At 38.1% G+C, this 72089-nt stretch overlaps 1 protein-coding gene and 1 pseudogene across 1 annotated transcript; both read left to right on the top strand.

Annotated features, from left to right (window-relative positions):
• The first annotated feature begins 17163 nt into the window (after positions 1–17163).
• LOC130460473 (uncharacterized) lies at positions 17164–17264 on the top strand (annotated as a pseudogene).
• Positions 17265–39093: 21829 nt separating this feature from the next.
• Positions 39094–48815, top strand: LOC110789999 (tyrosine-protein phosphatase RLPH2). The gene is made up of 4 exons (XM_021994728.2): positions 39094–39722; positions 47790–47857; positions 48098–48277; positions 48367–48815. The coding sequence occupies exons 1-4, from the start codon at positions 39194–39196 to the stop codon at positions 48529–48531; spliced, it is 942 nt and encodes a 313-aa protein (XP_021850420.1). The 5' UTR covers positions 39094–39193; the 3' UTR covers positions 48532–48815.
• Positions 48816–72089: the final 23274 nt, after the last annotated feature.

Here is a 72089-nt window from a genome sequence, read left to right as displayed (position 1 = left end):
GTCTTAAGTAGTTTAAGATTTTAGGTAAGCAAAACCTATTGCTAGTAATCTCCAAATTACTCTTGGTTAATAAATTAATGCCATAATTTATCCCATTGCCACAACTTAATGCCATTGTTGTTTGAGTTGTAACCACAATCAACGTGCTTCTTTAGGACGCCTTACCACCTAAGTCAACTAAAATAGCACCTCGCTTTAGCGTAAACCTACTATCTTAGATCCCTAGATTTTTGTAAGTGTTGATTTGGAAGGCAATTTTTAAAACTCAATATTACTTGGACCTAGTTGTTTCTATGTTGGTTCGATTATTTAGTGAACTTAAAACTAATCGATTCATAGGAAACAACCTGTTCATGCAAAGCATACATACATTCATACATTCACGCATAATATATATATTAAATTGCATAAATAATTGGTGATCTAGTATGGCCCAAAACTTCTTGTCTTGAAGCATCCAATCTTCATCACCTCCTTGTTAGCTTGGCATCGTCTTGAATCTTCGTTCAAATGCTAACTTAAAGTTCTAAACTTAGAAATACTTGAAAATAATAAATTACATCAAAATTTCCATGGTACGCAGACCATATTTAAAACTTTACATTCAAAGATAGAACGGTGCGCAGACCGTATTTAACTATCCTAAATTGGCCATACTAGTCACTTGGAGTACCTGCATTGCATAAAATGTATATTCTACGCATTCACCCATTCGTATGCTAAAACGAATGGCCCATGTTAATATGCAAGTATTTACGTGAATTAATTAAAATTCACGTTCACATAAACGCGTCCTAAAAGATTAATCAATTTCCAAATTATTAATCTTTAGACTTTATTCTAATTAAAATTGAATTTAATTAAAACAATGCGACCTACGAAATAATTAAAATAATTATTTCATTTTAATTTCATTTAGTGGCTCCCACTCAAACCAATAATTATTCCGGATAATTAATTATGAAATATTAAATTAAAACTCGCGGCCCGGCCCAAGCAAATATAATATTAAATTAAATATCCAGTTAGCCCAAATTAATGCAAATATACGAAGCCCAACGAATTAAACGATTTAAAAAAAAGTCTAATTGCTTGATTGGGCTAGGCTGACGCCCAGCCTCGCCTCGCGTGAGGCCCAAGAGCACACGAGCAAGAGCTCGCGCACCCCGCCCCATCGCTCGCGCGCGCGCGTCCCCGCAGCGATGCTGCCTGCGCTGCGTGTTGTGCATCGTGAGCGCTCGACGTCGCAAGGCTTGCGCCTCGCTTCGTCGCAGCCCCGCAAGCTACCTCGCCTGCTGTAACGCCCTGACCTCTAATTCAATTATTAAAGCATAATTAGCAGCGGAATTAACCTAATTTGGTCGGGACATTACCCGCCGTAACTCCCTATTGGGAATTACAAGGCAACCATCAATCATAAGCTACTAAATCCCAAAAGTTAATATAATAATTCCTTATATTACCAAAATAAAGTGCATAACTTACTACAAGTCTTTAATTAAACTATTAAAACATTAAGCATAAACTAAGTGAATATTATTCAAGTGAAATTCCTCGCTACTACTCGTCTCCATCGTTCCCCGCAGTACCTAAACCAGAAAACAAAAACGGTGAGCCGAAGACTCAGTAACGAACTATTCTAGCAACGTAAATTCATTTCAATTCATTTTATTTAATAACACAGGGAGAATAGAATAATGTAAAACATTTTATAAAGTCCTTTATTTAATTCATTCATAACTTTAGGGTGCACATGCTAGTTGTGGCAAGTATGACATGGTGGAACGTCTTCCACGATGGACCGCTGTCCATAAAACATGGGGCCTTGGCCCGAAAACATGAGAGCCTTGGCTCAATGGGCGGATGCCCCATGGGTACATGCATGACCGAGAATCGTAACCTGTGAACATATACTGCCAAACGGACTAGGTATTTCACTTTCATTTATCATGTTTCGTTTAATTTTACATTTTAGCCTTTTTACTTCAGTTGAAGTAACATATTTCTTTTGGATCATACGATCAAACATCCTTTATTTTCATGGTTTCTTATAAACAACATTTTATAAGAAATTCAATCAATCATAATATCATTTTATAAGAAATTCAATCAATCATGAAATAAGGAATAATTCCATCAAATTATTCAATCAAAACATAATTCATTTCCCGCAATTCAATAAAGCATGTCAAAGCATTCAGATCATAAATTCAATCATATTGTCATGATTTCATAAACACATTTAGAAGGGAATTGCGGGTACTAGCAATAGCCGTTACCTTAATTCCGCGTTACGTTAAGCTTGGTCCTTGGTTCGTTCTTTCTGAGCTCCGAGTCCGGATTCTTTCAAAATATTAAATTATGGAATTAATATTAAAACGATAAATATTGTAAAATTAATATTGTAAAATTAATATTGAAACGATTAATATTTTTAGTTTATAAATCTATTTTCATATGATATTATTATATTCCATTTTTTTTTTTTTAAGTCAATAAAATATAATAACTTCCTGTAAATAACAAATAATTATTATTAGTTATTTATATAGACAAACTATGAAATACTTATCAAAATCATTTGGAAAAGATGAATAATAATAAGGTTTAAAGAGAATAGAATAGATCTTACCAAAGCCCAAGTAATTTAGAATTGGGCCGGCCCGTTTATGTTTTAATTAAGCCAAAGTTCCAGAATTTGGTTCCCTGACTTGTGAAAGTCGACCAAAGGGGAGAGCAAGAACAGGGCCGAAAAGGAAGAAGGAGAGGAGGGGATGGCTGCACTGACGTCGCTACTCGGGCAAGGTGGAGGGCGGTGTGGCTGGTTCTGGGCGGCGCAATGCGCGGGTGATGGTGGTGGCAGGGAGGTGCGGTGTCGACTGGGATGACTTCGTGGAAGAGAGGGGCGGAGGGAGTTGGGCGCAGCGGAGAAGGACGACGAAGGGGAGGTTGGGCGCGGTACGGTGGTTGTAGGCGGCAAGAGTGGTGGTGGTGGTTTGATTTGAAATTACAGTAAAGGTGAGAAATTTTATGGATTTCAATGGTGAAAATTGTAATTGATTGTTAATCTGATTTGTGGTTCATTTGGGATGATTGAGCAGCTATTTATAGTTGTCATGGGGCTCCATGAATGCAACAACTCAGCTTGATTATATTGACAAGTGGAAGAAATTGAATCAATGAAAGTGATGATTAAGATGAGCTATTCTAGTTTAGATTTCCAGATATTCAAATAGGTTTGATGAGTAAGTCTTGAGTTGCATTATGGTGGTGACAAGTAGATTGAGTTGCCTTGTGGTGGTGACAAGTAGAAAGTGAAGGTTTTGACTTCCATGGCCAAAGTGGCGTGAGGAAGAAGAAGAGAAAGAAGAGAAACTGACTTGTTTCATTTAGGTGTTAATAAGGGTAATTTCGTAATTTTGAGCTAATTTTCAGAATTTAATTACTATTAACTAAAATTAAAATAATGATTTGGCTAAATTAATTTCCGAAAATAATTTTATAAAGTGCAAGTAATTGAATTTATTTTCCGAATAAGTCGTTAACGAAAACGTACGAAATATTTAATACGTAATTATTCTCGAAAATACGAGATTAATATAATCTGAAAAAAATAAATCGTGAAATAAAACTTTTGTAAAATAGGTTTAGTTTTCGAATAAAGATAAGAACGTTTCGAAATTATTTGGAATCCGAAAATATTAAGATTAAGCTTGTAAATATGAAATTAAATTATAAAAATTAAAAATTCAAGCGAAATAAAACTTCGTTAATTAAAATAAAGTTTGAATTTAGGATTTAAAATGATTTTAAACTAAATAAAAATACTTAAGCATAATTAATCGAGTTTTAAAAATTCGGGGTATTACACTCTTACCCCCTTAGAAAAAGTTTCGTCCTCGAAACTGGAGCTCAGTCGAACTTTCCATTCTTAGAAATCATACATGTCATACTTAATCGTTTTATTCGTTATGCAAATATGATCGAATAACATTATAACATAATCATTCATATAACATAATAAAGATTCATACGTCTTATCGTTTCTAAACGAATAACTGGGGATATTTCGATCTCATTTGTGCTTCGACTTCCCATGTGGCTTCAGATGTCAAGTGATTGGCCCACAAGACTTTAACCATTGGAATTACTTTGTTTCTAAGTCGCTTTTCTCTTCGTTCAAGAATTTCAATTGGTTTTTCCTCATATGTAAGATCGTTACGCAATAACAAGGGTTCGTGCGTAATCACATGACTAGGATCAGGAACATATTTTCTTAACATCGACACGTGGAACACATTATGCACCTTTTCCAAGTCGGTTGGTAAAGCTAGCCGATATGCTACTGCTCCTACTCTTTCTAATATCTCATATGGCCCGATGTATCTTGGGCTCAATTTTCCTGTTTGACCAAATCTCATTATTCCTTTCGTTGGCGAAATTTTCAAGAACACGTGATCTCCAACTTCAAATTCTAATGGTCTTCTTCGTTGGTCTGCATAACTCTTTTGCCTACTTTGTGCTGCCTTCATTCTTGATTGAATCAAACGAATCTTGTCAGTAGTTTCTTGAATCAATTCAGGTCCTATAACACGTGCTTCATCAATATCACTCCAGCACAACGGTGTTCGACATCTCCTTCCATAAAGAGCTTCATACGGTGCCATACCAATGGTGGCCTGATAACTGTTGTTGTACGAAAATTCAACCATAGGTAGGAACTTTTCCCAAGTTCCTTGAAAATCTAAAACACATGCTCTCAACATATCCTCAACAATTTGGTTAGTGCGTTCTGTTTGCCCATCAGTCGTTGGGTGAAATGCAGTACTGAAGTTGAGCTTTGTTCCAAGAGCTTTCTGCAATTCTTTCCAATAGGTGGATTGATATCTCGTATCACGATCAGAAATAATCGAACTAGGCACCCCATGCAATCTCACAATAGTATTCACATATAGTTCAGCCAGTTGATCTAAACTCGAATTGTTCTTTACTGCTAAGAAATGTGCTGATTTTGTCAATCGATCAACAATAACCCAAATAGAATTCATTCCCTTGGTTGACCTCGGTAAGCCCAAGATAAAATCCATCGACACGGAATCCCATTTCCATTCTGGCACATCCAGAGGTTGTAACAAACCTGCTGGTCTCTGATGTTCGATCTTGATTCTCTGACATGTCAAACATTTAGCCACATAATCTGCTACTTCTTGCTTCATATTGCTCCACCAATACACTTGCTTCAAATCTTTATACATCTTATTTCCTCCTGGGTGAATCGAATATGGTGAACTATGAGCTTCTTCTAAAATTCTCTTTTTCAACTTCTCATCATTAGGCACACATAATCTTCCCTGAAACCTTAACGTACCATCTTTTTGAATGACAAAACCGAGTGACTTTCCATTTCCCATCCCACTCCTTATTCTCTCTAATTGTGAGTCTTTACATTGCGCTTCCTTAATCTCATCAATCAAAGTTGGCTTTATTACCATCACATTCAAACAAGCACTTCCTTCCTTGATAAACTCAATTTCCATCTTTTGCATATCATCTTGGTTGGCTCAAGAAAAAGTTAGGATTGAGCTTAGGTGAGATTTCCGACTTAATGCATCGGCAACAACGTTAGCCTTTCCGGGATGGTATTGAATATCAAGGTCATAATCTTTAAGAAGTTCTAACCACCTACGTTGTCTCATGTTGAGTTCTTTCTGGGTGAAAATATACTTAAGACTCTTATGGTCAGTGAAAATTTGACACGACGCTCCGTACAAATAATGTCTCCAAATTTTTAGAGCGAAAACAACAGCTGCAAGTTCGAGATCATGGGTAGGGTAGTTTTGTTCATGAACTTTGAGTTGACGCAAAGCATAAGCTATAACTTTTCCATTTTGCATTAAGACACATCCTAACCCCTTCTTAGAAGCATCACTATAAATCACAAATCCCTCAGTCCCAGATGGAAGGGTAAGAATAGGGGCAGTGGTGAGACGTTTCTTAAGTTCTTGAAATGCACATTCACAATCATCGTTCCACACAAATTTGGTATTCTTCCTAACTAATCGAGTTATGGGTAAGGCAACCTTAGAAAAGTCTTGAACGAATCTTCGATAATATCCAGCTAAACCCATAAAACTCCGTACTTCAGGTACATTGGTTGGTCTAGGCCATCCTACAATTGCTTTTATTTTCTCGGGATCAACAGATACACCTTTCTCAGAAATAATATGACCTAAAAATGATATTTTCTTAAGCCAGAATTCACATTTCGACAACTTAGCATATAACTGGTTTTCAATCAACATATCAAACACTTTTCTCAGATGCTCCTCGTGTTCCTCATTACTCTTAGAATATACCAAAATATCATCAATGAAAACAACTACAAACTTATCAAGGTATGGTTTAAAAATACGGTTCATCAAACCCATAAATACAGCTGGCGCATTGGTTAATCCAAAAGGCATCACAACAAACTCATAGTGACCATATCTGGTTCTAAAGGCTGTCTTTGGAATATCCTCGGGTTTAATTCGAAGTTGATGGTATCCAGACCTCAAGTCAATCTTTGAAAACACTTTTGCACCTCTAAGTTGGTCAAACAAATCATCAATACGGGGTAAAGGATACTTATTCTTAATAGTAATCTTGTTTAACCCTCTATAGTCTATGCATAACCTCAAAGTTCCGTCCTTTTTCTTCACAAACAATACAGGGGCTCCCCAAGGTGAAACACTAGGTCGGATATATCCTTTTTCAACTAACTCATCTAATTGTTTCTTTAATTCTTGTAACTCAGCTGGTGCCATTCTATATGGTGCCTTAGAAATAGGGGTTGACCCTGGGGTTAATTCAATGCTGAAATCTAATTCTCTTGATGGGGGCATACAAGGTATTTCTTCTGGAAAAACATGCGGGTATTCACATACAACAGGGATGTCAGTAATGGAAGACGCAGGGGTATTTAGGTCAACAACACTACATAGGTAACCAGATAAACCACTCTCAATCATTTTACGTGCTCTCAAAGCATGGACAATTTGAATCGTTGGTTTCCTTACTAACTTATGGAATGAAATTCTATCTCCATTTGGTGTTCTAAGGGTCACATTTTGCCTCGAACAATTAAGGTTAGCTTCATACTTAGTCAGCCAATTCATTCCCAAGATTACATCAAATTCAGATAGGTCAAAGGCTACTAAGTCTGCTAGAAACTCTACTTTTTCTATTACAATGGGACAATCTCTATACATGGTTCTACATTTCACTCTTTCTCCACTAGGAAGGGAAACACTCATAGCATGAAAGTCACAACAAGGTTTCAAACTTAAACATTTAGCAAACAATGGTGAAATAAAGGAATGTGAAGCTCCAGAATCAAAAAGAACATGGGCAGGTAAAGAATGGATAGAAAAGGTACCGGTGATAACATTATCATCCTCATCTGCTTCATCTTGTCTTATCACAAAAACTCTTCCAGTTGGCGGTGGTCGAGGTGGGTTGCGGTTTGAACCTGAGGCATGGTTGTTGTTACGACCACGATCGTTGTTAGTTGGAACTGGTCCTCTCATGGTTGACGTCACTTGATTTGGGCAATCTCTGACGTAATGATCATGACTTCCACATCGGTAACAAGCATTTGTGCCCACACGACATTCACTCTCAACATGACTCCTTTTTCCACATTTGGCACATCCTTGCGATCGATTGTTCCTTCCCTGAAATCCTTGTCCCCTATTATTTCCTTGATTACCATCGTTCCTCCTTTGATTTCCCTGATAACTTTGGTTAGGCTTCTTTGCTCCTCCTTGGCTTTGGTTATCATTTCTCCTTTTATACCCAACATTCTTCGCTTCTCGAAGTAATACCACTCGCTCTACATTAACTGTGATATCGACCAAATCCTGATATGAAGTAAACCTTTGAGTGGACAACCTATCCTGGTACTTAAGGTGCAGACCTCGCTCGAAACGGTTCATCCTGGACTGTTCTGTCGACACCAAGTCTGGTGCAAACCTTGACAACTCCATGAACTTATTTGCGTATTCCAGCACGCTCATTGTTCCTTGTTGCAGGTGGAGAAATTCATCTTCCTTTTGTTTCCTTAAGGATGGTGGATAAAACTTGTCTCTCATTAACTTCTGGAGTTGGTCCCAACCAAATCCTGACACATTCTTTCGTTCCTTGTTGACTTTCCACCATAATCCTGCTTGGCCCGTTAAATAAAACACCGCAAAGTCAACCTTCCATTTCTCCGGGCATTGCAGGGTTTCAAACAACTGATCAATGCGACTTATCCAATCCTCGAACTCAACTGGATCGGGCTTGCCATCGTAGGATGGTGGGTTGAGCGATGAAAAGTTCTTGAACATCGTTGCGTTCTCGTTCCCACTTACATCTTTCTTTTTCCGAGAATCATGGACTAACTCGGCCAACATTGCACTCACATTTTCCAACCGTTCCATTCTCTCCTCATGTCCATCAACATGGACATTCTCCTCGTGGATAACATTGTTATCATCATGAACATGGTGCTCATTGTGAGCCTCGTTGGTGACATCATTGATAGCATCGATAGTCGACATTCTGTGTAACATATCTTATCAGATTGAAGCAAAATAATAATAAAATAATCCCTTTGATCCCGTTCCTACACTCACACTCATATTCATTTTAACTTAGCAAGATTTAAGAGCATTCTTTTTAATTCATTCCTTAAAACTCTTTACTTAAAGCCTAATAAATTCAATTCGTGCGAAAACCCATAAGGTTTAGCACTTATGGTCCAGAACCTTTGCTCTGATACCAAACTGTAACGCCCCGACCTCTAATTCAATTATTAAAGCATAATTAGCAGCGGAATTAACCTAATTTGGTCGGGACATTACCCGCCATAACTCCCTATTGGGAATTACAAGGCAACCATCAATCATAAGCTACTAAATCCCAAAAGTTAATATAATAATTCCTTATATTACCAAAATAAAGTGCATAACTTACTACAAGTCTTTAATTAAACTATTAAAACATTAAGCATAAACTAAGTGAATATTATTCAAGTGAAATTCCTCGCTACTACTCGTCTCCATCGTTCCCCGCAGTACCTAAACCAGAAAACAAAAACGGTGAGCCGAAGACTCAGTAACGAACTATTCTAGCAACGTAAATTCATTTCAATTCATTTTATTTAATAACACAGGGAGAATAGAATAATGTAAAACATTTTATAAAGTCCTTTATTTAATTCATTCATAACTTTAGGGTGCACATGCTACTTGTGGCAAGTATGACATGGTGGAACGTCTTCCACGATGGACCGCTGTCCATAAAACATGGGGCCTTGGCCCGAAAACATGAGAGCCTTGGCTCAATGGGCGGATGCCCCATGGGTACATGCATGACCGAGAATCGTAACCTGTGAACATATACTGCCAAACGGACTAGGTATTTCACTTTCATTTATCATGTTTCGTTTAATTTTACATTTTAGCCTTTTTACTTCAGTTGAAGTAACATATTTCTTTTGGATCATATGATCAAACATCCTTTATTTTCATGGTTTCTTATAAACAACATTTTATAAGAAATTCAATCAATCATAATATCATTTTATAAGAAATTCAATCAATCATGAAATAAGGAATAATTCCATCAAATTATTCAATCAAAACATAATTCATTTCCCGCAATTCAATAAAGCATGTCAAAGCATTCAGATCATAAATTCAATCATATTGTCATGATTTCATAAACACATTTAGAAGGGAATTGCGGGTACTAGCAATAGCCGTTACCTTAATTCCGCGTTACGTTAAGCTTGGTCCTTGGTTCGTTCTTTCTGAGCTCCGAGTCCGGATTCTTTCAAAATATTAAATTATGGAATTAATATTAAAACGATAAATATTGTAAAATTAATATTGTAAAATTAATATTGAAACGATTAATATTTTTAGTTTATAAATCTATTTTCATATGATATTATTATATTCCATTTTTTTTTTTTTTAAGTCAATAAAATATAATAACTTCCTGTAAATAACAAATAATTATTATTAGTTATTTATATAGACAAACTATGAAATACTTATCAAAATCATTTGGAAAAGATGAATAATAATAAGGTTTAAAGAGAATAGAATAGATCTTACCAAAGCCCAAGTAATTTAGAATTGGGTCGGCCCGTTTATGTTTTAATTAAGCCAAAGTTCCAGAATTTGGTTCCCTGACTTGTGAAAGTCGACAAAAGGGGAGAGCAAGAACAGGGCCGAAAAGGAAGAAGGAGAGGAGGGGATGGCTGCACTGACGTCGCTACTCGGGCAAGGTGGAGGGCGGTGTGGCTGGTTCTGGGCGGCGCAATGCGCGGGTGATGGTGGTGGCAGGGAGGTGCGGTGTCGACTGGGGTGGCTTCGTGGAAGAGAGGGGCGGAGGGAGTTGGGCGCAGCGGAGAGGGACGACGAAGGGGAGGTTGGGCGCGGTACGGTGGTTGTAGGCGGCAAGAGTGGTGGTGGTGGTTTGATTTGAAATTACAGTAAAGGTGAGAAATTTTATGGATTTCAATGGTGAAAATTGTAATTGATTGTTAATCTGATTTGTGGTTCATTTGGGATGATTGAGAAGCTATTTATAGTTGTCATGGGGCTCCATGAATGCAACAACTCAGCTTGATTGTATTGACAAGTGGAAGAAATTGAATCAATGAAAGTGATGATTAAGATGAGCTATTCTAGTTTAGATTTCCAGATATTCAAATAGGTTTGATGAGTAAGTCTTGAGTTGCATTATGGTGGTGACAAGTAGATTGAGTTGACTTGTGGTGGTGACAAGTAGAAAGTGAAGGTTTTGACTTCCATGGCCAAAGTGGCGTGAGGAAGAAGAAGAGAAAGAAGAGAAACTGACTTGTTTCATTTAGGTGTTAATAAGGGTAATTTCGTAATTTTGAGCTAATTTTCAGAATTTAATTACTATTAACTAAAATTAAAATAATGATTTGGCTAAATTAATTTCCGAAAATAATTTTATAAAGTGCAAGTAATTGAATTTATTTTCCGAATAAGTCGTTAACGAAAACGTACGAAATATTTAAAACGTAATTATTCTCGAAAATACGAGATTAATATAATCTGAAAAAAATAAATCGTGAAATAAAACTTTTGTAAAATAGGTTTAGTTTTCGAATAAAGATAAGAACGTTTCGAAATTATTTAGAATCCGAAAATATTAAGATTAAGCTTGTAAATATGAAATTAAATTATAAAAATTAAAAATTCAAGCGAAATAAAACTTCGTTAATTAAAATAAAGTTTGAATTTAGGATTTAAAATGATTTTAAACTAAATAAAAATACTTAAGCATAATTAATCGAGTTTTAAAAATTCGGGGTATTACACCTGCCCTTCCCTCGCCCAGCGCGCACGAGGCACGCAGCATCGCTGCTGCTGCCCGTGTCGCATGGCTCGGTCGAGCACAATGGCCTCGTATGGCTCGACGAGCCATACTTCCACCATGCTCATGTTCGTGTTTTTGGTTCGTAAAACGGACCAACTTAATTAAAATTTAATTTAATTAACGAACTTGCATTAATTTTATTTTTCAAAAAAAAATACGATTTAATTTTAGAAAAACAACGATCTTTAACGATTTAATAAACTTTAACGACAATCCAATTTCGTAAAATTAATAAATCAAGGGCTAACAATATTCAAACTTTCAAGAACGATCGAATCAACTTTAAAGTATGAACTTTTAATTAATAAAATCCGAAGCTTTAAATCGTTCTTTAACAATTAAATTCCAGATTATTAATAATTTGGTTTAAGTGCGATTAAAATTAACGAAACCATTCAAAATTTTAATCCACTAATTTTTAAAATTAGCCACTGACCCATGAAATTACACCCCCTTCCCCAATTAACCGAATTATTAAAACAAAATTAATTAAAATTCAATTAGGGTTGTAAATTTTACGAATTGGGGAAAGGCAAAATTAGGGTTTATACTTATCGGAAAAATCTGAAATTTTACCATAGATCAAGCATGTACCCAGCAACATTGTGTCAAAATTTCAAGTAATTCCGAGTAGTTTAGGTTGACCTTTTAATTAAATTACTGTCCGACACTTTTAATTTTTAATGAAAAATTAACAAAAACGCCCAAAAAACGATACTTCGAGGCCTGTTTTCGCAATTCTATTCCCATGATTTGATCTTAGAAAATCGTTTTCCATCAGATTAGGGTTTTAAAAATCGAAGAAGCGAATATTTTTGATTTCGGAACTGCCAATTTCGCAATTAATCCCATAATTCGAAAAAATTCCGAAAAATCAACAAAAATTCCAAAAATTTCGACAGTGCAAAAACAATAATAATCATGATAATTCATGCTTTGAATACATAAGGCTCATGATACCACTGTAGGGGAATACAGTTAAACATAATAACATGTGCGGAACAATCCCCAAAGCCAGGAAACATGTATAAAGCACAGATTAAGCAAACTTACATTCGAAGCGTGTTTTCCATAATAATCTGTCAACGAACACGAACAAAGAACTCCACTTGTCGTTCCTCTACTTGGTTCACCGACACGATCAGATCCGTCTTGATAATCGTAGCTTAGACAATTGATCAAGATACTTTGCTTTTGGGAAGAACTCACTTTGGAGGCACATAGAGAATTAGGGTTCTCTGTGTCTCTAGGGTTTGAGTAATGAATTGTGTTGTGTGTTGGAAACTAGGTTGTAAGGTTATATCATTAACCTTACTAACCGACCAAGCAAGAAGCAAGGCAGGCTAGCAAGTCGTGCGAGCCAAGCAACGGAAACACGCCCGCGCCCAGCGACACACTGCAGGCCGAAGCCCACAGCGCGCGCGCCGAGCAGCTGGGCCGTGGGCCTTGCTCGCTCGTCGCTGCTGTGCGCTCTTGCTTGCTGTTGCGTGCTCGCGCCCAATGGGCTTGCCTTGCTTGCTCGCGAGCTTGCTGGCTCGTTGGGCCTTGCACGCTTACGTGCTTGGCTCGACGGGTCGGCAACTCCGATGCCCTTCGTATCCGCGATTTAATATATTTCCGATATATTATTTATCGTTTTGTATACGATGAATCACCGTCGTACGATACGATTTATTCGTGTCGCCCAGCTTACGAATATTCGCGATACGATATACGATTCCGACAAAGGTCGTATCGTATAATACGTTTCCAACTAATTCCCGAAAAGCTATTAAATGAATTTCCGATTCATTTAATCCGGTGATCTGTTACGTGTCATTGGTGTGACCTTGTAGGTTCAGTCAAGAGTAAGTTATGAGTTCAATATCCATTAGAACTCACTGATCGGAAGCATTGCTCCAGCTAGCTGTTCCGATCACTTGATCTCACTGTAATCTGAACCTTGGTATTAGACTTAATGCACCTTGGGTGAAGGACATATTTCCTTCAATAAGATCTAGGGCCGTTGAATCCGGGAGGTGGAAGTTGTGAAGCACCATAAGGACCTCCCGAACTCAATGGATAACCCCCATTGGAAATGCCCCTAGCTTGCCCATAGGGGTAGTTGTAACCCCCTCCACCTAGATGGTTGGGATTATAACTACCTTGATTGTAATGGCCTTGATTGCCAAAGCCTTGAGGTTGACCAAAGGGTGCTTGTAATCCCCCGTAAATTTAGAAACATTATTTATATATTTTAACATATAGTTAATTATATTCAAATAGAATTTACGAATTTTAGAAATAAATATGTAATTAACGAATATTTATTTTTATACGTTTTAAATATTTCAACGATTTATGAAATTAAAATAATTTAAGAATTCGATATTGAAAAGAATTTGAATTACGAAAACACGGTCGAATTTAGAAAACAATCTTAAGCGGTGTTGAATTCAAATACCAAACGTAATTCTAATCCTAGCCCAAGTTAGCAAAGCCCAAAATAAGTAAACCCACATCCCTTACCCATATTCCAAATTCATGTAAAACTCTCAATCCTCTCCTCTCCTTCACGTGAAAAGAAAAGCAGAAAAACCCTCAAACCCTCTTCAAGAATTCACGTGAACTCTCACACCTTAGTGCTCTCCTTGTCGCCGCCGTCCAGCCACCCACGCCGGACCACCGTCGTCCCTCGCCAGCCGCCGGTAATCCCCCTTCTCCCTTCTCCCTCTCTTGCTTCGTCCTTCTTTCTTCTCCTTAGTTTTATTGCTCTCCTCCTCACTCGTTTCTGTTGGTGCGCAGCCACGCACAACCACCGAGCACCGCCTTCTACACTCGTCGTTCCCCTCCACGCTGCGCCGCCCACCTGCAGCGTCTGTCCAAGCCGGCAACTCCCCCTCCTCCTCCTTGGATTCGGTTTCCACTCTCTCCCCCCTAATCGCAGTGTCTTTGTTCGACCAACAACCACTACTGCCTCCCACGACAACAACCGCTGCCGCGCCGCAACCGCCTCCACGTCGCCGTGCCTCTGACCCGGCTGCCCTCTTTCTCCTCTTGATTTGGTTGATTTTCTTAAACCCTAAGCTAATTAAATGTTTTAATTATGTTGATTAATTCTAATTATGTTCTTGAATTAAATTTATAATCTTTATGGTTTGAATATGATTTTCAGATTTGGTGTTGATATTTATAAACTAATTATTTTCAGTTTTGGTTGATTAAAATATAAGTTAGGGTTTAATCATGTTTTATTAATTCGAATTATGTTTTCTTGAATTAAAGTTATAGTTTTTATGATTTAAATTATATATTTCAGATTATACGAATTATATAATAAAGTTACTAATTTCCAGATTATATTATATTGGTTAAATTAGTGCCTTTAAGTAGTAAAGTGTGACTTTAAAGCATAATAGAACGATTATATATTATTAAAGCTATTATTCTTATGATTCTAAGAATGTTAATTATGTTTTGGAGTAGTTTGAAATTAGTTATATTGCTGAAAGTTTAAAGTACGATGTTTGCAAAGAGTTTTCAATGAATTTCAATCACTAATTCAATAATTATGATGCTAGGAAATCAAAGGTTTAAGTTTTGATATTGGGGAATGTTCAAAATATGTTTAGGATGTATTTAGAGTACTTTAATATTGCTGTAAATTGTTGGATATTGATTGGGGAATTTTATTGGTTGTTTTTAGGCGGAGAATTCTTTGTAGGCGACTTTTGAATTCTTTAAAGTGGCCTATCAGTTTGTTTACACAAGGTACGTACATACCGTGTGCTTGGATGTGTGTTGTATTGAGAATATGATGAATATATTTATGAACTTGTTTATGTTGGAATTCCATGTTCAATGTCGTTGAATTAATGCGTTGAGCATAGAACTTTATTTATAAGAATCGAATCATGTTAGCATGGAATATTGATGCAAGCATGTTGGTTTTGTGGAACTTTATAGTATTTAACATTGGTTTAGATTTTCACTACTTTATAAGGGCCGAGGACCTTGTTTGGTAGTTGAACCTTATACCTAATAAAGGTTTTTAAATATGGATAAAGGAAGGATTAAAATAGTTGGAATTGGCTCTTGGTTGAACGTTGTGATCACTTGTTTAATTCAAAGATAAAAGAAGTTGTGTTTACTTGTTGAATATAATATTTATGTTTGATGAGTCATAACCAAGTATTAAAAGTTAAGTCATGTAAAGTGAAAATGAGTAGCAATAGCTTTAGACTGTGCACGTCTAAAGTGACGGACAATCAGGAGTTGGGGTCATGGGTAGCCTATGACTTTTTCTGGGGCCGGATTGATCACCGGTTCTATTTTTATTTAAAAGTCCCTCGATATCGCAGGTCATTGGGGTTTACGGAGTCGCGCCCGTACCTCGTCTTCCTTAGTGAAGAAGAAGAAGTTTCTAGTAGCAACTCGGTCCATTGACTATTTCAATTAAAATAATGTTATTGTTTTAAAAGTCTAGTCCAGTGTAGCCTAGCCTAGTAAAGTGTTGTCGTCAAATTAACATGTTTTGTCTACCCTTACTCGTGTTTTATTAGTACCATGTTAGGTGTGTTCGTTCAATAGTATCATGTTAGGATTATTATTGTTTTAGTATGTAGTACTCAGCTTTGCTGATTACGTGCTTTTGCTTGTGCATGTTGATCATGGCTATGCCTTATTGATCCTGTGATGACCCAATCTTTGGTGAGCAGTTTCTAAGGATCAATAAGCATTGTCCATCTGCAGGTTTGAAGATGTTGCATCATTGGGATCGGGAATAGAGAGCTTGTATTTAGTTTTGATTTGCTAAGTTAACTTGGGTTTGTTAATTGGGACTTTAAACTTGTCGTACTATTTATATTTCCTTATTTTTGTTGGATGATTTTTGGGACTAAACCTGTAATCGATTATTTATAAACCTACAGTTAGTTTTATGTTTTCCGCTGCAAAATTCTGAATAAGCCGTTACGTTTTCACACGGGCGATAATGCCTTGATAATTCTCTATGTTTTATATTAAAAGATTATTTTAGAAAAGAGAGAATTGTCGGGGTATTACAGTGCTTGGCTTTGATAGCCTTGCGCTCTATAGCCACCTCGACCTTGGTTATCATACCCACTTCCTTGGCCGTAGCCTTGGTGGGGACCATACATGGGAGCTCTAGGTTGCCTAGCAAAATTATTATCATTCCTAGACCTCTCATTCAAGGCATGAGCATATTCCAATTCAAAATCACCTTCATACGAAGGTCCAAAATCCACAAATGACAAGTTATGAACCAAAGGGCATGCATTGGGGGAATGACTAAAGTCTTGGCAATTTTCACAAAAAGAAGTGTCCGGGGGCATTGTGTCATAGGAACTAACCTTGCCCTTCCCCTTATTGAGAAGAGTGGCCGAAGGAGGTGGAATTGTAGACGGCGATGGTGGCTTGCTTGCTGCGCTTCCCGCAAATGGTGTATTTTCAAGCTTCTCTAATCGCGAGCTAAGCTTCTCTATCATCCGTGCTTGCTCTATGGCGTACACCGAACCCTTACCATCCTCACTCCTACTTTTCCCATCATAACTCCTTGCACCTACATGCCAAGATTGGTATTTTTGAACTACATCCTCAATTATCTCCTCAATTTGATCTTCCGTTTTGTTCATAATTGGGCCTCCCGCACCCGCATCTAGACTTGTTTTCGAGCTTGGACTCAATCCTAAGTAAAAGGTTTGTAGCAACAACCACTTGGGAATCCCATGATGGGGGCACTCCCTATGGTACTCCTTAAATCGGTCCCAAGCCTCGAAAAGCGATTCATCACGCCCTTGCTCAAATGATTGAATCTTGTGGCGAAATTCCGCCGTCTTCCCATGAGAATAGAAGTTGTTCAAGAAAGCACTAGTTACTTCATTCCATGTGCGAAGTGAGTTGGGCTTGACCTCCTTGTCAAGCCAATCACTAGCACGCCCAATCAAGGAGAAGCGGAACAAAGTCAACCTCACATAATCCGAGGTTACACCGTTGTGTTTTATTGTGTCACAATAGTGCTCAAACTGCTTGAGATGCTCGTGAGGCGACTCATTGCTTTTCCCACAAAAGGGATGACTTTGCACCAAGTTGATCAAGGCGGGCTTCAAATGCTCCCGGTATTCCCAAGTTCTTAACCGGGAGAGCCATGTTCTCACTACCTTGCTCACTCACTTCTTGTTCCGTGTCAACACTCAAAGCTTCAAACCGATTATGATTTGACGAGCTAGATCGAGCACGCCTAAGTCTCCTAAGAGTCCTTTCCAATTCAAGGTCAAGAGGATGGAGGATCCTTTGACGAGCACGTCCCCTATCAAGCATAAACACTCAAGAAAACCGTGAGCAATGCAAAGGAAACACTAAAGCAAGAATGAAATATTTTTTGTATTTTCAAATAATGAACTAGTCTCAACTAAACTCAATAACAACGCCATTTTGATAGACGTGTTTTCCGTCGTTGATAGAAAACCACCTATGCAAACAATATTTATAAAACCACTTCAACTACCGGCAAGCGGTAAGCAAAGGGATCGTCCCAAAGAAACGGTGAATTATTGAGTTGGAAGTCAATCTAGTTCGATCAAGGATTTGTTTTGAATTGTCACTTTTAAGAATCTAAAAACAAACAAAGAATTATGTAAAATTGAATCAAGAAAGGGAAACGTTAGGGAGTCTGGGATAGCCTAGGGAAACCCGGGGAAATCAATTCAACTATTTAGCAATGGTGATCATGCAACGAAATGGTGATTAGGCAAATGGCATCTAAAGACGAACCCGCCACCTCTCGGATAGGGAACGCTAAGCGTCTAATCCACGGAAGAGCTTTCTCCTAATCCTAGATTAAACTAACTAGCATATAATAGGTACCGCCATTTGATCACACAAGATAGGCCCACAATGTCTTGCCAAACCTATCCTATGGTTCCACGGGAATCTAATCGAATAGCATTTGCAACTACCACTCAACTAGCATGGATATCCTATCATCAAATCTTATTTAATGACATGAATCAACCAACAATCAATAATCTATTTCCCCTAATTCATCCCCTAGTTTCTCCCCTTTCCCTAACCTAAAACTACTCACTAATCATTCTAAAAATCAAGCTATCCATTAGTTCAAAACTAGCAAACATGAAATTTAAGGAGAAGAAGTAGAGAATTGAGAGTTCAATTGCACAATCAAATCACAAACTGAAAATCAAAGTAACTTCACAATTGAAATCAAGAATTCAAGATATTAAGGAATTGAAAAACAATTAACAACAAAGCAAGTGCAAGAATTAAGGAACTAAGAATTTAATTGCATAAAGAAGAGAAGAGTTGAAAAAATTACAGAATTGATGCTTGGAATCAAAGAGTTTCTCTCTCTAGCTTGAAGAACAAAAATCTCAAAACTTCTAAAAATGTATTTCTGAAAATAAAGGCGTAAATTGAAAATAAAGAAAATCCTATTTATACTAAACCCCAAAAATAAGAGATTTAAACTCGAAAACTGAATCCCGCGCAGCCGTGCGAACGGGCAGACCCAGGTGCGATCGCACCAGTGCGATCGTGTTGTGCATCTGTGCGAACGGGCTCTGCGACGATTATCCTCCTTCGTGCCGTGCGATCGTGCCCAACAACTGTGCGATCGCACGGCTGTAACTTGGCTAATTCTCATAAAATCCTCGTGTGCTCGCACAGGAATTCAGTGCGAGCGCACAGAAATTCCGTGCGAGCGCACACTTCTGTGGTGCGAACGCACAACATCCCTTGGAGTTCCTGCATCGGTTTTCCGGATTCGTGCGAACGCACACTTTTGGGGCACGAACGCACATATTGCCTTGGAGTTCCCGCATCGATTTTCCGGATTCGTGCGAACGCACACTTTTAGGGCACGAACGCACATATTGCCTTGACCTTGGAGACAACTTTGTAGACCCGTGCGAACGCACGTAAATTCTGTGCGATCGCACGAGACCTGTTCGAGCAATTCTCAGCTATTTTCCATCATTTTCAACATTTTTACCTGAAAAGCGCAAAGATGGAATAAGGGGATAAAAATGCAGCAAAACTATATAAAACCATCCAAAAAGCATAATAAAACTCTATAAAATCCTAAGCCCAGAGCGACATAAATGCCGCTCATCAATAGTAGTACTAGAATCAGTTACCCTGCACCAACAATATAAACAAAACTAAACTACATTGAAGGACTTACTGTGTTCCTTATAGGCAAAGTAGGAAATAAATACATTAAAATAGGCAACGAACTGAACCAACAATATAAAATAGTATTTGATTTCTATGACAATCCAACACATGCCCAATAATTAAGAAATGGGAGAAACTGCAAAAGATATTTTGCTTCTCCAAAATAATATAACAAGAACTTAATTGTCATCAATTTTTATTAGAGAGAGAAAGCTACCGTGGAATCGCATGTTTCGAGTTCCTCAAGAAAATATTTCTATCGTACTGTGATTCCTCCCTGCATTGTCTGTACCGATTGCTGAACAACTGTAAAGCTTCCTAGAATAAAAATTGAACCAAAAGACACGATCATAACTATTTATATAATTTTTTTCTATTGAGGTCTGAGACGAATTTTAAAAGCTCAAAGAGGATAGCATTAGGAAAAATATTTTACTGAGCTAATAACCAAGTGTAATTGTAATGTTGAACATCAGCCATACTTCTTAATACAATTATTCACACATTGCCATACCAAAATTGACCTGGTCAACCCAGGACCGAGCCCAAGAACCAGATTACAAACCCCAACTACAAAAATAAGCAAGAACAACCATTGACTGAGTTGAGGTAGCACTGTAGCAAGCATACCAATAAACAACCAACCTACAAAATCCACCCCTGCCATCATCTAAAACCAGCAGCGGAAAAAGCAAAACAGTCTGCCAACTTATTAAAAGCACAAAAAAATAACAGAAATGTAACGGAACATAATCACCCAACACTTACCAGTACATCAACGTTCTGTAATATAGATCTCCCACATAAAACCTTATGTTGCAGCACATATTAACCTTAGGCCTGCACCAAAGACAACGAGTCAACTTTAGCCAGGACAATAACTCAACAGAATCTGCCTATTCCATCTCCAAACCATACCAGCCAGAACCTGACCTTAGCAAGCACAACTAGCCCTGAAACAAGAGCTCAATCCCAAGCTTCTATGTAGACCAATAATCTTTTGTTGATCTAAACCATACCAAGCACCAACCTGTAGCATCGTACAAAAACTGAAATAGAAGATTTACATGTTATTATTCAATGAATATAACCAGCCACATTCCTCCACATAACACTTTTCTTATTAAGATAGTGAAATCCAAAGATAACATTCTACTGGAGAGACAGAACAATAGATTACCCACACACAAGGTTTAGAATCAAGTGTAAAGAAGTCGACAATTACATGAACATATAGATGTACTAAATAATCATCAAACAGAGAGTATGTAAATCACAAAAGGTGGTTAAGTAAACTAACGAATGCATAATTTGGGAAGAAAAAAGGGTAATATTAATATAGAAAAGTTAGTTCGCACTTTATTTTATAGCTTTCTTGCTCCAAAGAATCAACCCGACCTGCAGAGAAAAGTTGCCAATGCATATAAATCATGGGCCTGCTATCATTTTTCCGAAAAGTATTAGTCTACGACTCTATATATCCCAATTGTCAAAGATCAAAGGAACAAATATTATCCACGAGGGAGAAACCCAGTGAGTACATGATAATATAGGTAGATGAATCCTAACTTACTATTTTACAAAAAATTCAAAAAAATCTTAGTTAACCACCACTTGTTATATCCCATATATCGACTACGGAAAACAAACATCTATGGAAGGCTTAAACAATGCTTTATAGTGGATAATAATAATAAGAGTGGACTTGCACTACGTCAATGATCATTAGATCTTATCAAAAAGAAGTTCACAAACAATTTATAGAATTGAAGTTGTAAGGATTGCTGCTTGTGATCTTAGTATGTTCAGTTACTCATGTAAAATAGTGATGACATGAATTGAAGCTCATATTTTCATTTCTTTGTTGCAATTGAGGCCCAATCAATTTGGTACTAAGGCTTGGTTGTTGATGTTTTTTGCAATTGAGAGAGGTAGATCAAAGGTAATGGTGATTGATTTACGTGATGAAAAAAAGAATAAAGGGTTCTAACAAAGTAATTGATGAAGAAAGACTTTACAGTAAGAACGAGTTAAGGAAATATATAGAAACTTACTTACCATTGTAAAAAAAAAAAAAAAAAAAAAAAAAAAAAAAAACCTCACTAATCCGCAAATATATAAAATCAACTCATCAAGTTTCTACTAGTCTCACATACCATATTTAATATTTCAAGACGAATCCATATATACAATCTATGAATCTAACAATGAGCCATTCATGAGATATATAGAGAGTTGTATAATTCAATTCAACTCTTAAACTTATACGGAGAACAATTAACATACCACAACAGTCAAATAAAATTAGTGAACTAAAGCAAAAAGAAACAGTAAAATATTAAATCTCCTATAAAAAACACATACAAAGGGGTTTTAAATCTGTCCTATGTTTTGGAGAGTTTGGTGAAATTTTATACGAACTACTATTTAAACATTAACAACGACAGAAAACCTAAAAAAGTCGCTTTATTTTTTTCAATTAAAATTTCGGAAAGACCCGCACTCTCTAATTTTTTCTATTTTCAAATTCTCCCTTTTAACAACAATTATTTCCTTTGGTCGTTATCTATTGGTCGTTAATAGTGTTATTTCTAGTAGTGAGATGGAGCAAAGGACATAGGTACAAAATCATGTGCAGGAGCATAAGTCTTCCTTGATGTTGGAGTTCGCAAATCACAAATTATTTCATATCTCAACTTACGCTCATATTCACTCTCAATAGCAGGCCACTTCTCTTCAAATATACTCAGTAACTCTGTAGCCATGATATGAATATCCTGCCCTGGAGGATTATAGGTCAGGGCATTATGAAAAGGAAGTCTTATATCCTCAGCAAAATCCCTAGGAGTTTTGTACCTATTCTTGGTCAACCTAGCCTTTACTGTACCCAAATCCATTGGATGCTTTATAATATCAAAATAGTCATGGAGACCAAGCCTCGTAACATCCACAGGTTGATTAAACAACCACCCGTGTTTGTGGTTCATTATCTTCTGAAGCAAACTGCTACATTTGCTAAATAATATCTTATCAATCCTGAATCCATTATCCTTACAGACCCATATATTAGTAAGATTATATTCCATATATAATCACACCCTTACAGACCCACACAATGTCCCATACAAGCACATGTTACCTCTGCCCGTGCACACATGCTTAGTCAAACAACTGATGGTTGTTTCTGCTTCCCCTGCAAGCCTCACACATATACACACCCATTAAGCTTCTTGCCGTCATAGTATCTTGTATAAACATAGGCATGCCTCTGCCAGTCTTGTACACATACCACACACGCTCACTCACCAACCAGAAAACATGAACCTATAGACTTTGTGTTATGACTAAACTCAAAGGTTCTACGCATATTGATCATCCAACAACTTAACTAGTACGAATATTCTATACCAATCTACACACGTGACTATTAATTATGAAATTGAAACAAAATAAATTACAGATAGATTAATACTCCGTTATTCATTCACATTAACAAAAGTTATCACAATTTCTTTCACAGATAATCAAACTATTGGAAAGAGTAATTGAATTGTAATTACCAATTATCCTTCACATCTACCTAAATAGAGAAATTAATTGAAATATAGTTGAGAAATTTTGAAATTGCAACGTAAAAAATCGTGATTCAAAGGAATATAAAAAAGGATGATAGAGTAAAAATCGGTACTTGTAGCAAGAGTGTCAACTGGTCGTGTCGCCGATGTGGTGGTGCTGGTGCCGCTATCATGGCCTGTTGCCATTGTCGCTGAGTCGCCTAATCCTTGCAAGACAACAACAGTCTGATTAAGACTAAGGTTTCCAAAAACTATCAATGATAAATTGGTAACCACCGCCATAACTGGAGTTTGAGAGGAGAGAAAATTGAAAGAATTTTAGGGGTTTTGAGGTATGACCTAGGTTTTGGAATCGACTGCAATCAGAAGCTAAGGTTGAGCATTAACAACGACTTCTTTTTGAGAAAATGCGGTTCAATTTTTTATTTTAAATTAATAAATGACCCGCGCTTAAATTTGAGCAAAATTTTATTTTAACGATAACTTTATTTGGTTGGTCGTTATTCATTTGTCGTTGTAGGTGTCATTTCTAGTAGTGTGCACTGAGGGTGATATATGACCAAATGATGAACCCCCATGATTATATCTCCACGTGGTTCAAGGTTGATGCATACAAGCTCACCTATGCAGAACACATTCATCCCATGGCAGATCCAACTCAGTGGCCTGACTTTGGCCTTCCTACCATTCAGCCTCCAATCATCAAAAGACCAACTTGCAGACTTGCTAAGAAGAGAAAGAGAGGGGCAAATGAACCCAAAAACGGGAAGAGGAATACCAATGTCAAATGTGGAAAGTGCAAAGAGTTTGGTCACAACTCAAGAACATGCAAGAGTGGAGGAACAAATGCCACTGGACCAAGCACTTCAAATAGGGGTGCAGCATGAGCAAGTACATCAAAGGGAGCACCAAACATAAGGAAGAGGTCAAAGACAAATGCTTAGTCACCTCAGAACATTTTTTTTGTGAATTGTAGTGCACAAAGTTAAACTAACTTAGTCAATTCAGTTTAGTCAGAATCAGTTTTTGGAAACAATTGTGTAGTTTCTGTGGTGTTTGTCCACTTAGAGATCATTTTTTCGAAACAGTGAAATGCTTAGAACACCTGTTGTTTTGCAGTTTCAGTGGTCTTTATCCACTTAGAGATCAGTTTATGTAAACCTAATATGCTTGAACAAGTATTTATGGAACAAAGTCTCTCTTTATTTCATGAAATTTGTTACAACTTTACTTCATTGCTATCCAAATCAGAAATGCAAACATTAATACATCAAATTTTATTGCAAAATTGATATGTTGTTTCTGTTGTTTGATCTTCTTCTTCAATAGCTTCAACTCTTCATGCATTCCCCTTCTTTCTTCTTGCATTCCCCCGTTTTCATCATCTCTGCTTCCCTTGCTCTGAACTTCATCAATTTTCTGCTCAAGAAAACCTTTGCACCACTTGAAATTGTCACAAGTATCACACTTATAGTAAAGCTTTTGCGGATTTTTGTCGTTTTCGAGCTTCTAATGGAAAATCTTCTCCCGCACGAGCAATTTTTTTATTTGGAACTCTAATATATGCTAAATTTGGGATGGAAGAAGATTCGTTTTTTGAATGAGAGCTCATGGCTAATTAGGAGAGGGGAAAGTATGCAAGTGAGGTGAACACTAGTAGATTTATAGGCAGCAAGAACATAACGGCTATATTTTGCTCCCTAGGTGTAAAAACTAGCCGTTAAATTCAAATTCCTGCACTTTGGGTATCGGGTGCAACTTAGTTTCAAAATAGGTGTATATTGTGCAATACGTTTATAAATAGGGCTATACTGTGAATTATAAACACGACTTAATGGAGGACTAACGGAAGGTTGGTTTAGGGGTATTTGGTGCAAACTTGGAAAAAAATAGGGGTATATTATGTGATTCGAAAGATGCAAGGGTATTTGGTGTGTTTTTGCAAACCTCGGGGGCATTTCATGAAAAAACTGTAAATTAAATTAAGTGGCTTTTTAACCTCTTAGTCAAAATATGAAATATTAAGTCAATCTTTTGTCTGTCCGCTTTTATTAAGTCAGTCTTTTGATTATTTTTTAACACGTTAATCTTTTAATAATATTAGTTTTTGTTACGTTTAAAAAAAGAATTACCTGCTACATCAAGTTAATTGCTGACTTGTCTTACATATAACAAAACGAGAACTTTTAGTAGAGGTTTGTTGAGATAAACTAAGTATATTACATAACCAAGTCCATTAAATAACTAAGTCTATTACACAAATAAGTTCAATTACAACTAATTAATAGCAATAACAAAAGCATCTTGATCAAACTTGGCTTGATTGAGTGACCAGAACCCTTCCGCTATTCTACCACTTGCCTACACAAAAAACACAAATGTCAGATGCAAACAAAACATATCAGGGCATAATTATGTTCTAAGCATTAATGAAAAGCTTACCTTTGTTATTGGAGTTCCATCTTCCGTGATAAACACACCGACTCCACCTGGAATTACCTGAAAAAAAAATGTTAAGTTAGTGTCCTAGATGATTATGTTGAATGTAAAATTAACTTAAAATAAAGACAACATACCTGAGTAGAGCCTCGACCCCTCCCCTTTTCCCTTCCCCTTCCCTTTCCCCTACCCCTTCCCCCACCCCAGAAGCTTCAATCTAACTTACACCTTGGTTAGTTGAAGATCTTCCCCTTCTAGTGCCTCCCCCGTTGCTCCTCAGCTACCCAAAATCATACCCCCACCTCTTCCACACTGAGTGGGATGTGCAGTAATAGTGAAGTCCTCTAGAGTGGGCCTTCCCCAAAATCATCTGAGGTGTAAGTGGGCCTTCCCCAAAATCATCTGAGGTGTAAGTGTGGATGCAATCTGACTTTGAGGTGTTGCAATGCTCTTCTTTGACCTCCCCCTAGCCTTCTTAGGAGTTGGTTCTGTCACCTCACCCCCGCTCTGACCATTAGGGCATTTTCTTTTGTTAGGCCCCTTCACCTTGCACAAGCTGCAAGTCATCTCTATCCCTTGTCTTCTCAAAGTCTCAGGTTTCTTTTCATCCTCAAATGGATCTCTTACTTTGTTCTTTCTTGGCCTATATGACTCCAACGTCTCCGTTGCTTCCTATAAATTTAATCAACAACAATTGAGGGACGATTACTGCTTCCAGATCGTTGAGAGCTGGACGGCCTAGTATAATGTTAAAAGAGGTGAGACTTGACACAATTATAAATCTGATGGCGCCTTCTTTAGTTATTGGAGGTGTGCCAATTGAGACAGGGAGCAAGATAGAGCCGACGGGACGGATGACACTTCCCCCGAAGCTTACGAGTGGTTTGTGCACTTCCTCTATAATCCTCGGGTCGTGCTGTAACTTTTGTAGGCATTGTAGACTAATTATATCAGGCGAGCTTCCTGTGCCTACTAGTTGTTAAGTTATGATACATATGACATTACATAGATCATGCGGAAACAACCATTAACCGAGGACAACATATTATTTACACATAATCATATAGCATAATTTAGATGCATACTCTTTGTTGCGTGCCCTCCCTAGCTGCGCCCGAACCGAACAAGAACAAGTCTTTAGGACTCCAAGTGTCGTCCCTCCGTAGATAGTCCACAGCACGTCCGGATCCGCCTTAAGATTGACCAACTAGAATCGCCCTTAAGGTACTATTATTTTCGGCACTTTATAGGCAAATGTGTGACTGAATTTTTCTCTCAAAAACTCATTTTGAATACTTTTAAACTTGTTATAAATTGTGAACCCAGGCCACATATTTATAGGGGTATGGAAAGGGAATTGGAATCCTATTCAGATACAAATTAATTAAACCTAGAATTCTACAAGAACTCTAATTTAATTAATTTATCAATTAGAATTAGGAATTTAATCATTAACCGAACTCTGCATGTTTTAGGAAACGTGCACGAACACAAACACTTGCACACACACGCACGGCAGCCACGATGGGCTCCCATGCGTGCGCGCGAGCAGCAGCCCACGCAGCGACCGCGCGCGCTGCGCGCTGCGCGTGCTTGCGCGCGCTGTGCGTGCTGCGCGCGCTGTGCGCGCTGCGCAGCCTGCTGGGCCTGGCCTTGCGCTGGGCCTGGCGTGGCTGTTTGTGCGGCGCGCTTGGCTTGTTGGGCGATGGCCTGGCTTCGTGCTGGGCCTCGTCCGGCAGGCCTCGTCCGATGCTTATTCGTACGATGCGCTTCCGATTAATTTTTCCGATTCCGGAATTCATTTCCGATACGAACAATATTTAATATTTCCGATTCCGGAATTAATTTCCGTTTCAAACAAATATTTAATATTTCCGTTTCCGGAATTATTTTCCGTTTCCGGAATTATTTCCGATTCTGACAATATTTCCGTTTCCGGCAATATTTCCGATTCTGGCAATATTTCCATTTCCGATAATATTTTCCGATACGTACCATGTTTCCGTTTCCGGCAACATCTACGACTTGGATAATATTTATATTTCCGATACGATCCATATTTCCGTTTCCGGCAATATCATCGTTTCCGGAGTATTCATTTCTTGCCTGTGACGATCTCAGCTCCCACTGAAACCAAGATCCGTCGATTCCGAATATTCATAGATAGAGTATTTAATGCCATTAAATACTTGATCCGTTTACGTACTATTTGTGTGACCCTACGGGTTCAGTCAAGAGTAAGCTGTGGATTAATATCATTAATTCCACTTGAACTGAAGCGGCCTCTAGCTAGGCATTCAGCTCACTTGATCTCACTGAATTATTAACTTGTTAATTAATACTGAACCGCATTTATTAGACTTAACATAGAATGCATACTTGGACCAAGGGCATTATTTCCTTCAGTCTCCCACTTGTCCTTAGGGACAAGTGTGCATTTCCTAATTCTTTGTCGCTCGATGCTTGCTCTTGAACATAAGGTAAGAGTTGTCATCCTTATTACGTCCAGAGGTGTTCCTCGGTTTCAGAGTTCAACTGATCAAATAAACAGATAATCATAGCCTATGATTCATCCGAGCACGGCCATGCATTTCACAGTTTCTAGCTCTCCGAGTGGCCTTGTACAACTTTTAAGCATCTCATCCCGATTTATGGGAGGACAATCCCAATCTTGCGATCTTGAGATTAGACTTCGTTTGATAGGTGATTACCTGAGCGTTGCCTTTATAGCCTCCTTTTACGGTGCGACGGTTTGGTCAACGTCAAAGCAACCAGTTCTCAAACAAGTAATCTCAAATCACTCAGGTATTGAGGATTTAGTGTCTAATAATTTAATGAAATTTACTTATGACAGACTTTCATCTCTTACAGTAAAGTTTCATAGGTCTTGTCCGATACTAGTCTTCCCAAAGTAAGTATCTATGCAAATGATTATAACATTGCCATGTCCACATAGTTCAAGAAACAGAACTACTAGTCATCTTGCATTCTAATCGTCTAACGTTTTCTATGCGTCCAATTTTATAGAAAACTCCGACTAGGGACCATTTTCAACCTTTGACATTCAAGTTCACTTGATAGACATTTCATAGTCACAGGACTGGTCCTGACAGTCTATCTTGAATATATCGTCAAGTTGAAGGGACTCATCATTTAATAAACCACAAATTAAATGGAAAAATGAATTCATTTCATTTATTGTGAATGATTAACCAATAATGTTTTACAAAGATTTAAACTCTAAAACTTTAAAACATTAAACAGAGACATCAAAGCCATTCTCCAATATGCTTGATTCCCATAGCTGCAGTGTGCGAGTTGTGCTTCGCCTGCGGCAGAGGTTTAGTTAATGGATCTGATATGTTGTCATCAGTTCCAATTTTGCTTATCTCGACTTCTTTTCTTTCAACGAACTCTCGTAGAAGGTGAAATCTACGAAGTACATGCTTGACTCTCTGGTGGTGTCTAGGCTCTTTTGCCTGTGCAATAGCTCCGTTATTATCACAATACAGGGCTATTGGTCCTTTAATGGAGGGGACTACACCAAGTTCTCCTATGAACTTCCTTAGCCATATAGCTTCCTTTGCTGCTTCATGTGCAGCAATGTACTCCGCTTCAGTTGTAGAATCCGCAATGGTGCTTTGCTTAGCACTTTTCCAGCTTACTGCTCCTCCGTTGAGGCAGAAGACAAACCCAGACTGTGATCTGAAATCATCTTTGTCGGTTTGGAAACTTGCGTCCGTATAGCCTTTAACAATTAATTCATCATCTCCACCATAGACCAGGAAGTCATCTTTGTGCCTTTTCAGGTACTTCAGAATGTTCTTGGCAGCAGTCCAATGCGCCTCTCCTGGGTCTGACTGGTATCTGCTCGTAGCACTGAGTGCGTACGCAACATCTGGGCGTGTACATATCATAGCATACATTATTGAACCAATCAATGATGCATATGGAATCCCATTCATTCGTCTACGCTCATCAAGTGTTTTTGGGCACTGAGTCTTGCTTAGAGTCATTCCATGAGACATGGGTAGGTAGCCTCGCTTGGAGTCCGCCATCTTGAACCTATCAAGCACCTTATTGATATAAGTGCTTTGACTAAGTCCAATCATCTTTTTAGATCTATCTCTGTAAATCTTGATGCCCAATATGTACTGTGCTTCTCCTAGATCCTTCATCGAAAAACATTTCCCAAGCCAAATCTTGACAGAGTTCAACATAGGAATGTCATTTCCGATAAGCAATATGTCGTCGACATATAATACTAGGAAAGCAATTTTGCTCCCACTGACCTTCTTGTATACACAAGATTCGTCCGCGTTCTTGATGAAACCAAAGTCACTGACTGCTTCATCAAAACGTATATTCCAGCTCCTGGATGCCTGCTTCAATCCGTAGATTGACTTTTTTAGCTTGCATACCTTTTTAGCATTCTTTGGATCCTCAAAACCTTCAAGCTATGTCATAAACACAGTTTCTGTTAAAACGCCGTTTAAGAAAGCAGTTTTGACATCCATCTGCCATATTTCGTAATAGTAATATGCAGCGATTGCTAACAATATTCGAATAGACTTTAGCATTGCAACTGGTGAAAAGGTTTCATCATAATCCACACCGTGGACTTGCCTGTAACCTTTTGCAACCAATCTAGCTTTGAAAACTTCAAGTTTCCCATCCTTGTCCTTTTTCAGTTTGAAAACCCATTTGCTTCCAATGGCTTGGTAGCCATCTGGCAAATCGACCAAATCCCATACTTGGTTTTCAGACATGGAGTCTAATTCAGATTGCATGGCTTCTTGCCATTGCTTGGAGCTAGGGCTCGTCATAGCTTGCTTGTAAGTCGCAGGTTCATCACTTTCAAGTAATAGAACGTCATAGCTCTCGTTCGTCAAAATACCTAAGTACCTCTCCGGTTGAGATCTATATCTTTGCGATCTACGCGGGGTAACATTTCTAGATTGACCATGATTCTCACCAGATTCTTCTAAAGATCTCTGAGTTTCATCCTGAATGTCATCTTGATCATTCTCTAGAGTTTGTTGTTCGACTCGAATTTCTTCGAGGTCTACTTTTCTCCCACTTGTCATTTTGGAAATGTGATCCTTCTCCAAAAAGACACCATCTCGAGCAACAAACACTTTGTTCTCAGATGTATTGTAGAAGTAATACCCCTTTGTTTCCTTTGGATAGCCCACAAGGATACATTTGTCAGATTTTGGATGAAGTTTGTCTGAAATTAATCGTTTGACGTATACTTCACATCCCCAAATCTTAAGAAAAGACACATTTGGAGGCTTTCCAAACCATAATTCGTATGGAGTCTTTTCGACAGCTTTAGACGGAGCTCTATTTATAGTGAGTGCAGCTGTATTTAGTGCATGTCCCCAAAATTCTAATGGAAGTTCGGCCTGACCCATCATTGACCTGACCATGTCTAGCAAGGTTCTGTTCCTCCGTTCTGACACACCGTTCCATTGTGGTGTTCCAGGAGGAGTCAATTCTGATAGAATTCCACATTCTTTCAGATGGTCATCAAATTCATAGCTCAGATATTCACCGCCTCTATCAGACCGCAGTGCCTTAATCTTCTTGCCTAATTGATTCTCTACTTCACTCTGAAATTCCTTGAATTTGTCAAAGGATTCAGACTTATGCTTCATTAGGTAGACATAACCATACCTACTGAAGTCATCAGTGAAAGTGATAAAGTAGCTGAAACCACCTCTAGCATTTGTACTCATTGGTCCACATACATCTGTATGGATTAAACCCAATAGTTCATTTGCTCTTTCTCCAACTTTAGAGAAAGGTTGCTTTGTCATTTTGCCAAGTAAACATGATTCGCATTTACCATAATCCTCTAAGTCAAATGGCTCTAGAATTCCTTCCTTTTGAAGTCTTTCTAAGCGTTTCAAGTTTATATGGCCTAATCGACAATGCCACAGATAGGTGAGATCTGAATCATTCTTTTTGGCCTTTTTGGTATTTATGTTATATACTTGTTTGTCGTGATCTAATAAATAAAGTCCATTGACTAATCTAGCAGATCCATAAAACATCTCTTTAAAATAAAACGAACAACTATTGTCTTTTATTAAAAAAGAAAATCCCTTTGCATCTAAGCAAGAAACTGAAATGATGTTTTTAGTAAGACTTGGAACATGGAAACATTCTTCCAGTTCCAAAACTAGCCCGGAGGGCAACGACAAATAGTAAGTTCCTACAGCTAATGCAGCAATCCGTGCTCCATTTCCCACTCGTAGGTCGACTTCACCCTTGCTTAACTTTCTACTTCTTCTTAGTCCCTGTGGATTGGAACATAAGTGTGAGCCACAACCTGTATCTAATACCCAAGAAGTTGAATTAGCAAGTATACAGTCTATAACGAAAATACCTGAAGATGGAACGACTGTTCCGTTCTTCTGATCTTCCTTTAGCTTCAAGCAATCTCTCTTCCAATGCCCCTTCTTCTTGCAGTAGAAGCATTCGGATTCAGAAGTGGGTTGACTGACCTTCCTCTTTGCAGATTTGGCGCCAGTTTGCTTAGTTGGGCTGGCCTTGTTGCCACCTTTCTTAGCATTCCTCTTCTTTCCAGATTTCTTGAACTTGCCCCCACGCACCATAAGCACATCCTGCTTATCACTTTTGAGCGTCTTTTCAGCGGTCTTCAGCATACCGTGAAGCTCAGTGAGCGTTTTGTCCAGACTATTCATACTGTAGTTCAGTTTGAACTGATCATACCCGCTATGAAGAGAATGGAGGATGGTGTCTATAGCCATTTCCTGAGAAAATTGCTGATCCAGCCGACTCATATTCTCAATGAGTCCAATCATTTTGAGAACATGTGGACTTACGGGCTCGCCTTTCTTAAGCTTGGTCTCAAGAATTTGCCTATGAGTCTCGAATCTTTCGACTCGAGCCAGATCTTGGAACATGTTCTTCAACTCACTGATGATTGTGAAAGCATCTGAGTTGATGAACGTTTTCTGCAGATCCGCACTCATGGTGGCGAGCATTAGACATTTCACATCCTTGTTGGCATCAATCCAACGATTGAGGGCTGCCTGAGTGACCCCGTCGCCTGCAGCTTCGGGCATCGCCTCATCCAGGACATACTCCTTTTCTTCCTGCATAAGAACTATTTGCAAGTTCCTTTGCCAGTCAAGGAAGTTTTTCCCGTTCAACTTCTCCTTTTCGAGAATTGATCGAATGTTGAATGAATTGTTGTTTGCCATATTAAAAACTACAATTGAAAAGAATAAACAAATAAATAACCATTCACAGTTTCTCTTAATAAACTTAAATTCTAGCATACATGCATAATTCAATGTTTATTAAGCATTTTATTCAAATTATGTGTTCCGGCAGGTGCGAATAAAATGATTCCAAGATCCTAAAATCATTGAAGAACTAAGCACAGTTTGTCGACTTAATCCTAGAACATCTTAGGTAAGCAAAAGCCTTTTGCTAATAGTCTAGAAACTATTCTTGGTTGATAGGTACGTCTAAGAACTTATTAGGTAAACCTATCTGTTTGCCACGACATAAAAGGACTCCTTACTTATATCGTTGAGTTTCACCAAAACTAACATGTACTCACAATTATTTGTGTACCTTGCCCCTTTAGGACCAATAAGTAACACCTCGCTGAGCGAAAACTATTACTAGATTGATGTAAAGGATATCCAAGCAAGTGTATATTTTGGCATGGCACCTTTTAACTCAATTTTTAAGTTTGGAACTTAAGGCTCTTACTATGTTGGTTAGATTTTAAGTGAACTAAAATCCTTAATCATGCAACATAATCAAGCTTTTGATCTCATGCATTTTAAGACATATTTAAAAGCAATAAATAACTTAAAACATGCATAAGATATTTGTGATCTAGTATGGCCCGACTTCATCTTGAAGCTTTGACTTCAAAGTCCGTCTTGAAAATCTCCGTGGGAGGCACCATTTTCTTCAAATAGGATAAGCTATAACTAATTACAACTATTTGATGGTACGCAGACCATATTTGAATTGAAAAATAACTTTGGTACTTTAGACCAATTACATTCAAATTAATGGTACGCAGACCATATTTTCTATCCTATTTGGGCCATACTAGTCACTTCATAACCTGCAAAACAGTACATATACAATATATACCATTCACCCATTCATTATCATGAATGGCCCACATAGCTGGTTAGTAAAACACATTATGCATCACGTAAACATTTGCAGCAATTAATCAAGGGCACCAATAATCTACCAATTATTCAGTCCTTATTAATTCTAATCAAGTTGTTTTAACCTTAAGGATTTGTAGACCTAATCAAGAGGTTATGACTAAAAAGCGCTCCCACTTAAACCAATAAATTTATATGCTTTACTAATTTTAAACATAAAAATGTATTTCTAGTCCAACCGGAAACATACAAATTTAATTAAAATTTAAAGCTCATATCAATTTATAATTGAATCCAAAAGTTTAATTTAATTTCAGTCGTATTTAAATTAATTCATGATTTTAATTTTAGTAAAATAATTAGAATAAATAACATTTATTATAATTACAATATTCAAAATTAAAATCCAAGAAAATAATTTAAATTATTAATTTTAAAATTAATTAAAATTACGTGAACTGAAATTTTCAAATTAAACATTCAAAACGATCTAATCGTAACGCAAACACCCTACGCATTGCACGCCCATGGGCCGCACGCACACAACCATTGCTGGCCATGTGCGCGCAGCCCATGCGCTCGTCGCATAGCTGCTGCATCCCCATCGCAAGCCTCCGCACGCATTGGTGCTCGCTGCGCGCGCCAGCGCTCATCGCACGCAAGCTATCGCTCGCAGTGCGCGCGCGAGCCATCGCTCGCTGGGCGCGCGACATCGCTCGCTGTGCGCGCGAGCCATCGCTCGCTGGGCGCGCGACATCGCTCGCTGGGCGGGCGACATCGCTCGCTGTGCGCGCGAGTAATGCTGGGCGCAGCGCTCGTGGCACGCGAGCTTGCGCTCGCTGCGCGCGAGGCTGCGCGCTCTTGTGCGAGGCAGCGCGCGTTGTGGCGCAGCTCACTTGCTGCCCACACGCGACTGCCTTGGCTCGCCCTTCGCCCATGCCCATTCGTTCATTGCTCGTGGCACACGACACAAGGCAGGGCTGCTGCCTTGTGCTCGTGCACTACGCCCTTGCTCATTGCATTCGTGCCGCACGGGCGACGAGCTCCCTTGCTCGTCGTCGCATGCCCGCATTATACAACACCCCTTAAGGGTAACACGAAGCGTCCATTGCTTCGTGCGTGCAAGTTTTATGAACGAATCGCATAAAAATTTAAAATTTATATTTAAAATTAATGACAAATTAATAAATAATATTAATTTCATAATTTTAGGGCGAAAAATCGAAAATTTATTATCCAATTGATTTCCGATTGTTATGGATTCAAGTCTAGGTCATAAAAATTTAAAATTTATCATAAATTTACAATTTTTATGGTGGTTTTTAATCATAGGTTTCTAATTAAATTACAATTAATTATGAAAATCAAATTAATTCTAAATTATTCTAATTTTCAACAAATTAATCATAATTACAAATTAGATTGCATAATTAACAAGACTAGGCATTCAAACTTGTTAAACATATGCAGTAGGTCAATCAAAAATTCAAGATTTATCAACAAGAATCGCAAATATTTAATTTAACATCTTAAATTTACGAAATTTTGCATTCGAAAAACTAAAACCTTCGAAAAGTCATAGTTAGGCTTCGAATTTGAGAATTCTGGGTTCGGCAGAAAAATACTATTTTTATCAAAATTTTAGAATGCCTTTTACATGCGGAATTGACACAAAAATCACTCAATTCGGATGAGTAACGAAGAAACTGCCGAAAAACTGCGTACGTATAATTAAATAAACGCAATTTGCAATTAATTAACAATTACGAAAATTAATCACCCCTTTTAATTCTTGCAAATTTGTAATATTTAACCATGTTCATGCAATTTAGATTATGAAAATAATAAGGGGCTCTGATACCACTGTTAGGTTATGATACATATGACATTACATAGATCATGCGGAAACAACCATTAACCCAGGACAACATATTATTTACACATAATCATATAGCATAATTTAGATGCATACTCTTTGTTGCGTGCCCTCCCTAGCTGCGCCCGAACCGAACAAGAACAAGTCTTTAGGACTCCAAGTGTCGTCCCTCCGTAGATAGTCCACAGCACGTCCGGATCCGCCTTAAGATTGACCAACTAGAATCGCCCTTAAGGTACTATTATTTTCGGCACTTTATAGGCAAATGTGTGACTGAATTTTTCTCTCAAAAACTCATTTTGAATACTTTTAAACTTGTTATAAATTGTGAACCCAGGCCACATATTTATAGGGGTATGGAAAGTGAATTGGAATCCTATTCAGATACAAATTAATTAAACCTAGAATTCTACAAGAACTCTAATTTAATTAATTTATCAATTAGAATTAGGAATTTAATCATTAACCGAACTCTGCATGTTTTATGAAACGTGCACGAACACAAACACTTGCACACACACGCACGACAGCCACGATGGGCTCCCATGCGTGCGCGCGAGCAGCAGCCCACGCAGCGACCGCGCGCGCTGCGCGCTGCGCGTGCTTGCGCGCGCTGTGCGCGCTGCGCAGCCTGCTGGGCCTGGCCTTGCGCTGGGCCTGGCGTGGTTGTTTGTGCGGCGCGCTTGGCTTGCTGGGCGATGGCCTGGCTTCGTGCTGGGCCTCGTCCGGCATGCCTCGTCCGATGCTTATTCGTACGATGCGCTTCCGATTAATTTTTCCGATTCCGGAATTCATTTCCGATACGAACAATATTTAATATTTCCGATTCCGGAATTAATTTCCGTTTCGAACAAATATTTAATATTTCCGTTTCCGGAATTATTTTCCGATTCCGGTAATATTTCCGATTCTGACAATATTTCCGTTTCCGGCAATATTTCCGATTCTGGCAATATTTCTATTTCCGATAATATTTTCCGATACGTACCATGTTTCCGTTTCCGGCAACATCTACGACTTGGATAATATTTATATTTCCGATACGATCCATATTTCCGTTTCCGGCAATATCATCGTTTCCGGAGTATTCATTTCTTGCCTGTGACGATCTCAGCTCCCGCTGAAACCAAGATCCGTCGATTCCGAATATTCATAGATAGAGTATTTAATGCCATTAAATACTTGATCCGTTTACGTACTATTTGTGTGACCCTACGGGTTCAGTCAAGAGTAAGCTGTGGATTAATATCATTAATTCCACTTGAACTGAAGCGGCCTCTAGCTAGGCATTCAGCTCACTTGATCTCACTGAATTATTAACTTGTTAATTAATACTGAACCGCATTTATTAGACTTAACATAGAATGCATACTTGGACCAAGGGCATTATTTCCTTCACTAGTACCTTTTTTACCTTGAGGTTGGCCACCTTGATCTCTAGGACCAAAGGGTCATCGTCATATGGTGCGGCGGACCTACGATAGTCGGCCTCCGAGCTTTCCACATGGGGCATGCTTGCTCGTCCATGGTGGGAGTGAGACGTATTAAATTGCCGCCCTTTGCTGGTAGGTCTCCTGCCGCCAACCCTCCAGATATTACAACTACAAATCCTTCATCTGATGGACTGTCATCCTCGTCAGGCGAGGGTACCTGCGACGTCAACCCCTTTGAATACTGTCTTCATTTGCCGAACAGAGGTATCTCTGCAGGTATCCCTTAGCTGCATAGCCGTGTAGAATACTCCTCAGCCTCCGGCAATCTTGAATGTCATGCCCTGCCTCTTTATGAAAGGTGCAAAATGAAGTTGGAACCTGGTTTCCCCTAGCCGACCCTTTCGGGGACAACCGTCCTATCCCCAAATTTGGTCCCTCTTTTAGGAGAATGTCTTCGAGACTGGCGTTGTAAACGAACAAGCTTTACTCTGATGGCCGCCTTCGCCTTGCACAGGTTTTGATGTCTCTACCGGTTTCCCTGCGAGGAGGTTATGGCTTAGGCTTTCTCGAAGCCGGCACGACTTGTTCGCGAAGCAACGACTCTGGTTCCTGGGGGTGTACACGGGCTGTGTTGAGTTCTTCCTTCGTCTTGGACATTCTTCTCTCACGTGGTAGCTCGATGTCTTCGATGGACGAGCCTCCTGAGATTGGTCGCGACCGTGCACTTTCTGCTTTCCTTTTTGCATGGCCGTGCTGTGGCGTTTCTGCACTGGGGCAGTTTCACTGAAGGATTTTGTAATTTTCCTTTTTAGGACGTGCTGAAACCGTGCTTGCCACCCGTGTGCGATGTCTTGATGGAGGCCATGCAACATGCGCTGAAGGGATCTCGCAAAGGCCGGTTGATTTGATGTCGCGTCAAGAGGTTCTTCGTCTTCTCCTTTTGGAGATGAAGTCTCTATGCTGGTAGCAGGCCGCCTTCCTCCTGCATCTTTCTCAGATTGCAGTTCCGCCATGATACTATACCTCCCCACAGACGGCGCCAAATGTTGTGGGATCTTTTGTGGTGATGACGTGTCACGCGTTCCTCGGAGGTATCAAGTATGCGCTGGCACGATCTTCCTGCAACCTGCAAAACAAGAATATTCCCGTAGGAATATTTCCTCCGATACCTAAGTAAGTATTGGCTAGAGAGAGAAGTAATATGTAGAGAGAAGGCAGAGCAAAGATAGTTTAAGTTAGGTGGGAATGAATTGAATGCCCTTTACCTTGGGATCTGAACTATTTATAGGTCTAGGGTTCATGGGAATTGGTCCCGAAACCCTAGCTATTTGATTAGATGACCTCACAGATAAAGACATGTGTCCTTATCTGATCTGTTTTGGAGTAAAAGGGCTAATGGATGCCTTTTTCGGATTTATGTGTGAGCCTAGGCTCATTTGGGCCTCTTAGGCCTAAATGGTGAACTAAAAGGTATGCATCCAGTTTGTTGGCCTTTTCTGTAGAGGCAAACTCAAGTGGGTCATGGGCTTCCCGAGGAGAGGTCCATGGTGGATTTCATAAAGGCCACATCATTAAGAATGGAAATATTAGTAATTTAAATTTTTACAAAATATTTTTAGGATTTTTTTTATCTACAGAATCTCATTTAAAATGACAATTAATAATATTTTTCATGATTCATGTTTTTTTTAAATAAGACAGAGTGAATTTAGAGTAATAATAATTTAAATTAATTTTTAATGTATAAGAGAGGCAAACCAGATAGTGACATTTCTCTATATTAATTTTCTCTCTTTTAGTATAATATATAGAATATATAAATATAAATTCACCTCACTTTTCTAAAAGTGAGTGTCGGTAAATGTATACTTTAAGGCCCTATTTGGTTCATTATTAGTAAATGAAAGGAAGAGAAAAGAAAGGGAGGAAAAAGAAAGGAAAAGAAGGTAAGAGAAAGAGATTTTATTAAACGCCTAATAAAATATTGAGAGATTAATTTCTGAAACCCAAAAATGACCCAATATGGTTGAGCAATGAACATTATTTGCATCCATTGAAAAAATGAGTGATCAAAACCCAAGCTCAGAAGGAGAGAGACTAGTAATCTGTATAGGTGACATCCATGGATACTACTCAAAACTCGAAAACCTTTGGTCAAATCTCCAATCCCAAACAAACCCATCTCAATTCAACAACGCCACAATCATTTTCTTGGGAGATTATTGCGATAGAGGTCCTGACACCAGAAGGGTAATCGATTTCCTGCTTTCTCTCTCCTCAAAATACCCAAATCAGAAGCACGTGTTCCTCGCCGGCAACCATGATTTCGCCTTTGCGGCGTTCGTCGGAGCTCTTCCGCCTCCGCCAGACGGGTCGGAGTTCAGGGAGGGGTGGAGCGAGTATGCGCAGAGCGAGGAGAGAGAAGGGTGGTATGATGGTGATGGGTTTAAGAGTATGCATTTGCAAGGGAGGAGGTGGGCTGGTTTGATTAAGGTTAAGTTTAATACGGTTAAGGGAATTGATTATAAAGGTTCTATTTATGATGCTGCGCCTACTTTTGAATCTTATGGAGTTTCTCATGGGTCTGCTGGTATCATTTTTATTTGTTGTGCTTTAATTTTATTTTTTGTGCTTTAATTTAGTTTAATTATTAAATTTGTTGGTTGATTTTGAAGTTTTACTTAGAACTCTATGAACGTGTGGCTTGAAATGGCCCCAAGTAATGCATCTCTACCGCATCCTTTGGCTATAAGGATTAAGAGGCTCTAATTAATAATTTAACTAGTGTGTGGCTCGGGCGTTGCTCCGGGTTTTACTTTCAGTGGGGTTTACTTTTTGTAAAAATGTGCCCATTTTTAAAGATTGTATTTTACATTTATATGGGAAAATATAACATAAATTGTAGTTAGTTAAGATGGTGGAAAGTGAAACTTTAATCCATGAGGTTTGATGTTTGATCCTTGCTACGTGATTTTTTTTGGTTGTCAATAACATGTCACGATGCATATTAGTGATGACGTGGAGTAATAAGGAGGAGGCATACGTGACACATATACGTTTTCATAAACGCCTTTTAATATATTAGTATAGATACGAAGTACTTTCTTTTTTTAATAACCCGCTAAACTACCTTCTCTCCCCGCTCCCAGTCAGTCCGGCGGCAAGAGACATTTTTATGAGTCTGAATGACCTAATTGTAAGACTTGTATTGAATCAGCAAAAGAAGACTTGAAGCTTGTGTAAGTGGCCTATCTCATTTCTTTCATTGAGCGCGGACTGGGGCATTTAATTTTTACAATAACCTTCCTCCCTCCCAAACCTCCCGTTCCCACCAAACCTGTTGCTGTTTGTTAGGGGGATTTCTTTAGCTACTTTTAGGAAAGTACTTCCTTTGCTTTTGAGTTTGCTTAAATTTTCTAGAAGGCCTTTTGTGTTTTAGCCATTCGATAGATAGGTGCACCAGGGTAAATTAGGTGGTAAGAAGGGCATCATGTGTAGGGGCCTGGGAAATCCCATGTGAAGAGGCCAATGTAACTTATGGTATGGAGGCAAGTATTATATCCTGCGTGGAGCGACTTTTCTGAAGAACTAAGGTGTTTTGTAGTCTTCACTAATAGTGGTTAAGTGTTGTGTTCCAACTCTTCCAATAGTTTGAAGGTCACAGTTCACCATGTTCCTATGGTCTGGGAATCAGATATGTGCAGTTAGGTTAGTTGTAGATAAGGAGGTGGACATTAACAAGGGGCTTATGTTCAAATCTTCCACCTAGTTTGGGAGCTAATGGCACAAATGTTAAAAATGGTGGGATGACTAGTGAGAATTGCAATAGAGGTTCACTGTCTGAAGTTTCTTTCTACTCCTTTGAGGTCGAACCTTGATTTTGAATAGGATTTCCCCCTAGGCATACCTGGGTGCGTGCTTTTTTTTGAGCTTTTTGACCGTGACATGATCGTGTGCCCTCTCTATTTGGGATCATTTTTCCAAAGATAATTTTCCATTACCAAACATTCCTCATATTAGTAGCGTACAACAGTTTCGTGGGTGTCTTTGGGTCTAATTGCATCATCAGATAATAGATTCTCGAGATTCCTTTCAATATGTGGAAGTGATGATGAAAATCTAGTTTGTTAAGAATAACTGGGCATTGGAGTTCAAGAGCATTAAAATTTCAGTTTCTGAACTATGTATATCAACTACTCCGTACTTGTTATTTATGCAGCTATAAATTTTCTTTTGGAGTTGTTATTTATGCATCTATAACTTTGCGTTTGAGTTGGGGGGTGGGGGTTTTGTAGCGATAACTTGTCTGTATTAAAAAATTCAAAACAATTTACATCATTGAGTACATTGCTTATATTGAATCTGGAATCTGGAGGTTTATTGATTTTACTTTTTATAACCTTTGAAGTTGAAAATAAACTACTGAAAATTGACTAAAAACTAAAAACTAAAAACTAAAAATAATGTTGAAAGAAAAAAGATACACTAAGAATATGTATACACATTACTGTAAAGTGTCTTATTTTAATAGATAAAATTTGATTTACATTAATGCTTAATTTACATGATCCGGGACACACATGGATCTGGAAAAATTGGAGTCTTCGTCCATAAATGTTTGTAGGTTGGCCCTATAATGACCTTGTTTTCTTTTCGTATCAAAAAAGTAAATTAATAGAATGCTAAATTGAGTTGGTAGTCTAATATGAAAGTAACTGTTGTTGCAAAACTTAGTTCTTGGTTGGTTGACATCCTGAAACATGGGAAGTAGAAATTCCTCGGAAGGGAAAAAGCGTGGAGCTGTTTGGTTGGCAAAAAATATGGGAAGTTTTCATTGCCTAGGAAGTTCAGCTTCACATAAAAGGTAGAAGTTTCTTACCTAGGTGATCTAAGGTAAGTGGACAGATTTAGGGGAACTTCCAATAGAAATTTTAAAATTTATAAAGCTCAACCAAACAACATTTTGCATTTCCTAGGAAGAAATGAAATACATTGGATACAAGTTCGTAGGAAATATTGTTAGGAAATAATGCATATTTCCTTATGAATCAAATTATTAGGAATAACAATAAAATTTAAAATAACACACACAAATAAATTGATTATCCGACAAGTGTTATTATCTCTATATATGCTACAAAACTTTTACTAAAAAGATAAATAATACACAAGTAACACTTATTGTAACTCACAATCCATACGCACTCTAATTAAAGCTTTTCTCTCTTCTGCTTTTTGTTTTTTGTTTTTTTTTTTGTTTTTTTTTTTGGATGATTATTACAAATAATAACCACGTTTATATAGTTTTTAGTCTGCTAAAGATAGGTTGTTTAATTTATAGCAAACTATTTCATTCCTAACAAATTTTAGATAATGCATGCGTGCATTCTAAAAATTTCCTAAGGATTACATCGCTTCCTATTTTCTGTTATTTTAACAAAAATAATAAGTACTTGTTAATTATCCAATAATCTCTAACTTGAAGACTGATTTTAATTTGTCTTCACACCTTACTCCATGCAGAGAAATTTTTTCGTATGTTACTCATGCATGCCAACTAAAGTTGAACACAACTTCAGTTTGTGTATAGTCACCGTCTTTGTTAACATATATGACGAATTCTTAGTTCCTTGAATTTTCTTCAATGTTAACACTTCATCTTCTAGTAGGGATCGGATAAAATGATATCGAAGCCCAATGTGCTTTGTTCCAGAATGGAATGCTGAATTCTTTGCCAAGTGTATCGCACTCTGACTATCACTGTGCAATACATTATTGTCTTGCTTGAACCCCAACTTGAAGCCATATCTTCTCTTTACTGGGTTCAGTTACTGCTACATATTCAACCTTTGTAGTGGATAAAGCAACAATCTTCTATAACTGCGACATCCAACTAACCGTTGTATTCCAAACTGTGAATATATAGCTGGTGGTGCTTTTTCTATGGCTGACTTCACCTCCAAAGTCTGCATCAACGTAACCTTGTAATTTTAATTCACCTTTACCAAAGTACAAACACTTCTTTGTGGTACCTCGTAGATACCTCAAATCCATTTCACTGCTTCCCAATGAACCCTTCCTAACAACTCCCACTGCATGTCCAATCCCAATGGCTGAGGCATAAGGAACCTTAGCCATATAATCTTTATCTTCCTCCATCTGAGGACACTGATCCTTGGATAACCGAAAGTGACTTGCCAAGGGTGTACTAACTGGCTTGAAGTAACTCATATTGAATCTCTGTAAAACACGTTTGATGTACTCTGATTGAGATAATTGCAAAGTCCTCGTATGCTTATCTCTTGTAATTTGCATTCCAAGAATCTTCTTTGCTGGACCTAAGTCCTTCATGTCAAACTCCTTTGACAAATGCTGCTTCAACCTTTTAACATCATCCATATTTGGACCTGCTACTAACATATCATCGACATAAGTAGTAAGATGATATAACTGGACTGCTATCTTTTAAGGTAGCAACAATGATCAGCGTTGCACTTCTGGAAATCTTCCTTGTGCATAAAGCTATCAAATTTTTTATACCACTGTCTCGGGGCTTGTTTTAGGCCATATAAACTTTTCTTAAGTTTACACACCATATTTTATTTCCTACTTTCTAAGAAACCTTCTGGTTGATCCATATATATCTCTTCATTCAGATCTCCATGAAGAAATGCAGTCTTCACATCTAATCGCTCAAGATGAAGATCTTCAATGGCAACAATTCTCAACACTCTCAACACTGTTCTGATGGTATTGAGTTATTGTAGTCAACTCCTTCTTTCTGTTGGAATCCTTTGACTACTAATCGAGCATTGTATCTCATGGAACCATCATGCTCCTTTTTCACTCGATATACCCATTTATCGTGAAGGGCTTTCTTATCTATGTTCCCATGTTTGGTTTGAGATCAAAGATTGCATCTCATCTTTGGCAAGCTCCCACTTGCTAACATCACCGGTGTGACATGCTTCATTGTAGCATTCAAGCTCTCCCTCATCAGTCAATAATAGGTAATTCATATATTTTCTGTTTGGCACATGTGGACGAGTAGCCCTCCTCAATACTGGTGTCGGACTAGAAGGTTGTGGCATGTTGGACTGTGGCATAGTGATTTGTCCAATGGATTCCTCTTGTTATGGTTCCCTTACAAAATCTTCATCAACAAACATTGGCCCACTCTGTACTGAGTCGCTGACGTCAGTTTTGTGTCTATCCTTTCCTTGTACATAACTCTTTCATTGAAAATCACACTCTAGTACGGTTTACATTTTTGTTTTCATCATTCCAGATGCGGTATCCAAACTCATCCCCACCATAGTCAATGAAAGTACATTTCTTAGATTTAGCATCAAGCTTATTCCCGCCTTGATCACTAATATACACATATGCTACACAGCCGAATACCTTTAAGTGAGATAAATTTATCTCTTTTCCACTCCATACTTCTTCTGGTATTTTGTATTTTGTATTCTAACAGAGTTGATGGTCCTTGGTTGATCAAGTAAGCTTCTTTGTTGACTGCTTCTGCCAGAATTGCTTCGCTATACGAATGCTTCTTTTTCTGTCAACGTTCGGATCATACGCTTAGCTACAACATTGTGTTGAGGCGTACCAGGTATGGTTCTCTCCATCCTTATTCCATGATCATAGCAAAACTTCCTGAACTTCTTCATATTCATCATCATTTTCAGTTCTAAACTTTTTAATCTTCAGACTTGTCGTATTTTCAACCATAGCTTTCCATCTCTTGAAAGCTTCAAACACTTTGGATTTTTTTGTTTTATAAAGTAACCTCATACCTTCCGTGAATGATCATCAATAAAAGTCACAAAATAGTGCTTTCCTCCGATGGATGAAGTAAACTGTTGGTCCCCAAACATCGGAGTGAACAAGCTCCAACTTTTACTTCTTTGAGGTTCTACCACTAGTCTGAAAGCTTACCCTCTTCTGCTTTCCAAGTATGCATTCCTCGAACATGTTTATTTCAATAGACTGTAACTCTGGAGTTTTTCCTTTCTAATGCATAGACTTCATCCCCTTCTCACTCATGTGGCAAAGTCTTTGGTGCCACAATTTAGAATTTTCATTTCCTGTTGCAACCGCAGTTGAAACAGTCATGTAAACAGTGGTACTCTTCCAATTACCATGCGCAACTGTCATTGCACCTTTTGTAACCTTCCAATTATCACCGTGGAAGTTTGTAGTGTAGCCTTCGCTAGCCAACTGCCCGACTGAGATCAAGTTATTTCTTAGATCGGGAATATGTCTACATCTTTCACCTCTCAAACTGACCCGCTTAACCTAATCTTCACTAGACCTTTACCAACAATATCACAATGTTGATCATTACCAAAGTATACTTTCCCAAGGTTTCCAGGGACATACCTCTCGAAGAAATCTTTTTTCGAAGTAGCGTGTAATGATGCTCCAGAGTGTAACACAGTAACACCCAAGACTCTTCCTTGCTCTCCAGATAGCATATCAATGCATTATCACCTTTTAAGGTAGAAGTAATATTTGCTTCTGCCTTCACTTCTTGATTTTTCGGTGCGCTCTTGCACTGATTTTTGTAGTGCCCGGTCTTCCCACAATTCCAACACTTTCAATCTCCAATTTCTAGATTTATCACGATACCTTGATCTTCCATGTCATTCCTTCTCTTGACTCTGTATGCAATACTGAAGAGGTTGATGATTCACCCGACTCGTATAGGTAATCTTCGATCTGCATCTTCCAAAACCTGAAATCTGCACCATCGAATTTCTCGAGTTTTACCTTTCCTTCATCTACAACCATTGCTCCCACTCAAATCTGACTTCTTTGGATCGTATTTTACGATTCGTCTATGGATACGTACAGAATTTACCAACTTGGCTATGATACCAGTTGTTAGGAAATAATGCGACTTTCCTTATGAATCAGATTAGTAGGAATAACAATAATATTTAAAATAACACACAAATAAATTGATTAATCGACAAGTGTTATTATCTCTAAGTACGCTGTAAAACTTTTACTGAAAAGATAAATAATACACAAGTGTTCACTACACTTATTGTAACTCACAATCCATACGCACCTCAATTACACCCAAGAATTTTTCTCACCAAATTCTCTTAAAGCTTCTCTCTCTTCTTTTTTTTGTCTTTTTTGTTTTTGTCTTTATCATTACAAATAATAACCTACGTTTATATAGTTTTTAGTTTGCTAAAGATAGGTTGTTAAATTTATAGCAAACCATTTTCTTCCTAGCAAATTTTAGACAATGTATGCGTGCATTCTAAAAATTTCCTAAGGATTACATTGCTTCCTTTTTTTCTTTAACTAAAATACTAAGTGGTTGTTAGGTATCCAACAAATATTACTTCGATGTTCAACCAAACAACCACTGAAATGTCTAATGGTGTGTTTGGAAACTGTCATTTCATTTGAAATGATGGAATTGGCCCAAATATATTGTTTGGTAAATAAAAGATTTGGATTTGGCCCAAATCCAACCCTAGGAAAAATAAGTCCAGCATTTGTCATTTGAAATTCATCTTTAATAGCTGTCATTTGAAATCCAAAAAACAAGGTTGATTTCCTTTCTCTTCTCTGCTACCCCGAATTCTCCAAACCCCATTGATAACCTTCTTCCTGTTTGTGTCATCGTCGTAATGAAGGCGCTCGATCGGAAACGTCGCTTGAAAAAGTTGATCAGGTGATGGAGGAGATGGATTCCGATGGCGATGGAAACGACGATGGCTTCATCAACCTCGAGGAAATCGTCGATTTCTATTCTCGCAAAGTTGAAGGAGATGAGTCTGGATCGTAGGAATATTAAAAGGAAGACAATTTCAGACTCATACTTGCCATACTCCGGTAACAAATCTTCCGGCGGTGGCGGCAGCGTGGAGGTGAGCCGTAACGGCTTCTTCAACTCCCTAGTTTAATTGTTCGGTTTGTAATTAATTCGTATGCTGATTTTCAATTAAATCATATCCCTTTTGGTATCCAAAAGTAGCAATATTATTTGTTGATCACTTCTGGTTAATTGTTGTTGATCATTTTTGGTTAATTGTTATGGGAAAAACGATTACATTCATTTATTTACATTTTCTTTGTATTTTACAATTAATTTTCCAATTTCTAGGTCCATATGAGAACCTTATCAAATTTTAATTATTATTGGAGTATACTCTGTAACTGTTGTGGGATTTTTTTGGCAGTATAATTGTAGATTTAACTTTTCATATTTCCTTTATAAGTTGAAATAAACAGTTCAAAGAAAAAGCAGGAATTGAAATACTACTTACTTCCCAAACACTATGGTGGAATTGAAATTCCGGAATTCAAATTACTAGTGGTCGCCAAACACTTAATTTGGAATTCAATTTCGGAATTTCAAATTTCACATTTGAAATCAAGTATTTCAAATGAATTCCAAGTAACCAAACACTACCTAAAAGTATTTCAACTGCGTTTTACATGTTTTATACAGGGATCAGTATTCAGTATTCACTCGAATAATCTGTTATGATTTTTATTGTTGCATCGTGGCTTATATGTTTAAGTTTCAATAACTTTGTAGTGTGAGGTACTGAGGTCCTCATTTCAGACTGGTTTTTGCAATTACGTAACTTCGGAATCTATGGTTTTGACTGGTCTCTCTATGCAGATTTGATGAAAGCAGTGCCTGATGACCACAAGAAGTTTCTGGCTGATTTGGTTTGGGTACATGAAGAGGTGAGGCCTGAATCTTCTGCATATCCGTATTATCATTTTTCAAGACGGGCTTAATGTGTAGCATTAAGAAAACTTTGAGGGGTTTTCTATATGTTCACTGTTGAGGGAGAATTAGAACCATCCATCTCCCTTACCTTCCCAGACTTCTGATGGGATGTGCTCACTATGGTCTCTGTGATTTTTTTACTGTTGTTGGTTTCAGCCGAAATTTTCAAGAATCTAAATTTAAGTTTTCTCCAGGACAATATTTCTTTGGAGACTGCGGAAGGGCTCAAGAAGTGTAGGCTGATAGCAGTACATGGTGGACTTCAACAAGGAAAACCTGTCGACGAGCAGCTGAAGCTCCTGAAAGCAAAGGACACATCTATATCAAAGGTTGAATGTCTAAGTGGGAGGAAAAGTGTTTGGGATATTCCAGAGGTAATTGTGAAAGGTTGACATTTTCTTTTTTCTCTTTCTCTGATGTATTTGGCACATATTTACTGTATACCTGTATCACTTTTCTTCAGGAATTAAAAGAATATTCAACCATTGTGGTAAGCGGTCACCATGGAAAGCTTCATATTGATGGCCTGAGGCTGATAATTGACGAAGGTGGTGGCTATGAGCACATGCCGGTGGCTGCCATGATCCTGCCATCCATGAAACTTGTCCGTGACATTGATTGTGCATGAGCACGATCAAAGATTTTTTCCTTTGCCACCATTGGTTCAATTTTATGATGAGATAGTCTTTCATTATCTCTTGTTCATGTCCTTTTACTTTTTTTTTTTACTTGAGAGCTCAATTATTCCATTCCACCTTATATTGAATCTGTTTATGTAATGTCCTAAAACAAAACCTAAACACCTAACGTAATTCATATGAGTGTTGGTTTACTAACACCCAGGGATTAACTAAAATTTACTTATGTAATCGATGGATTAATAACCAGTGGAAAGAGAAAATTTTATCTTCATTTATATTTTTGAGTTTTAGTTAATAGGTTATGAATAATTATTTGGCCCTATTATTTGAATCAGGTTATTTCACAAATCGTTGGTCAACTAACAATAAGGCCCTGTTTAGTTCACCTTATTTTAGGAACTTGTTATTTATTTAAGATTTAATCAGATTAGATCAGAAAAAATAAGTTCAGATCAAATCAGAAAAAATAAGTTCTGATCAGATGAATTCAGATGGTAATTAGATCAGAATTGATCTGTACCGATCATGTCGATATCAAAATCGATGTGACCATATCATGTTCAGATTAGAACTAATCTGTGCAGATCATGTTCGTATCCGAATTGATCTATATGTATCATGTTCAGATCAGATATTTATGCAGATCATGTTCAGATTAGAATCGATATGTCCAGATCATAACCGATTTGTACACATCATGTCCAGATCAAAATCGATTTATACAGATCATGTCTATATCTGAATCGATATGTCCAGGTTAGAATTGACATAATCATATGATGTCCAGATCATAACTGATACGTACATATCATGTCTGATCAGACCCGATATGTCCAAATTAGAATCGATTTGTACAAATCATGTGCAGATCAGAATCTATCTATACAGATCATGTCCAAAGAACCGATATATCAAGATTAGAACCGGTATGATCAAATCATGTCCAAATCATAATCGATTTGTACAGATCATGTTCAGATCAGAACCGGGCTGTACACATCATATGCAGATCAAAACCGATATGTCCAGATCATAACTGATATATACAAATCATGTCTAGGTCAGAATCGATTAGTACAGATCATGTCTAGATCAGAACCGATCTATGAGATTATGTCCATATCAGAACCAATATATCTAGATTAAAACCGATTTGTACAAATTAGAAACGTTATGATCCGATCATGTCCAGGTCAAAAATTATTTGTACAAATCATTTTCATATATGTATAGATCATGTTCGGATCTATACAGATCATGTCCACATCAGAACCAATATGTGCAGATCATGTCATGATTAGAACCGATATGTCCAGATCAGAATCGATCATGTCCAGGGATAAGATCATGTCCAGAACATAACTGATATGTATAGATCATGTCCATATCATGTCCCGATCAGAATCGATCTGTACAGATCATGTCTAGATTTGAACCAATATGTACATATCATGTATAGTTCATAACCGATATGTCTTGATCAAAATCAATATGAAAAGATCATGTTTAGATCAAAACCAATATGTTCATATTAGAACCAGTATGATCAGATCATATCCAGAACATAACTGATCTATACAGATCATGTCTAGATCAGAACTGATCTATAAAGACCATGTCCAGATGTGAACCAATCCGTCTAGATCAGAACCCATACATCCAGATCAGAAACATACGTCCAGATCAGAACCGATATGTCCAAATAATGTCCAGGTCAGAACCATTATATCCTTATCAGAACCGATATGTCCAGATCATGTCCAACTTAGAACCGATCTGTCGAGATCATGTCAAAATCAGAATGATCTATCCAGATCATTGTTGGGTTATAAATAATATAAACAATATAATTCATGCGGAAAAACCATAATGCCAGGAATCCAAATTAATTGCCACATAGTCAATTAGCATAAGTAGTATACATACAATGTGATGCGTGCCTTCCCTAGCTGCTCCCGAACCGAACAAGAACAAGTATAGGACTCCAAATGTCGTACCTCCATAGATAGTCAGCAGCACGTTCGGTTCCGCCTTAGATTCAACCAACTAGAATATTCTCTAAGGTTTTATGTGCACTCGGGAAACTCACAATGGTGATAGGCAAGTATTAAATTCTCTCTTGAATTTAGTGTATTGGAATACTATTGAATTACCTCATAAATTGTGATCATGAACCACATATTTATAGGGTGGGAATAGAGGAGTTTGAATTCTACTAGGAATCGATTAACTAAATCCATTAGGTTTCTAGTTAATTAATAATATTAGAATTCTAGGGATCGATAATCAAATACTAAGTATTTCAGATTTACCTAAAACATCTAATTTTCAGTAGAATTAGGAAAACAAGATTACTTGACTCGCAAGCAATCCTAGCCGGCAAAGGCTTTGCACGTGTGGCCTTGAGCCCACGTTGCTTGGTCGTGCAGCACGAAGCCCGCAGCCCACGAATGGGCGCTGCTGCCTTGCTTGGCCCATGTGCGCTGGGCGTGGCAACAAGCAGCACGCGGCCCACTCGTTGGGCGCTGCTGCCTTTGCTCGGCTGCCTGTGCTCGACCCATGCCTTGCTTCTCCGCGCGGGCTTGCTTGGCGCTGGGCCTGGCGCTTGCGCTGAACCTTGCGTCTCGCAAGCTCGTTCGCCGAGCGTCCGCACGCCGCGCTTCTGATTCGTTTTCGGATTCCGGAATTCATTTCCGATTCGAACAAATATTTACGTTTCCGTTAATATTTCCGATTCGAGAATTTATTTCCTATTCCGGTAATATTTCCGTTTCCGGCAATATTTTCGATTCCGGCAATATTTCTATTTCCGATAATATTTTCCTATACGTACCATGTTTCCGTTTCCGGCAACATCTACGACTTGGATAATATTTATATTTCCGTCATGATCCATATTTTCGTTTCCAGCAATATCATCATTTCCGGAGCATTCTATATTTTTCCTTTTGACGATTTCAACTCCCACTGGAACCGAGATCCGTCGTTTTCGAATGTTCATAAATGGAGTATTTAATGAATAATATATTCACTTAAATACTTGATCCGTTCACGTACTATTTGTGTGACTCTACGGGTTCAGTCAAGAGTAAGTTGTGTATTAATATCATTAATTCCACTTGAACTGAAGCGGTCTCTAGCTATGCATTCAGCTCACTTGATCTCACTGAATTTATATACTTGTGTAATTAATACTGAACCGCATTTATTAGACTTAGCATTGAATGCATACTTGGACCAAGGGCATTATTTCCTTCAATCATGTCCAAGTCTATCTAATATATGAAATGGTTAAATAATGACTAAAGTCAAATAAATAATGTGTAATTTATAATAACATTTGATGTGAACAAAAAGAGTATTTCCACCATGGACCAATAACCGAGTTACACGCGTCAAGACCAAGGGACGCATGTCTTATTTCTTGTTAACCTATGACGTGCAAAGCAACATGTAGCTACTTGACATGTGTCACTATGGAAAGTATTCAGAATATTTCCCCTATTTGCATGAGTACAAACTCTCTTATAGGCCCAAGACCCACTAAAAGAGCCCGATCTAGAAAAGGGTCACAAAGATATAAGGACACTTGTACTTATGGACACTTGTCCTTATGACATGAATGAGCTAATCAAATGCCTTGGTTTAGGGTAAAAGCTGACAAATCACTTTTCCCAAAAAGCTATAAATAGAAACCCTCTTACCTCAATGTAGGGGTCAGAAAAAACTCTTCATTAAGTACAATTACTCTCTCTCTCTCTCTCTCTAATTTTTCTGTCTAAATACAAATTACTTACTAAAGCATCGGAGGGGGTTTTCCGAGAGGAAATCCCTTGTTTCGCAGGATTCCGGCGAGCTAAAAGGACAAGTCCGGGAACGGTGTATCGGAGACCTCCACATCATCAGCACAAGGAAAAACCCCCACAACATTTGGCGTCGTCTTGTGGGGAGGGTGATACAACAATCGTTCTCCTATCAAACAATATGGCTCATCCAACTCCTGATCAAGCTGATTACTGCTTGGCAGGCGAGCAAGAGCTGCTCCAGAACATACCCAGAAGTCATACTGTTTGTAGGGGAATACAGTTAAACATAATAACATGTGCGGAAACAATCCCCAAAGCCAGGAAACATGTATAAAGCACAGATTAAGCAAATTTACATTCGAAGCGTATTTTCCCTAGTAATCTGTCAACGAACACGAACTTAGAACTCCACTTGTCGTTCCTCTACTTGGTTCACCGACATGACAGATCCGTCTTGATAACCGTAGCTTAGACAATCAAACAAGAGTTTTGCTTTTGGGAAGAACAATTTTCTCAGAAAGAGAAAACTGAAGAACGTAATTCTGAAATTAGGTTTAGGGTTTTTGGAAAACTTGTGTGTACTTAATTGTGTGGAATAATACAATTACCTAATTGTATTAAATGATGCAACCGGCCAAGACCAAGAGGCCTTGACCGGCCACACCGAAGCACATGGACACCCACAACCCACCGCCCAGCAACACACTCTGCAGGCCGAAGCCCACAGCGCGCGGGACCGAGCAGCTGGGCCATGGGCCTGCTCGCTCGTCGCTGCTCGTTGCTTACGCTGCTATTGCGTGCTTGTGCCCACACGCGGGCTGGCTGCTCGCCTTTGCTCGCGAGCTTGCTGGCTCGTCAGGCCTTGCACGCTTGCGTGCTTGGCTCGACGGGCTGGCAACTCCGATGCCCTTCGTATTCGCGATTAATATCTTTCCGATATTATTTATCGTTTCGTATACGACGAATCACCGTTGTACGATACGATTTATTCGTTTTGCCCAGCTTATGAATATTCGCGATACGATATACGATTCCGATGCAAGGTTGTATCGTATAATACGTTTTCCAAAACTAATTCCCGAAAAGCTATTAAATGAATTTCCGATTCATTTATTCCGGTGATCTGTTACGTGCCATTGGTGTAACCTTGTAGGTTCAGTCAAGAGTAAGTTGTGAGCTTAATATTCATTAGAACTCACTGATCGGAAGCATTGCTCCAGCTAGCTGTTCCGATCACTTGATCTCACTGAATTAATTGTTCGCAATTAATATGAACCTTGGTATTAGACTTAATGCACCTTGGGTGAAGGACATATTTCCTTCAGTCTCCCACTTGTCATTCAGACAAGTGTGCATTCACATTCCTTTGTCGCTTAGTGTTACTTACTGAACATAAGGTAAGATCCAAGCCATCCTTATTAGGTCCAGAAGTGTTTCTCGGATTACAGAGCTCAACTGTTAAACTTTTACAGAAGGTTAAGCCTTAACCATTCTGAGCACGGTCATGCATTTTACAGTATCTAACTCTCCGAGAGGCCTTGTTACACAACAACACCATATCCTATCAAAGATAGGAGGACAATCCATTCTTGCAATCTATGAACACTCACTTTGATTCATAGTACGCCCAATAACTTCTTTTATAGCCTCCTTTTACGGTGCGGCGTTTAGCTAGAATCAAAGCGAACTAATTCTCAAACGAGTAGACATAATCGCTCATGTTCTGAGGAACGGTTCTAATCACCATTAATGAGAACTACCTATTGAAGGAAATAATGCCCTTGGTCCAAGTATGCATTCAATGATAAGTCTAATAAATGCGGTTCAGTATTAATTAATTATACAAGTTAATAATTCAGTGAGATCAAGTGAACTGTATGCCTAGCTAGAGGCCGCTTCAGTTCAAGTGGAATTAATAATATTAATCCACAACTTACTCTTGACTGAACCCGTAGGGTCACACAAATAGTACGTGAACGGATCAAGTATTTAAGTGAATTAAATACTCCATTTATGGATATTCGGAATCGACGGATCTCGGTTCCAGTGGGAGCTGAAATCGTCAAAAGGCAAATTATGAATACTCCGGAAACGATGATATTGCCGGAAGCGGAAATATGGATCGTATCAGAAATATAAATATTATCCAAGTCGTAGATGTTGCCGGAAACGGAAACATGGTACGTATCGGAAAATATTATCGGAAATGGAAATATTGTCGGAAACGGAAATATTGTCGGAATCGGAAATATTATCGGAATCGGAAAAATAATTCCGGAATCGGAAATATTAAATTTTCGTTCGAAACGGAAATTAATTCCGGAATCGGAAATATTAAATATTGTTCGAATCGGAAATGAATTCTGGAATCGAAAAATTAATCGGAAGCGCGTCGTACGAAATAAACATTGGACGAGCTTGCTAGACGCAAGGCCCATCACGAAGCCAGGCCTGCGCCTAGCGAAGCCCTCGCACAGCAAGGCGAGCCAGCAGCCCGCCAAGGCACGCAAGGCCCAGCCAAGAAGCACGCAAGGCCAGGCCCAGCGAGCAAGGCAAGGCCAGCAGGCTGGCGCGCCCAAGCATGGGCTGCGAGCCAGCGCTGCTGGGACGAGCTCCGCGCGCGCGCGCGCCTAGCGCCCTTCGTGGGCTGTGCGTGTGTGTGCGTTGAAGTTCGTGCATGCATCGAATCCTTAACCGTTTAGGATTAGTTCGATTAAATATTATTTTCCTAAAACTACTAGAATTAGTTGTTTAGTTAAAAACTAAATTAATAGATTTAATTAGTATCTAATTCTAATAAGATTAGATAAATTGAATCCTAGTAGGTTTCTAGTTCCGATGATCCTACCCTATAAATAGGTGATGGCAATCATAATTTATAATACATTAATTCAAGTATTCATATAGTTTAAAGCTAAAACTAAACTTAATAATTTGCCATAAATTATAACCGAATAACATAATACCTTAGGCTAAATTCTAGTTAATTAAAAATAAGGCGGATCCGAACGTGCTGTGGACTATCTACGGAGGGACTACACTTGGAGTCCTAAACTTGTTCTTGTTCGGTTCCGGAGCAGCTAGGGAGGGCACGCTACAAATGTATGCATCCTAAATTATGCTAATTGTTATGTGGCAATTAATTTGGATTCCTGGCTTTATGGTTTTTCCGCATGAAATATATGTTTTATATTTGTCATAACCTAACAGTGGTATCACGACCCTCTAATTAATGCATAATCAATTATAGTTAACATGGTTAAATTTTATAAATTTGCAATGAATTAAAGGGGTGGTTAATTTCAATTTATGTAATTAATTGCAAATTCGTGTGATTATTTAATTATATGTTCGCAGAATTTTCGGTAGTTTAGTCAATAATGGTCGGAATCGTATAATTTTATAGTGATTTTCGCATGTAAACGGCGTTTTAAAATTTTCACTAAAATCAAAAATTTGATGCCAAACTCAGAATTCCCAAATTCGAAGCCTAACTATGACTTTTCGGAGGTTTTAGTTTTTCGAACGCAAAATTTGTAATTTTTAAGATGTTAAATTAAATATTTGCGATTCTTGTTTGTAAATCTTGAATCTATGATTGACCTGAAGGAAATAATGCCCTTGGTCCAAGTATGCATTCTATGTTAAGTCTAATAAATGCGGTTCAGTATTAATTAACAAGTTAATAATTCAGTGAGATCAAGTGAGCTGAATGCCTAGCTGTTAGGTTATGATACATATGACAATTCATAAATCATGCGGAAAAACCATTTAGCCAGGAATACATATTATTTACACATAATCATATAGCATAGTTTAGATGCATACTCTTTGTTGCGTGCCTTCCCTAGCTGCGCCCGAACCGAACAAGAACAAGTCTTTAGGACTCCAAGTGTCGTCCCTCCGTAGATAGTCCACAGCACGTCCGGATCCGCCTTAAGATTGACCAACTAGAATCGCCCTTAAGGTACTAAAAATTTCGGCACTTTTGAGCAAGGAATGTGACTGAATTTTTCTCTCAAAACTCACTTTGAATACTTGAAAACTTCTTATAAATTATGAACCCAGGCCACATATTTATAGGGGTATGGAAAGAGAATTGGAATCCTATTAGGATACGAATTAATTAAATTAGAATCCTAATGAAACTCTTATTTAATTAATTTATCAAATAGAATTAGGAATTTAATCATTAAACGAATCCTGTACGTTTTAGGTTTCGTATGTGAACACAAACACCCACGCACGCACAGCAACCCACGAGGGGCGCCATGCGCGCGCGCGCACAGCCCGAGCATCGCAGCCCACGACTGCCGCAGCCTTGGGCGCGCGCTGGGCCTGCCTTGCGGTGGGCCTGGCGCAGCCTTGGGCTGGCGTGTTGTGGCGCGCGTTTCCCTTGCTGGACGTGGGCCTGGCTTCGTGCTGGGCCTTCGTCTAGCAAGCTCGTCCTATGCTAATTCGTACGACGCGCTTCTGATTAATTTTCCGATTCCGGAATTCATTTCCGATACGAACAATATTTAACATTTCCGATTCCGGAATTAATTTCCGTTTCGAACAAATATTTAATATTTCCGTTTCCGGAATTATTTTCCGATTCCGATAATATTTCCGATTCAGACAATATTTCCGTTTCCGGCAATATTTCCGATTCCGGCAATATTTCTATTTCCAATAATATTTCCCGATATGTACCATGTTTCCGTTTCCGGCAACATCTACGACTTGGATAATATTTATATTTCCTGATACGATCCATATTTCCGTTTCCGGCAATATCATCGTTTCCGGAGTATTCATTTCTTGCCTGTGACGATCTCAGCTCCCACTGAAACCAAGATCCGTCGATTCCGAATATCCATAGATGGAGTATTTAATGCCATTAAATACTTGATCCGTTTACGTACTATTTGTGTGACCCTACGGGTTCAGTCAAGAGTAAGCTGTGGATTAATATCTACCAGCTAGAGGCCGGTTCAGTTCAAGTGGAATTAATGATATTAATCCACAGCTTACTCTTGACTGAACCCGTAGGGTCACATAAATAGTACGTAAACGGATCAAATATTTAATGGCAATTAAATACTCTATCTATGGATATTCGGAATCGACGTATCTTGGTTTCAGTGGGAGCTGAGATCGTCACAAGCAAGAAATGAATACTCCGGAAACGATGATATTGCCGGAAACGGAAATATGGATCGTATCGGAAATATAAATATTATCCAAGTCGTAGATGTTGCCGGAAACGGAAACATGGTACGTATCGGAAAATATTATCGGAAATGGAAATCTTGCCGGAATCGGAAATATTGCCGGAAACGGAAATATTGTCAGAATCGGAAATATTATCGGAATCGGAAAATAGTTCCGGAAACGGAAATATTAAATATTTGTTCGAAACGGAAATTAATTCCGGAATCGGAAATATTAAATATTGTTCGTATCGGAAATGAATTCCGGAACCGGGAATTTAATCGGAAGCGTATCGTACGAATAAGCATCGGACGAGGCCTGCCGGACGAAGGCCCAGCACGAAGCCAGGCCATCGCCCAGCAAGCAAAGACGCGCGCCAACGCCCAGCCCAAGGCAGCGCCAGGCCCACCGCAAGGCAGGCCCAGCGCGCCAAGGCAAGGCTGCCCAGCGTGGGCTGCGTGGGCCGAGCGCACGCGTGCGGGCGCCCTCGTGGCTCCGTGCGTGTGTGTTTGTGTCCATGCACAATTCCTAAATCTATTAGGATTTGGTGTATGATTAAATTCCTATTCCTATTAGGATTATTTAATTAATTAGAGTCCTTGTAGGATTCTAAGTTTTATTAAATCGTATCCTACTAGGATTCCAATTCCCTTTCCAAACCTCTATAAATAAGGGCCTAGGGTCATAATTTATAAACACGATTGAAGTATTCAAAGGGTAAGTTTTTGAAAGAAAAATCAGCCATACACTTGCAAACACATAGCCGGAACATAATGTGCTTAATTCTTCAATGATTTAAGGATCTTGGATTCATTTTATTCACACCTGCCGGAACAATAAATTCGAATAAAATGCCAATGACTTGTTTAAATTGCATGATTGCTTTAATTCTCAAGTTATTACTCATGATAAATGTTTAGACTTTGCATGCTTCAATGTATGTTTTAATTATTGTTTATAATTAAATATCTTGCGCTGCAGTAAATCCTTTTAGAAGGGTAACAGTAAATTTCCCCGGTTGGTAGTGAATCCAAGAACGATTCACGGAAATGAGAGAAAATGAGCAATTTAAATGTACGTTTCTTATATCGACTTTTATGGTTGTTTTCGAGTATCAAAGTCGAATGGCAAACCGATTGGTGCTTGTGAATTCAAAATACAATGTAGTTTTTAGATCGTAAAGCATTGAGTTTAAACGCTCAGCTTTACCAATGGTTAACAACCTAATATCTTTGTCCATTCAATTCTCGAATGAGTCTAGTCTCTAGACATTCGAATAGATCGATGCTTAGAGAACTTTAGAAGCTTCTGGTAAGATCATCTAGTTGAAAAAGAATATTTAACATCAATAAAATGGTAAGAACTTTGTTGGAGTGACATTGGACATGTCTAACAAAGTATAAAAGTCAACACTAGAGAAGTCAATTCTTAAGACTATAAGAAAGGGTACAAGAAATAGGAAAACAAGGAACAAAGGAAAGGAATTTACGATTCCGTTTCTACCTATAATTTTATGTTTAAAAGAGAAGTGACATAGCAATCAAACTTCCTTGGTATCATATACCGCTTGAGGTTCTTACTTCGGTAATAACTCAAACATTGGAAGCTAGGATACACTAATGACCTACAAGTGGAAAATAAAGCATGGCAATGCTACATTAGTTGTAGGGTCATCTAGTTTGTTTTAAGTCCTTTCAAGGCTGGAACTTAATGGCTATTTTGTTCTATAATCAGCATAGCTAAATTTCTGCTTCAAACACAAAAAGACTCGCATTCAAGAAAAACAAAAACAATTTTTGTTTGTTTTTTTGAATGAAATGGTCATTTACGGGTTGAGTCATGTATGCTTGATTAAAACAAACAACTCTTTAACAAGAAGAACTTTACTAGGTTCAAATCAATCCCTTGATTTGAGTTCCAATAATCTTTGGCATTGTTGCTTAGACCATACCAACAAGTTAACGTTCTAAAGCTCTATTTTGATGGACTTTTGAAAGTTGATTGATTTCTAGATCATTCAAGACAAGTTAGTCTTACTTGTTGAAAGTAACAAAATATATGAACTATTGTTAGAACCCCTAGACAATAGAGTTCAAAGCTAAAGAAAGATTTTATGACTTTATTATTTCACCAAGATTTGAGTGAATATTGGTTTATTTACTCAAAGTGATATAAGTTTGAATCTGTTTGGCTAGTTCAAAGATTCAGAAGTATAAAATCCACATGGCAAGAAATAGTAAAGATCTAGGTTAGATTATCACAATGATTACTTTAAGACCAAAAATGATCATCAATGATTGTGTGTTGTAATTTCACGATCTAGCTCCCTAAGATATGGCATATCTAAGTTGTAATGATCGAGGTCAATTAGTACTTGACTCGATCAATGATGAATCATAAAGACTTTTCCTATAATTTCTAAAACAAAATTCTCAACGACCACCAAACTAAACCAAATTCGTCAAAGCTATTGAAAAGTAATTTCAGAATATCTTTTCAATAATATATATATCTAAAGTGTTGCTAAACTCAGTGGGAGCTTAGTGTTTGTTATTCAACAAACTAAGGCCCAAGTATAGATATATGTTTCATTGTGATTTATTCAAATGAGACACAAGGGTATTATTTCTACCACGATTTTTTGAGAACATAATGTTTGTTTGCTCGAAATAATGTCCTTTTGGAGATTCGTTTCCAAAATGACAAGTGGGAGAAAATAGACCTCGAAAGTATTCGAGGCGAACAACAAACATAAACGGAAATTCCGGAGGCCTTTCGAAGTTCTTTAGAAAATCCGAACACGTATTCTGGAAGGACTTTAGAAGTGGCTTTTAAGAATAGACATCTCTTAGAAGACTTTACAAGTGCTTCAAGGAGAACAAAATATTCAAAGGACTCTCAAAGTGCCTGTTGATATTCTATTGTTTGATGTTCTATACCCAAGTAGACATAGAGTTCAAGTCACTAAAACTATGAGATTATTCTATTAGATAGTGAAGAAACATAGAGTTCAGGTCACTGAAACTATGAGATTCTTCTATTAGTAGTGAAGAAACCTACAACTTGCAGTCAAACTATTATCAAGATAATAATGAGTATGTGACTTGTAAGAAAGCTATGACGAAATATAGATTCCCTAAAATGGTTAGAGGCCATATAGACTTAATGTTTAATTGGTTAAAGGCCATAAAAACATACTCAATGTTCTGATGACAAAATTGAAATTTTGTTGATTTGCAAGAACAATTTACATCTATTGGTTGCAAATTGGTTTTAAGGATAAAAACCATCAAACATGGAATTGTGTTCACACACAAAGCTAGATTAGTTGCTAAAGGTAACAAGCAAATTCATTGAATGGATTGTGTTGAAGCCTCATGCATAATCTTAATGCTCAAGTCTATAATTCAAGCAATGATTGCATATTGGTACATATGGCAATTGGATGACAAAACATCTTCCTCAATCAAATGTTGGAAGAAACTATGTACATGATATGTCATAGGATTTGTGGATCCAAATAAATACTTGCAAAAGAAAGCTAGCTTATGAAATCTAAGTACAGATTTAAGCAAGCAATTGGGAATTGGAATTGTATTTTAGTGAAGCAAATAAGTATTTTAGTTTCATAAAATGTACATGATTCTTATAGATATATAAGAAGTTTAGTGGGAGTACATAAAAATTAATTGGTCCTATGTGTATCACACACATATCTCTCTATTGTGAAATAACATTCAAATGCTAATGACTTAGATTTGAAATTATTTATCAATGATGGACAAAGGAGAAACTTAGTACATACTGGGTATTAAGATCTATTGACAAAGATCTTAGAATATTGTTTTAGATTAAGTAATGGCATTTACTAAATCAAACACGAAAGACTTCATTGGAGATATTCGACCCATATGAATAAATCTAAGTAATGAATGTTTGAACTATGTATAAGCATTTACTAAGTTAAACATCAAAGAATCTAATGAGATTCTTCACCTATATTATATGTCAAATAATTTAGCTGGATTTAGTATCCACTGAAATTGGATAGCTAAAGTTACATGAATAGAATTCAATTGGGAATTATTCTGCAAAAGAATTTATCATGTATGATATAATATGAGGATCGCCAAAAACGTATCGTAAGGCTTTAGGCATGACGAACATATACCAATCTCTATTGATCTAAGTGAAGATCAACTAGATTGATATCAAGAAAAACTTATGGTACTTGAAAAGGTACATAAGAAAAGTTCTTGATTCAAGGAAATAAAGATATGCTAAATATTTATGCTACACGCATAAACACTGGCAAAGGATCAAGCAAGATCCCTTTGGAGTTAACCATTGGCAAGGACGAGCTATAAAGGAGGCTATAAAGGCAACGATCAGGTAATCACCTATCAAACGAAGTCTAATCTCAAGATCGCAAGATTGGGATTGTCCTCCCATAAATCGGGATGAGATGCTGAAAGTTGTACAAGGCCACTCGGAGAGCTAGAAACTGTAAAATGCATGGCCGTGCTCAGATGAATCATAGGCTATGATTATCTGTTTATATGATCAGTTGAACTTTGAAACCGAGAAATACCTCTTGACATAATAAGGATGACAACTCTTACCTTATGTTCATGAGCAAGCATCAAGCGACAAAGGAATTAGGAAATGCACACTTGCCCCTAAGGACAAGTGGGAGACTGAAGGAAATAATTCCCTTGGTCCAAGTATGCATTCAATGATAAGTCTAATAAATGCGGTTCAGTATTAATTAATTATACAAGTTAATAATTCAGTGAGATCAAGTGAACTGTATGCCTAGCTAGAGGCCGCTTCAGTTCAAGTGGAATTAATAATATTATTCACAGCTTACTCTTGACTGAACCCGTAGGGTCACACAAATAGTACATGAACAAACCAAGTATTTAAGTGAATTAAATACTCCATTTGTGGATATTCGGAATCGACGGATCTCGGTTCTAGTGGGAGCTGAAATCGTCAAAAGGCAAATTCTGAATACTCTGGAAACGATGATATTACCGGAAACGGAAATATGCATCGTATCGGAAATATAAATATTATTCAAGTCGTAGATGTTGCCGGAAACGGAAACATGGTACGTATCGGAAAATATTATCGGAAATGGAAATATTGCCGGAATCGAAAATATTGTCGGAAACGGAAATATTGTCGGAATCGGAAATATTATCGGAATCGGAAAAATAATTCCGGAATCGGAAATATTAAATATTTGTTCGAAACGGAAATTAATTCCGGAATCGGAAATATTAAATATTGTTTGAATCGGAAATGAATTCCGGAATCGGAAAATTAATCGGAAGCGCGTCGTACGAAATAAACATCGGACGAGCTTGCTAGACGCAAGGCCCATCACGAAGCCAGGCCTGCGCCTAGCGAAGCCCGCGCACAGCAAGGCGAGCCAGCAGCCCGCCAAGGCAAGCAAGGGCAGACCCAGCGTGCAAGGCATGGCCAGCAGGCTGGCGCGCCCAAGCATGGGTTGCGAGCCAGCGCTCCTGGGGCGAGCTCCGCGCGCGCGCGCCCTGCACCCTTCGTGGGTTGTGCGTGTGTGTGCGTTGAGTTCGTGCATGCATCGAATCCTTAAGCGTTTAGGATTAGTTCGTTAAAGATTATTTTCCTAAAACTACTAGAATTTGTTGTTTAGTTAAACACTAAATTAATAGATTTAATTAGTATCTAATTCTAATAAGATTAGATAAATTGAATCCTAGTAGGTTTCTAGTTCCGATGATCCTACCCTATAAATAGGTGATGGCAATCACAATTTGTAATACATCAATTCAAGTATTCATATTGTTTAAAGCTAAAACTAAACTTAATAATTTGCCACAAATTATAACCGAATAACATAATACCTTAGGCTAAATTCTAGTTAATTAAAAATAAGGCGGATCCGAACGTGCTGTGGACTATCTACGGAGGGACTACACTTGGAGTCCTAAACTTGTTCTTGTTCGGTTCCGGAGCAGCTAGGGAGGGCACGCTACAAATGTATGCATCCTAAATTATGCTAATTGTTATGTGGCAATTAATAGGTGATGGCAATCACAATTTATAATACATCAATTCAAGTATTCATATAGTTTTAAGCTAAAACTAAACTTAATAATTTGCCACAAATTATAACCGAATAACATAATACCTTAGGCTAAATTCTAGTTAATTAAAAATAAGGCGGATCCGAACGTGCTGTGGACTATCTACGGAGGGACTACACTTGGAGTCCTAAACTTGTTCTTGTTCGGTTCCGGAGCAGCTAGGGAGGGCACGCTACAAATGTATGCATCCTAAATTATGCTAATTGTTATGTGGCAATTAATAGGTGATGGCAATCACAATTTATAATACATCAATTCAAGTATTCATATAGTTTTAAGCTAAAACTAAAGTTAATAATTTGCCACAAATTATAACCGAATAACATAATACTGTTAGGTTATGATACATATGAACAACATAAATCATGCGGAAAAACCTTAATGCCAGGAATCATATTAATTGCACATAATCATATAATTAGTCTAGGATGCATACACTTTCTAGCGTGCCCTCCCTAGCTGCGCCCGAACCGAGCAAGAACAAGTCTTTAGGACTCCAAGTGTCGTCCCTCCGTAGAAAGTCCACAGCACGTCCGGATCCGCCTTAAGATTGACCAACTAGAATCGCCCTGAAGGTGCTACTTATTTTCGGCTAAATAGGGCAAGTGTTTTGGCTGAATTTTGGCTTAAAAATCTTAGCTTTGAATACTTGAATTCGTTTCCATAAATTTTGAACCTAGGCACATATTTATAGATTCATGGAAAAGGATTTAGAATCCTATTAGGATACCAATTAGTTTAATTTAGAATTCTATTAAAACTCTATTTAAACTAATTCTATCTATTAGGATTAGGACTTAATCATAGAACGAATTCTAATAGTTTTAGGATTCGTATCGAACACAAATGTCGTACGACCACGAGCGTACCACACGACCCGCGCAGGCGTTGCGGCCCACACGAGCATGCGTAGCTCGCAGCCCACGAGCGCGCGCGCCATGCCTTGCTGGGCCTGGCCTTGCGCTGGGCCTGGCGAGGCTTTGGCAGCGTGTGTGTTGGGCGCTTGGGCTTGCTGGATGCGGGCCTGGCTTCGTGCTGGGCCTTCCTCTAGCAAGTCTCGTCCGATGCTAATTAGTACGATGCGCTTCCGATTAAATTCCCGATTCCGGAATTCATTTCCGATACGAACAATATTTAACATTTCCGATTCCGGAATTAATTTCCGTTTCGAACAAATATTTAATATTTCCGTTTCCAGAATTATTTTCCGGTTCCGATAATATTTCCGATTCTGGCAATATTTCCGTTTCCGGCAATATATCTGATTCCGGCAATATTTCCATTTCCGATAATATTTTCCGATACGTACCATGTTTCCGTTTCCGGCAACATCTACGACTTGGATAATATTTATATTTCCGATACGATCCATATTTCCGTTTCCGGCAATATCATCGTTTCCGGAGTATTCATTTACTTGCCTTTGACGATCTTAGCTCCCACTGAAACCAAGATCCGTCGATTCCGAATATCCATAGATGGAGTATTTAATGCCATTAAATACTTGATCTGTTTACGTACTATTTGTGTGACCCTACGGGTTCAGTCAAGAGTAAGCTGTGGATTAATATCATTAATTCCACTTAAACTGAAGCGGCCTCTAGCTAGGCGTTCAGCTCACTTGATTTAACTAAATTATTAACTTGTTAATTAATACTGAACCGCATTTATTAGACTTATCATTTAATGCATACTTGGACCAAGGGCATTATTTCCTTCAGTATCCCACTTGTCCTTAGGGACCAGTGTGCATTTCCTAATTCCTTTGTCGATCGATGCTTGCTCTTGAACATAAGGTAAGAGTTGTCATCCTTATTATGTCCAGAGGTGTTTCTCGGTTTCAGAGTTCAACTGATCAAATAAACAGATAATCATAGCCTATGATTCATCTGAGCACGGCCATGCATTTTACAGTTTCTAGCTCTCCGAGTGGCCTTGTACAACTTTCAGCATCTCATCCCGATTTATGGGAGGACAATCCCAATCTTGCGATCTTGAGATTAGACTTCGTTTGATAGGTGATTACCTGAGCGTTGCCTTTATAGCCTCCTTTTACGGTGCGACGGTTGACAACGTCAAAGTAAGCAGTTCTCAAACAAGTAATCTCAAATCACTCAGGTATTGAGGATTAGTGTCTAATAATTTTAATTAAATTTACTTATAACAGATTTTCATCTCTTACAGTAAAGTTTCATAGGTCTGTCCGATACTAGTCTTCCCAAAGTAAGTATCTATGCAAATGATTGCGACATTGCCATGTCCACATAGTTCAAGAAACAGAACTACTAGTCATCTTGCATTCTAGTCGTCTAACGTTTTCTATGCGTGCATCTTTATAGAAAACTCCGACCAGGGACCATTTTTAACTTTTGACATTCAAGTTCACTTGATAGACACCTAGTCACAGGACTGGTCCTGACAGTCTATCTTGAATATATTTTCAAATTGAAGGGACTCATCATTTAATACTAAACCAAGATTAAATGGAATATGAAAATAAATTTCATATATGATAAATGTTCAACCCCAATGTTTTACGACAATGGGCCTCAAACCCATCTTTAAAATAGTTCATGGAATTCAAAGCTATGCTTAATTTCTAGTGCCATAATGTGAGTGTTGCTTCTCACTTGTTGCATAGGTTTAGTTATCATGCTTTGCCAATCTTAATATCCTTTTCATCGAATGTTCTTCGAGATAGGATGATAAGATCTTTTGAGTGTGTTTATTTTGTGATCTAGTCTTTCTTACTTCAATAGTGGTTCTACACATTTTGCAATGAAGAACCATTAAGTCAACAGACATGTGATCTACCCAAGTTCAGTGAAGAACTCTTTAACATAAACAACCATGTTTTATTGCTTCTTAGGAAATAAGTATTTTTACTTCAACTGTATAGGTTGCTAGTGATGCTTTGGTTGGATTTACTTATCCAAGCAGTTCACAGATATGTGGAAGACTTTCCAGCTTTATCTTAGAACATAGAAATTAATATTTAATTTCCCACGCAACAACTCATGGTCTCCAATCCATGTTGCCATTTCAAAACACGATGCTCTATAGCTCGTCCTTGCCATTGGTTAACTCCAAAGGGATCTTCCTTGATCCTTTGTCAGTGTTTATGCGTGTAGCATCAACTATTTAGCATATCTTTATTTCCTTGAATCAAGAACTATTCCTATGTACCTTTTCAAGTACCATACGTTTTTCTTGATCTCAATCTAGTTGATCTTCACTTAGATCAATAGAGATTGATATATGTTCGTCATGCCTGAAGTCATACGATACGTTTTTGGCGATCCTCATATTATATCATACATGATAAATTCTTTTGCAGAATAATTCTCAATTGAATTCTATTCATGTAACTTTAGCTCATTCAATTTCAGTAGACACTGAATCCAGCTAAATTCTTTGACATATAATATAGGTTAAGAATCTCATTTAGACTCTTTGATGTTTAACTTAGTAAATGCTTATACATAGTTCAAACATTCTTTACTTAGATTTATTCACATGGGTCGAATATCTCCAATGGAGTATTTCGTGTTTGATTTAGTACATGCCATTACTTAATCTAAAACAATATTATAAGATCTAAATAGATCTTAATACCCAGTATGTACTAAGTTTCTCCTTGGTCCATCATTGATGAATAATTTCAAACCTAAGTTATTAGCATTTGAATGTATATTTCACAATAGAGAGATATGTGTGTGATACAGATAGGACCAATTAAGTTTTACGTACTCCCACTAAACTTCTTATATATCTATAAGAATTATGTGCATTTTGTGAAACTAAAATACTTATTAGCTTCACTAAAATACAATCCCAATTCCCAATTGCTTGCTTAAATCTGTATTTAGATTTTATAAGCTAGCTTTCCTTTTCAAGCATTTATTTGGATCCACAAATCCTGTGACATACCATGTACATAGTTTATTCCAATATTTGATTGAGGAATACGTTTTGTCATCCAATTGCCATATGTACCAATATGCAATCATTGCTTGATTTATAGACTTGAGCATTACGATTATGCATGAGGTTTCAACACAATCCACGTCGTGAATTTGCTTGTAACCTTTAGCAACTTATCTAGCTTTGTGTGTGAATACAATTCCATGATTGATGGTTTTTATCCATAAACCAATTTGCAACCAATAGGTGTTAACCCTATTCTTGCAAATCAAAAATTTTCAATTTTGTCATCAAAACATTGGTTATGTTTTATGGCCTTTAAACATTTGAGTCTATATATGGCCTCTAACCATTTTAGGAAATCTAGGTTTCGTCATAGCTTTCTTACAAGTCACAAACTCATTAATCTACGTGATAACAGTTTGACTGCAAGTTGTAGGTTTCTTCACTATCTAATAGAAGAATCTCACAGTATGTGCTTGGACTTCTGGTGGCTCCTAGGCTCCTTTGCCTGGGCAATGGCTCCGCTATTGTCGCAATACAAAGCCACTGGTCCTTTAATGGAGGGGACAACCCCAAGTTCTTCGATGAACTTCCGAATCCAAACAACTTCCTTTGCTGCTTCTGAGGCAGCAATGTACTCGGCTTCAGTTGTAGAATCTGCAATAGTGCTTTGCTTAGCACTTTTCCAGCTTACTGCTCCGCCGTTGAGGCAGAACACAAACCCAGATTGTGATCTGAAATCATCTCTGTCGGTTTGAAAGCTTGCGTCCGTATAGCCCTTAACAATCAACTCATCTGTACCACCATAAACCAGAAACTGATCCTTAGTCCTTTTCAGGTACTTTAGGATGTTCTTGGCAGCAGTCCAATGTGCCTCACCTGGTTCTGATTGGTACCTGATCGTTGCACTGAGTGTGAACGAAACATCCGGCCTTGTACAAATCATAGCATACATGAAGGATCCAATAGCCGAAGCGTATGGAATTCCACTCATCTTTCTACGCTCATCAGATGATTTGGGACACTGATTCTTGCTTAGATATGTGCCATGTGACATGGGTAGATGGCCTCTCTTGGCTTCCATCATATTGAACCTAGCTAGCACTTTGTCAATGTAAGTACTCTGGCTTAGTCCAATCATCCTCTTAGATCTATCCCTATAGATCTTGATGCCCAATATGTACTGTGCCTCTCCTAAGTCCTTCATCGAGAAACACTTTCCAAGCCAAGTCTTTACAGACTCCAACATAGGAATGTCGTTTCCAATAAGTAGTATGTCGTCAACATACAAGACTAGGAATGCAATTTTACTCCCACTGACCTTCTTGTATACACAAGATTCGTCTTGATTCTTGATGAAGCCAAACTTATTGACTGCTTCATCAAATCGTTTATTCCAACTCCTTGATGCCTGCTTTAGTCCGTAAATGGACTTCTTAAGCTTGCATACCTTTCCTTGGTCTGATCGACAAAACCCTCCATCTGTGTCATAAAAATAGTCTCTACAAGAACACCATTCAAGAAGGCAGTTTTGACAACCATTTGCCATATTTTCATAGTCATGAAAAGCGGCAATCGCAAGGATTACCGGAATAGACTTAAGCATTGCGACTGGAGAAAAGGTTTTATCGTAGTCAACGTCATGAACTTGCCTGTAACCTTTTGCTACCAATCTAGCCTTGTATATGTATAAAATTCCATCTTTGTCTTTCTTCAATTTGAAGACCCATTTGCATCCGATAGGTGTAAACCCATCCGGCAAATCAACCAAATCCCAGGCTTGATTTTCAGACATGGAGTCTATTTCAGATTTCATGGCCTCTAACAATTTAGTGAAGCTTGGGCTCGTCATAGGTTGCTTGTAAGTCATAGGTTCATCACTATCTAATATGAGAACGTCTAAGTTTTCAGTCAAGAGGACGCCTGTCCATCTGTCCGGCTGAAATATAGTTCTTTTTGACTTACGAGGGGCAACAACCTTTTGAGGAACTACTCCCACTGGCTCTTCTAAAGACCTTGGAGGTTCATCAACCTGAACTACTTCTAAAGAGTTCTTAGTTCGTTGTTCGTCTCGAATCTCTTCGAGGTCTATTATTCTCCCACTTGTCAATTTGGATATATGATTTCTTTCCAAAAAGACACCGTCACAAGCAACGAATACCTTGTTGTCTGACTTATTGTAGAAATAATACCCCTTTGTTTCTTTTGGATACCCAACGAAGAAACATTTGTCAGATTTTGGTTCGAGCTTGTCCGAAATTAATCGCTTGACATATGCTTCGCAACCCCAAATCTTTAGAAAAGACAACTTTGGAAGTTTTCCAGTCCATAATTCGTATGGAGTCTTTTCAACAGCTTTTGGCGGAGCACGATTCAGTGTGAGTGCTGCAGTTTGCAACGCATGTCCCCAAAATTGTAAAGGAAGTTCGGCTTGACCCATCATTGACCTGACCATATCGAGTAAGGTCTTGTTTCTCCATTCCGACACTCCATTCCATCGAGGTGTCCCCGGAGCAGTCAATTCAGAAAGAATACCGCATTCTTTTAGATGGTCATAAAACTCAGGGCTAAGATATAGCCATATCTACTGAAATCGTCCGTAAACGTTATGAAATAGCTAAACTCACCTCTAGGTTTCGTACTCATAGGCCCACATACGTCCGTATGTATTAGCCCTAGTAGTTCGTTGCTCTTTCTCCCACCTTTGAGAATGGTTGCTTTGTCATTTTTCCAAGTAAACAAGATTCGCATTGATCAATCTTCTCTAAGTCGAATGATTCTAGAATTCCTTTTCGTTGAAGTAATTCCATGCGCTTTGTGTTTATATGGCCTAATCGACAATGCCACAGAAATGTGAGATCCGAATCACCAGTTTTAGCCTTTTTAGTATTAATGTTATAAATGTGTTTGCTCGTATCTAGCACATATAGACCATTTTCTTGTTGTGCTGAACCATAAAACATTCCATTCAAAGCAAAAGAACAACTATTGTCTTTAAATTGAAAACTAAAACCTTTAGAATCCAAACTTGAAACGGAAATAATGTTTCTGGTGATACTAGGAACATAGTAACAGTTTTCTAGTTCCAAAACAAAACCACTAGGCAAAGAAATAAAATAAGATCCTACGGCTAATGCAGCAATCCGTGCTCCATTTCCCACGCATAGATCCATCTCGCCTTGATCAAGCCTTCTACTTCTCCTTAGTCCCTGCGAATTGGAACATAAGTGTGAGCCACAACCAGTATCTAATACCCAAGAAGTAGAATTAGCAAGATTACAATGTATAACATACATACCCGAAGTAGAAGCAACGTTCTCGTTCTTCTCATCTTCCTTTCTCTTCAAGAAATCCCTCTTCCAATGCCCCTTCTTCTTGCAGTAGAAGCATCCAGAGCGAGTCGCCAGGAGAACGAGTCACCCTCTTCTGTTTACCAGAACTGGTGCCGTTGGACTAAGGTGAGGGCGTAGCCTTGCCCTTACCCTTCTTGCCCTTATTCTTGAAGTTCTTGCCCTTACGCACCATAAGCACATCGTGCTTATTCTATTGCTTGAGCGTCTTTTCAGCGGTTTTCAGCATACCGTGAAGCTCAGTAAGAGTTTTCTCCATGCTGTTCATGTTGTAATTCAACTTGAACTGATCATATCCACTATGAAGCGAATGGAGAATGATGTCAATAGCCATTTCATTTGAGACGTCAGAATCTAGAGCTTTCATATTCTCAAAGAGTCCAATGATTTTAAGAACATGTGGGCTCACTGGTTCTCCTTTCTTGAGCTTAGTCTCAAGGATCAACCTCTGAGTCTCGAATCTTTCAATTCTGGCTTGGTCCTGAAACATGTTCTTCAACTCCGAGATGATTTGGTAAGCATCCGAGTTGATGAACATTTTCTGAAGTTCAGGACTCATGGATGCAAGCATCACACATTTGACATCCCTGTTGGCCCGGATCCAACGATTAAGGGCAGCTTGAGTAACCTCCGGCCCGACGGCCTCTGGTAACTCTTCCTCTAGGACATATTCTTTTTCCTCATGCATTAGAACTATTTGCAAGTTCCTTTGCCAATCGACGAAATTGTTGCCATTCAACTTCTCCTTTTCGAGAATTGAACGCAGGTTGAAAGTGTTGTTATTGTTTGCGGACATTTGATTACTACATTTGAAAAGAATTCGCAATAAATAACCATTAATAACTTAAATAACTTTGAAACAAAAGCTAACATGCAATAATTAAAGCTATTAAACATTTCATTCATGCAAAAAGCAAAACATGGTCCAAAAATGAATGAAACGATTCCAAGACCCTAAAAGTCCTAAATCCTTAAGCAGCTTTGACATGTCTTAAGTAGTTTAAGATTTTAGGTAAGCAAAACCTATTGCTAGTAATCTCCAAATTACTCTTGGTTAATAAATTAATACCATAATTAATCCCATTGCCACAACATAATGTCATTGTTGTTTGAGATGAAACCACAATAAACG

This window comes from Spinacia oleracea, chromosome 4 (genome assembly GCF_020520425.1).
Source record: "Spinacia oleracea cultivar Varoflay chromosome 4, BTI_SOV_V1, whole genome shotgun sequence".
NCBI lineage: Eukaryota > Viridiplantae > Streptophyta > Magnoliopsida > Caryophyllales > Amaranthaceae > Spinacia > Spinacia oleracea.
The sequence above is the reverse complement of the archived record's forward strand: the minus strand, read 5'-3'. Positions and strand labels throughout refer to the sequence as shown.

Bases quoted from the DNA above. Each gene is read 5' to 3' on its own strand.
- LOC110789999 (XM_021994728.2), top strand. From the start codon at position 39,194: ATGAGTGATCAAAACCCAAGCTCAGAAGGAGAGAGACTAGTAATCTGT. The intron at 39,723-47,789 runs GTATCATTTTTA...CTCTCTATGCAG, and splicing joins AGTTTCTCATGGGTCTGCTG to ATTTGATGAAAGCAGTGCCT. The intron at 47,858-48,097 runs GTGAGGCCTGAA...AGTTTTCTCCAG, and splicing joins TGGTTTGGGTACATGAAGAG to GACAATATTTCTTTGGAGAC.